Raw genomic sequence first — 72,089 nt, forward strand, 5'->3', positions numbered from 1 at the left:
TCATAAGATTGTATTTTGAGACAATTATTATTATTATATATTCTTTCAATTATCAGTGCTATTGTATTCTTTATTGTCTTCTTTTTTTTTTAATAGGTATTGTAAGAGGTGTGAAGAAAGAGACTGAAGAACTGTTTTTATTAACACCTCTTAATGAAGATATGTTAAGTCAAGTCAATAGTATAATTAAAGGATGTGTCTATTTACCAAATACAATTTTTTGTAATCCTCCAGAAAGTGTAACAGGACATGTACCTTATACATCCGTTAGTAATAATGTGCTGAGTAGTGTAGTCAAGAAAACTTATAAAAACCTAGATACCGTATAAAGACTATTTTAATAAATTTTTCTGTAATCCTCCAGACATAGGATATGTACCTTATACATCCATTAGTAATAATGTACTGAGTGGTGTAGTTAAAAAACTTATAATTAAGCCTTGATATTGAGTAAATAAAATTTTTTTAATACATTTTTTAATGTTTTTTTTTTTTTTTAATTTTTATAATTATTATATCCTCCTAATTATTATATCCTCCTCTATGAATCATGAGACCTTGCCGTTGGTGAGGGGGCTTGAGTGCTCATGGATACAGAGTAGCTGGACCGAAGGTGCAACCATATCGGAGAGGTATCTGTTGAGAGCCAGACTAAGGAATGATTCCTGAAAGAGGGCAGCAGCTCTTTCAGTAGTTGTTAGGGGCGTGAGTCAGGACGACTTAAACGGCCGTATCAACATCACTCAGTCCTCTGAGTACTGCGCAGCTGAAAGCAATGGAAAACTACAGCTGCTTTTTTTTTTCCAAGAAAATGTGGCTCTGCATTTTCACATAACAATAATGGAGGCGCCTTCCTTGGTAAAATATTCCGGAGGTAAAATAGTCCCCCGTTCGGATCTCCGGGTGGGGACTACTAAGGAAGGGGTCACCAGAAAATTAAAAAATAACATTCTACGAGTCGGAGCGTGGAATGTTAGAAGCTTAAAAAAGGTTGGTAGGCTAGAAAATTTAAAAAGGGAAATGGATAGGGTGAATGTGGATATAGTAGGAATTAGTGAGGTTCGGTGGGAAGAGGAAGGCGACTTTTGGTCAGGTGATTTTAGAGTAATTAACTCAGCGTCAAATAATGGGCAGGCAGGAGTAGGTTTCGTGATGAACAAGAAGATAGGGAGGAGAGTGGAGTATTTCAAAACGCATAGCGATAGAATCATTGTAATAATCATTGTAATCATTGTAATAGGTTTAAAATCAAAACCTAAACCGACAACGATTGTTAACGTTTATATGCCTACAAGCGCCCATGATGATGATGAGGTAGAGTGTGTATACGAAGAGATTGATGAAGCAATTAAACACGTAAAAGGAGATGAAAATTTAATAATAGTTGGAGATTGGAAAAGGCAAGGAAGGAAATATAGTGGGTGAATACGGGCTGGGCAAAAGGAATGAAAGAGGGGACCGACTTATAGAATTTTGCACGAAGTATAATTTAGTAATTGCCAACACCCGATTTAAAAATCATAATAGAAGAATATACACTTGGAAAAAGCCAGGCGATACTGGAAGGTATCAGATAGATTATATCATGGTTAAGCAAAGATTTAGAAATCAACTCGTTGACTGCAAAACTTACCCTGGAGCAGACATTGATAGCGACCATAATTTGGTGATAATGAAATGTAGATTGGGGTTTAAAAACCTGAAGAAAAGGTGTCAGATGAATCGGTGGAATTTAGAGAAGCTTGAGGAAGAGGAGGTAAAGAAGATTTTTGAGGAGGACATCGCAAGAGGTCTGAGTAAAAAAGATAAGGTAGAAAATGTAGAAGAAGAATGGGAGAATGTTAAAAAGGAAATTCTTAAATCAGCAGAAGCAAACTTAGGCGGAATAAAGAGAACCGGTAGAAAACCTTGGGTTTCAGACGATATATTGCAGCTGATGGATGAACGTAGAAAATATAAGAATGCTAGTGATGAAGAAAGTAAAAGGAACTATCGGCAATTAAGAAATGCTATAAACAGGAAGTGCAAACTGGTGAAAGAAGAGTGGATTAAAGAAAAGTGTTCAGAAGTGGAAAGAGAAATGAACATTGGTAAAATAGACGGAGCATACAGGAAAGTTAAGGAAAATTTTGGGGTACATAAATTAAAATCTAATAATGTGTTAAACAAAGATGGTACACCAATATATAATACAAAAGGTAAAGTCGATAGATGGGTGGAATATATTGAAGAGTTATACGGAGGAAATGAATTAGAAAATGGTGTTATAGAGGAAGAAGAGGAAGTTGAGGAGGATGAAATGGGAGAAACAATACTGAGATCTGAATTTAAGAGAGCATTAAAAGATTTAAATGGCAGAAAGGCTCCTGGAATAGACGGAATACCTGTAGAATTACTGCGCAGTGCAGGTGAGGAAGCGATTGATAGATTATACAAACTGGTGTGTAATATTTATGAAAATGGGGAATTTCCATCAGACTTCAAAAAAAGTGTTATAGTTATGATACCAAAGAAAGCAGGGGCAGATAAATGTGAAGAATACAGAACAATTAGTTTAACTAGTCATGCATCAAAAATCTTAACTAGAATTTTATACAGAAGAATTGAGAGGAGAGTGGAAGAAGTGTTAGGAGAAGACCAATTTGGTTTCAGGAAAAGTATAGGGACAAGGGAAGCAATTTTAGGCCTCAGATTAATAGTAGAAGGAAGATTAAAGAAAAACAAACCAACATACTTGGCGTTTATAGACCTAGAAAAGGCTTTCGATAACGTAGACTGGAATAAAATGTTCAGCATTTTAAAAAAATTAGGGTTCAAATACAGAGATAGAAGAACAATTGCTAACATGTACAGGAACCAAACAGCAACAATAACAATTGAAGAACATAAGAAAGAAGCCCTAATAAGAAAGGGAGTCCGACAAGGATGTTCCCTATCTCCGTTACTTTTTAATCTTTACATGGAACTAGCAGTTAATGATGTTAAAGAACAATTTAGATTCGGAGTAACAGTACAAGGTGAAAAGATAAAGATGCTACGATTTGCTGATGATATAGTAATTCTAGCCGAGAGTAAAAAGGATTTAGAAGAAACAATGAACGGCATAGATGAAGTCCTACGCAAAAACTATCGCATGAAAATAAACAAGAACAAAACAAAAGTAATGAAATGTAGTAGAAATAACAAAGATGGACCACTGAATGTGAAAATAGGAGGAGAAAAGATTATGGAGGTAGAAGAATTTTGTTATTTGGGAAGTAAAATTACTAAAGATGGACGAAGCAGGAGCGATATAAAATGCCGAATAGCACAAGCTAAACGAGCCTTCAGTAAGAAATATAATTTGTTTACATCAAAAATGAATTTAAATGTCAGGAAAAGATTTTTGAAAGTGTATGTTTGGAGTGTCGCTTTATATGGAAGTGAAACTTGGACGATCGGAGTATCTGAGAAGAAAAGATTAGAAGCTTTTGAAATGTGGTGCTATAGGAGAATGTTAAAAATCAGATGGGTGGATAAAGTGACAAATGAAGAGGTATTGCGGCAAATAGATGAAGAAAGTAGCATTTGGAAAAATATAGTTAAAAGAAGAAACAGACTTATAGGCCACATACTAAGGCATCCTGGAATAGTCTCTTTAATATTGGAAGGACAGGTAGAAGGGAAAAATTGTGTAGGCAGGCCACGTTTGGAGTATGTAAAACAAATTGTTGGGGATGTAGGATGTAGAGGGTATACTGAAATGAAACGACTAGCACTAGATAGGGAATCTTGGAGAGCTGCATCAAACCAGTCAAATGACTGAAGACAAAAAAAAAAAAATTATTATATAATGCTTATTTTATTAAGTTTTAAGTGTGGCTAAATTGTTATGCAATTTACTGATAGTGAGAGCTGTGTGATTATTAGTTTGTTTGTTATTATAAATGCCTTTATATAGTTACAATATCAAACAACTCTGAAATTGTATAGTAATGTCAATAACTTAGAACTACTTAGAACAGAAAAACCTAAAAAAAAACTAATACCAACAGTTGACTTTTGTGGAATCCCACATCAGTCGGTATATAATTGTATAATTATATCAAATAACAAAAACAAAAAAGAAATAAAATTTAGAAAACAAACCCCAGGATTAATAGCATCTATTAAAAAGAAGTAGAAAATTGTTTTTACAATCTGTGTTTAAGTGTAAAGTAGGGATACGTATTTACTTAAATTAACATAACACATTATTATCTTTTTTGTTTTAGTATTCTTTTAGTTAATTTTCAGTACAATAAAAAATTGGTAGTTAAATACCTGAAAAATACCATGAAATAAATAACATAATAAATTTAAATAAATAGTTGATTTATTAGCAGTTAACATTTTTAAAACACAGTTATTCAGCACAATGTATCAGCTATTTATAAATAATTTACATTAGACAAAAACTTAACAATTACAAAATTATTAAATTGCTAAAATTTAAGTTATGCCACTTACTACATAAATACTACTTTTTAAGCATAAAAACAGGTACGAGTAACATTAAAAGTTTAAATTTATCTGATAATTGATACTGTTGGGTATTTCTGTTGAGCTCTTGCGATTAGACTTGTCAAACTTTCCAGTAGTTAATAATATTAAAAAGCGTTTCTGATAGGATTCTTTCAGTGGTATATTGAGATCCAAAGCTGATTTTACTACAGCAGAACATCTTTTTAAATTGTTTTGTGAATCTGTAAAATAAGTATAAGTATTTTAAAATTTAAAAAAATATGTGTCAGTCTTAACAGGCTGTTGTATTAAAGTATAGAGGCAGTAAAAATCGGGTCACTAATTTTTAAGTCAAATGAGTCTTTTCTAACTCAGAGCTACTTTACAATAGTGTATTCATAACTAGTGTCAACTTAAAAAATTTTTTAAATATTATATGTGTTTAAATGTGTAATAAAACAGTAATAATTAATAATGTTATCAAGGAGAAATTTTATTTTATTTTTCACGCACCTGTACACTTTTTACTAGTTTTAAAAAAAAACATTGTTAGGAAGAAGGTTAATTACTAGTTAAAAAGATTGTAGGTGACCTAATGAGATTTAATTCCCTCTTGAAACTGACATAACCATGACCAAATTAACAAGAACCCCATGCCAAGCTTAATAAGGAAAGTGAAAATCGAAGTGGTTTTCTCACCATCTTCTTTACTGAGCCAGTTTGACTATAAAGTGAACATTATTATTAGAGAAATAACTCAGAACTGTAGGTTCTTAAATGTGCTCTACATATGTAAAAACAATGTACTCCTGGTGAGAGATAATGCATTACATTATCTTGATAGAAAAAAAATTTAATAAAACTCACAAAATTTACAGTGAGAAACTGCTCTTTATTTTTATTCTATCAACATTTTTCTACAGATAAAAAATAAATGCTTAATGAAATCAAATAATTATTACTACAGCAGAAATATCTAAACTAAAAACAAAATTTCAAGGGTAATCAACAAACATCAATAAAAAAAAATACATGTTATAGACTGTATATCCCACACTATTTTTTTTATCTAGTATTATATATATATATATAATATAAATAATTTTTTTTAAAATTCAAATAATTCATCACATACTGACCAATGTGTTATTTAAAAAAAATAGATGAGTAAATAAATGAGTTAAACTTAATTTTTAAAACTAAGAATATATATTTTCTTTTTGAATACTCAAATAATTAAAAATATTGAAACTTTGTTAATCAAATTTAATATTATAACATATATAATGGGACATCAAAATTTACATATACACTTATTATATTATTCAAAATATAAAACATAATTTCAAATAAAATTTCAGAAAATTAAAGAATATTTTTATTGTAATAGATGTGTATATTATTTAATAAACTGAAGATAAGGGGTACTGCGAAAATTGTTATTGGAAATTAATAATAATGCTAAGTTACTTATTTAATTACTGTTTTGGTGGTTTATATGTTGTATTTTGTAATTTGTTTTGTATTCTGTTTTGTAATTTATATATATATATATATATATATATATATATATATATATATATATATAATATAGAAAAGTAACCTAGGAAATCTGTAGAACATTTTTGAATATAAATTTTCTTATATTAGGCAGAAATTCATGTTGAGATTACCTATGATATTAAATGTGTTATAATATTTCAAACGCATATTAAAATTGTTTAAATTAAAAAAAAAATATATTATATACATCTTTAATATGTCAAAGTAATCCTTCCCCAGCTTAATAATAGTTTAAGTGGCTATATAATTAGGATAACTAGTGTGATATATATTTATATTATTATTATGCTTTTACGTGCAACATGGGACCACTTAAGTCAATTTTAGTTAATCTTTTCTGAGAAAAGCGTGTTATTTTACTCTTCCGAGCTGCCCAGTATTTCTTCATCCGTTCAGATCATTCTACTTTTAATACTACTACTGTAATTGTGTAATAAGTACAAGGTGAATCACTAGTTATCCTAATTCTATAGCCGCTTAAACTATTATTAAGCTGGAGAAGGATTACTTTGACACAGTAAAGATGTATATATTATATATTTTTTTAAATTAAATACAATTTTAATATGCGTTTGAAATATTATAACACATTCAATGTCATAGATAACCTCAACATGAATTTCTGCCTAATATAAGAAAATTTGTATTCAAAAATGTTCTATATATGTGAGCATATATACAGCAAATATATGAGCGACTGGGAAGTTCCTGAACAGTGAAAATTTTTTAAAAGACTAACCAGGTCACATACCAATAATAATGACACCAAAGACCATTACAGTAATTGAACCATAGCAGAGTAAAATCTGTGCATAACAGTGAATGAAATCTGGTTATAAGTCATACATAAATATAATAATTATACCATACTGTTCATGATCAGCAGTTCAATAAAGAGCCTGTAACAAGAATGCCGTACCAAATGTGTGTAGATTGGGTATTCCTAGATACAACTTTCTGGAAGTGAGACCTGGATCCACTAACAAAAATTGGAAACCAAGAAAGTAAGTTATTTTATTTGCCTTATGTCCTCATCAAAATTGAAAATAACCAAAACCCTACCTAACAATCAGCAGAAAATTTATCATCATACTGATTTTGTTTTTTGATGAGCTAAAGATAATTTTGGTGTACTGTATACCCAGGAAAACAATTCCACCAGTTCAATCTACATCTCAGAAATCACTTGAATTCTGCAATCAAGCCCAAATAACATGTACTTCTGAGAAGGTTGTATTGTTGCAATACAGCCTTCCATTACTACTGTTTTTTTCCCAAGAGTGTATCTTTTACATAGAAGAACTCTTCTTAGAGTCTAATCTTTCAGGTCTAATAAGAAGAAAAGCAGATAGTGCTTAAATGGCTAAGCTTCCATTCAAACGATTTTATTTCTATCAATCCACTAATGAAGCACTGATACACTTGCACTGCTTATCAAGGACTAGACTCTTCCTCATATTTTATACATAATTTTACATAGAAAAAACATATTTTAAAATGAAATGTTACAAGAAAGTCAGATTTCATGACAAATGAAGTAGGCTAATCAAATGAAAATATACTTTTCCTTGATTACCAGTTTGGGTAACCTACATTATTATTTAGAAATTAGAATTAAATGAAAGATTACTAAATTTCTTGGTTGAAGTGAGAGATGCCTGAGCAAAATTATCATTACAATTTATTTTAATAAAAGCTGCAGTGGCAGACAATATAAATATACTAGTGAAGTTATTCTGTATACTTACAATAATAGTCAAAAAGACTATGAAGAACAGATGAATATTGATCGATGGCATTAAGTTTCAGCAACACTTCACACAGTCTATGGACAACATCAATTTTATGGCACTGCATGTAAGAAACACACCAAACAGGTACCAATGGCTTTATTACAATAATAAGTTCCTCATTATTATTCAATATTTTTTTTGCTAATTCCTGATCTGTAAACCATTCACTTTCTTGTAATGATCTCCATAAAATAGCCATGGGATAATAATTATCATATTTATCAGCTAATTGTTTAATAAAATTTGTCATTACAACCAATAAAGCTTCCCCATGCTTCATTATTACATCAGAGATGATATCATATATTATGTAATTTAGTTCATACTTTAAACTAACTGAGCAGTTCTGATATAACTGTTCTAAAATATCAAGAGATTCAGAAAAATTTCCTCAATACAATAACATTTGAGCGGTGTAGTGTTTAAAACCACAGTACTTCTTAAACTCATTTGCATACAAACACTTATGGTATGACTGCATTAATTCCAAACCTTCTTTTTCTCCTAATTTTGCAAATAATTTTGTTAAGTATAACATAAATCCATACAGTAAACAGTATGATCTTTCTTTACATAGTTTAATACAAGTAACAGTATTATTTACATTGTGAACCTTTAAAGAATCTATTATTTTGGAAACAAGTTGTTCTTTTGTACAATGATCAGGCAATTCCAATATTTGACAAGGGTTGGTAAAAATATTGATTAAATTTGTTTTGTTTAATGATACTTTGAAAATAAATTCATTAAATTTATTGCAATTTTCTTGAACTAAATTTTCCGTATAAATATCCAAAACATCGTAGTTTAGAACGTTTCTTGAACTACTTTTACTAGTATGTCTATGAACTAAATTAAAAAGTAATCGTAAATGGTTAAATTTACATAATCTACTACATAAAGTATTATGAGTCAATGCCATAACAATAAGTCAGTCAATAACGGTACAAAATAGTTTCGGGTACCGCATTTAAGTACAGCTTTATTTTACTTTTATACATTTTTAAAATACATGATCTATCAGAATAACTTAAGGTCGCTAGTTTCGTGTTTTAAACTTAAATTAATCTGCTGACTGACCCTCTGCAAGAAGAAAGTATTTTTGAAAAAATAAGCAAATCTAATTACAATAAGAATGAGCAAACACCGCACAACCTGCTAACGTTTTGAAAATTTCAACGTTACTCTGGAAAATTATTTGAGGTTAGTTCCAATTCTGTGATGTGCAATAGATATCGAATTATGAACTGCTTTTTTCATGCCAAATATTGACTAATGTTAATTTACTAGAATGTCTTAGTTTTTCTTCTATTTTTAAACTTTATTCATCTTTTCGGATGTGGAGGAATGTAGAATTTTATTTTAAAGTATTAATTTTTTTTTTAGTAAGTAATTTTTTTCATTTACAAAATAATAATTGGAAGTTCGATAGTAATGATTTAGTTCGAAGAGCTATCGATAGTGTTGAAGTTTAAAGTTGTATCGTAGTCGTGATTTGCAGTCTTACAAAACGAAAGCTAATTCTTGTAAACTGCAGATGTGATAGTAATTGTAAAAGCTATATTATATATGTATAGGCAACCAACGTAAATAATATGTTAAAATGTGTTCATAGTTGGGTTACGGTTGCGAAGTAAGATTGTGCAATTTAGCTGTCTTTTGTTTAAATCGCGATGGGAGGCCCAAAGCGTACTAAAAAAGATTTCGGTTAGTATTTGTGTTTTTTGATAACCTAGAACTTTGTTAGATATATAATTTTGAATTTGCAGAAATTGAAGGTGGAGAATTTACTTTGTGAAATTTCAAGCTTTGCACATAATTTTCCTTTCAGTAGAAAATATCTTGTATGTTTAAAAACTTTTCCTATTACGAAAAATTATTTAGTTAGTGTAACAAAATTCTTGAATCAATAATTACTTGTGGAATTCTGTTGATCATATGATTGATGATAATACTTTTATAATTCTACGTTACTGTTTTTATTTTTTATCTGATTTTATTTTACAGATAAAAGATCCAAGAAAAAGAAGAAAGATGATGAAGATTAATATGCTGATGATCCAGTTGAAGGAAACGATGAAGGTAATTTGTTATTTTTATATATTAATATGGAATTTAAGAAAATGAGAAAACTACAAAATTGAATACAGTTTTCCAAAAAAACTTATTGTATGTGTAAACTTTTTTAACTAAAATATTTTTTTCCTTTAAATGAAAATGTAATTTAAGTACATTATATTTATACTTAATAAATTAATAATAAACATCAAAACTAGTGGCATTAAAATGGAAATTAACAGTTCGTTACAGGAAAATGAACTGAGTCTTCTAACTAAATAATTATGAGTTATTTAACTAAATAATTCTTCACCAAAAGCTCACATCATATTTACAAGAATAATGCTCATCTAGGTGGAAACCTCATTTTGCCCTTATATGAAGGGGTCATTCTTCAAAGAAATAAGACTATTGCCTGTGTGAAATTATTTTGAACTCTTGCAGTTTTTGAAATACATAAAGTGATAATGAAAATTTATACATTATCACTCTGTTTTTCAGAATCATTTTGGCCTGGGAATAATTAATTTTGTTTTCAAAGAAAATTGTTGATATATATTTTCCATTAAAAATAATGAGGTCATCGCTGACATTTCAAGTGAAAATTCTTTTATTTCACTGTAGTCGTCTTTATCCAAAACTATACACACATACCTATACTTTATTGTTTTTATGTATCATCAGAATTAAATTTAACCAAGATAAATTTACCTGGTTCAATCTTGTAATATTAATATAATTAATCCCGTCCCGGTGGTAAACATGATGTAGGAAGAACAGGTTGCAATTGTAATTAAATCAGACAGGTGACTCAATTAAATTTTTAATTTTACAAAAAAATGGACCAATTTCTGCTGAATACCAGATAATAGATCACTTTAAGGGTAGCCCTGGTTCCGGCTGAATATTACAGTATATATTAATTATTGCATAAGTGAAACACTTATTAGATTCAGGAAAGAAAATTTATGAAATAAATTTAATTAAAAAAGAAACAAGGATACCAAAATAACAAATTTATCATTTCCATGTTCACTTTTCCATTCTTCTACCTAATACTAACAGGGAATGAGAAATTTTAGATATCAGTTCCCTCTCAAACAAAGAAGACTAAACTGACTGGTATGATTATTCACCGATAATTAGAGCAGGAAACTAACAAGCAGGATGTAATGTTTTGTAATATTTTTGGGAATCAAACATAAGGTATTTTTGTATCTTGAAAATGCATGCTGACATTTGAGAGCACCTGGACAAATTTCCAGGTAAGTTTGATAAACTTTTGAATTTTTTACAATTGTGATCAATGGGAACTCGTTTATTATATTGGTTCTTAAATGATTTTGATTTTATCCTTACTTTATACCCTTCAATTTTCAGAGTATTACTCTGCGATTTGTATTAGTCAAGGTGTGGTACCACAATTTTGTAAGGGATGCATTTACCAAGTGAATAATGTTGCTTGTTAGTGCAGTATGGAATTTTTGTTATTTTAGAAGTGTAAATAATTGTAAACTAAATATTAATGAAAAAATGAATTAAATGATGTTCCTCCACCATTTGTTTGGATTACTTAGAATTTTGTATTAAAGCAGTGTATTTAGTAGCTGGCCGCAAACATGTATATAAAAAAAATTTTATTGTTTTTAAAATTAAAGATTTAATTAATTATTGACTACATATATTATATCATGTTTAAAATAATAAGTTAAATATTTTTTCAACTGATGAGGAAATTCCTCGAAAGCGCTTTTATTTATAAAAAAGAAAAACAAGATAAGGTAAGAGCTGTTATTGATTCTGTACTTTGGCGGATTGTGGTGAATTTTGTCAATGCTTTTGGTATTAATTGGTAGAGAGGAAGATATAGAAAAAAAAGAATTTGTTTTACTAAATTAATAAATATATATATGATTAAAAATAATAAAAAGATAATCATCAGAATTGATTTGCTGCCAAAAATTTTAAAGAATACTCATGTTTATTAACATGTTTTTATTTAATAAAGCTATCCAAAAATTGTAGCCAAGTGGCCCTCAGTACTATTCCACTTAGTAATGGGCTGGAAGCAGCAAGGATTTTCCATTACTTTTGTGTTTGCTCTTGCAGAATTGAAATTGTAATTTTAAGAAAACATGAGGGCTGGATTTCTGATTAAACAATCCTCATACTAGAGCTATAATATGCCATTCCAAGAACTGGTGATTTGTTTCCTACCTGCTCTACTCATTGCCATTTTTAAAAGATAGGCCTATCTTTCCTGAGCTGCACCTACTTATATAGTAGGTATAGCTTACATCCTAATGTTTTTAGAATTTATATAAACTTTATATGTACTCTATAGCTGTCTCTGATGTTTATTTTATTTTTCTTGAAAAGTAGTTCCTCATTTTTACAGCTTCATGGTTGATATATCTCTAAATGCCCTAGAGTATAAGTAATTTTAAATTACAGAGGTAATTTTTTAAGATGATTATTATTTTTTTTTTTATATGTTAAAATTTATTTATACATTTTTCAGATGGAATTCCAGATGCTGCCAAAAAGAATGCCGAAGCTAATGATAGCGGAGCACTTGAGGATGAATTTGGTGCAAAAGATTATCGATCACAGATGGTTCTTAAACCAGATCATGCATCTAGACCTTTATGAGTTGTTAGTATCAATTTCGTTTACATGTTGTATGAATTAAATATATTTATTGTATAATTATTTTTTCTTTATGTAACTTATGGCATGACTTGAAATTCCATTTAAAACAGTTCATGATGCACCTAAATAAAAATTAATTTTCATCCTTTTAGTATTTATGATTAAATCTGTTTGCTATGAAATTATGAATCATTATTTTATAAATGTTACTTATGGTAATAAATTCATGATTTTTTGGGATGTTGGTATTCACCAGCACAAATATGAAAAAAAAAAAAAATTTCTGCATACTCGTTAAATGTGTGCTTAAATACAGTCAATTATTTATTAACACCTTCAGAATTAAACCAGCACTATAAGTTTCATCAATTTCCCAAATTTTTATCTGTCTTCTTGCAAATAAAATCATTAATGGAATTTTTCAATGCATCAGTCAGAATTTTCACTCATTATCTGCTATGATAAAAATCTATAACACTTTTTCAGCCCGATTTTAACTGTCCCACATCACTAAATGTTTTCACCGTTAATATACTTTCTTCCATAGTGTTTAACATCTGTGAGTGAATTTTGGCTGGTTTTACACCTTCAGAAAATAAAAATCTTATCGCAGCACAGTGTTGGTTCTGTTTCAAGCGGAGGTAACATTGAAATAAATAAAAAAGTTATAATAATGGAACTTCTTTTCAAACAGTCAATATTTTCTATGTAAGGGATGTCAACTTGTACATCAGACTGTTTTTTTTAAGTAGTCTTTTTGCTGTTGTCATTTGTCTTTAATTATTGAATCCTTTTATTGTTGATTAAATTAAATTTTACATGTTATCTGATCTTAATACAGTTTTTACTTAGACATTTTAATTGTTTTTAAAGTTTCTTTCATTGCTCTTTTAATCTAACATAGAAATTAAAAAAACTTCAAGCTTAAATTTTGGTTAAATTTAGTAACTCATAAAGTAGATTTCATTGGATTATATTGGTTTTAATAATTGCTTATCGTATGCATACATAATTTTGGTCAGTTGTTTGTTTCAGTGAGATGGTATGGATAGGGATTTGAATAAATGAAATAGTTTTTGTTTTGAATGTTTACATATATTATTAGCCTTTAGGTTGATAATGCAATGCATGTGTTTGCTGCATTTTACACAAAACCACTATTTTGAATCGTTTTGTTAATGAATCTTCTTTTTTTTTCATTGATATTCAGGAAGTTAGGACTTATTTTAAATATAAAGAGTAATTATTTAGTGGGTATTGATAAACTTCTGCTAGTATTTTAAAAGTTGTGTGTGATCTTACAATAGTGGAAAATTTTCCTGCTGCCCTTTACATCTGCAGTTATTCCCCCGAATTAAAAAAGATTTTGAAATGTACAAAATTACAGGCCAATTTCATTGTCTGTATTTTCAAAAATATTTATAAAAATTATAAAAAATAGAATGTAAAATTTTTTGATTAGAATAATATATTGACTAACCTTTATCATTATCAACTTCTTGCATTGTCATCTACAAGGAGGGTAACTGTATCTAAATTCAGAGGTAATTAATTAAAAGCTCTTGAAAATTCTACATTAGCACTTGAAAAAGTTAACCACTGCTTGTGTTGTAAACATCTAATTTAAATATGGATAAAACTGTTGCATGTGCTCAGGTAATTGTAATATTACTAATTGTGTGAATAGAATTCCCATTAATGATAATATTTTTGTTGTATATAGTGAAACATTTCTGGGTATTTTATTAGAAGACAAATTTTCTTAGGTTGATCGAATTGATTAATTTGAAACAAAATCAAACTGGTTTCCTTTGAAGTGTTTTTAATAAAATGCTAAGTTTCTCATCGTTACTAAATATTTATTATTCTTAGGAAGTAAAATCATCTCTTGGGGATCCCTTGAAAAGTCAGAGTGTGTTTTCAAGATACAGTAAAAATGTCAGATTATTGTTTGGTGCCAATAAGTATGAATTGTTTAGAGATATTTATTAAATTGAAAATGTTTACTTATCTATGCATTTCTATTTATAAGTGTGCAGTTTTTACTAAAAAGACTAGTCACGAGACTAGTCACTTTTTCTTAAAAAATAACAATTTCCACATGTATCAAACAAAGCAACAGGACTATTTTTGTATAACTGAACATAATTCTTCAGCTTACAAGAAAAAGCCTTATTAGAAAGAGCTAATGTTGTCATTTTTAATAAATTATTGAAAAATTTAAAAGATCTCACATTATTTAAAATAAAACTGAAAAATTCTCTTTTACAGAAACAATATTAGCTTGTCATTTACTTTTTACACAAAGCCGCGTGCGAATTTGTGTAAAGCTGCTTGTATCTTTTAACCAGCAGCAGATCTCATAGGTATTTTTGGCATCTATTTATCAAGTTGTTATAACTTTGTGTTGCTGCTTTTATTGTTATAAAACAAAACATATTTTTAGGTGCACATATTTGACACGGCTACAAAGAAGAAGCAAAGGAAAATACAAGACTAAAACCTTAAATTTATGGATCGAATCATTTGCATTTATACAAAACTCAAATGGCTTCCGACTTGCCTTATTTGTCAAGAATAATTGGCACATAACAAGAAATCAAATTTGGAGAGACACGTTACAACTGAACACTCATCATTTGGCAGTAAATATCCTGCCGGTGGTGCGAGGAAGAAAGCAGTTGAGGAACTGAATTAAATACAAAACTTGATTTTTCTTGACTCTTCTGAAAAATATAAAGTTCTGGATTTAATTATTGTGTGCAATCTTCCCACAGTGTTAATATTGCAAGCTTTATTGTTAGTCAAGAGATTGCTAAGAGAGGCGAACCATACACAGACGGTGAACACATTAAAAGTTGTTTTATAAATGTATCCAAGAGCTGTTCTGGATTTTAAGAATAAGGCAAATTTTCTTAAAGAAATTAAAGACTTACTGCTGCCTGCTAAAACAGTAAAAGACAGAACAGTCAAAATGTCTTCAGCAAATCAAAGATGTTGAATTGTTTCAGCTTTATCAATAGCTGTTGATGACAAATCTTGTGACATAAATGACAGTGCAAGTTTCAATTTTTGGACGATTTATTTCATGTGTGGGTCCTAAAGAAGAACTTTTAGGTTTATTGCTGCTGAAAGGTCAAACATATGGCGACGATGAACATGATATTGCAAATGGTATCATTGAATATGTGCAGAAACATCATATTCCACTCGATAAAATTGTTTCAGTTTCAACTGATGGGGCAAAAAGTATGACCAGAGTGAGAAAAGGTTTTGTTTCTATTTTGAAGGAAAAAATTAATCACAAGATACTTGTTTACCATTGCATCATTCAGTAACAAGCACTTTGTGCACAGACTTTTCCAGAAGGAATTTGCAATGTTATGAAATTAGTGATCAAGGTTGTCAAACCAATTGTAGTTAAAGCTCTTTATTATCGCTAATTTAAAGAATTTTTAGTTGAAGTGGAGAGTGAATACGCAGATCTTTTGCTGCATAATAAGGTACGTTGGCTTTCAAGAGGAAACATTTTAAAACGTTTCGCTTCCTTATTAGAAATTAAAGCATTTCTCCTTGAAAAGGATGTTGACTATCCTGAACTAATGGATGTTCAGGAGATCCAAAAATTTTACGGTAGATGTTATGTCTCATCTAAATAATCTTAATTGTAAACCACTCTCTCTTTTCCCTGTTTAGCCTCCGGTAACCACCATTCAGATAATACTTCAGAGGATGAATGAGGATGATATGCATGAGTGTAAATGAAGTGTAGTCTTGTACATTCTCAGTTCGTCTATTCCTGAGATGTGTGGTTAATTGAAACCCAACCACCAAAGAACACTGGTATCCACGATCCATTATTCAAATCCGTGTTAAAATAACTGGCTTTACTAGGACTTGAACGCTGGAACTCTCGGCTTCCAAATCAGCTGATTTGGGAAGATGCGTTCACCACTAGGCCAACCCGGTGGGTTTAATTGTAAACCACTGGGGAAAGGAAACACAACTTTTTCAATATAGAAAGAAGTTATTTCATTAGAAAAAAATTATCACTTTTGCTTAAGATTTTGAAAGAGAAACATTATTCATTTTCCAAGCCTGCTGAAACGTCGTCAAGAAAATAACTCTCTAACTGACATGTGCAATTTCAAAACAATTTTAAGTATGAGGAAGCTTTTCTGTGGAGGTTTCAGGAATTCAGAAATAGCGTAGCGTGCGTAGACATTAGCCTTTGTTAAAAACTTCTTGATCTGACGTAACAGAATTGAATTTTTCTCCATTTAATGTTGACATTGGTGCTTTTGAAATGCAATTACTGGAATTAATAAACAAAGAATTATAGAGCACTAAATTTAATGTCTTAATGCTGATGTTGAAAAATTTGAGAAAAATAAATGTGATCTTAGTTTATAGCAAAAGTGATCTGCTTTGAAAGACCTGGAGAAGGAAGACATGATAATTTTCAACCCCTGGAATAGTATTCCTGATTCATATGATCAGTTAAAAAAAAACTAGCATTTGCTGGTCTTTACTCTTTGGCTCTACATATTCATGCGAACAATCTTTTTCAAGAGTGAATGAACCTTATCAAAAATAAATTAAGAAATCGTTTTATTGATGAGAACCTGGAATCCTGCTTGAAATTAAAAATGACATACAAACCTGGTATATCCAAATGTTCTAAAGAATGCAAGGTCATTGTTCACATTAAATGTGTGTTGTAATAGTTTTATTTTAATGTAAAGAATTTTTTTTTTTGTCAATAAATAAGATTATTATTATATCTGGTTTTATTTAATGTTAGTAGCTAGTTTAAACTGACTCCTAAAAACATGCTTCAAAAGAAATTTGGCTCTCAAAAGAAATCTAAATCATTGTACACTGATCTTTGGCTCTTTTGACTAATAAGTTTGCTGACTACTGATTCAGGCATATACTTGATAGTTTTTTTTTTGTCCACTTAATAGCAAACCTATCCTTTCCTGATGTCATATAAAATATTACATGTATTTATTTAATGTATTTAGTTAATGATCAGATAAAAGATATATTTATTTTAGAGTTAACTGGAAATCATTTATGAATTTAGAGATAGTAACACTATATGGTTTTAATAATGTATTTGTAAATTTCTTTTTCTATTAAATGTGGTTGATTTCAAAATGTTACAGGCCCCAAATGGTCATATATTTTTAGAGTCATTTTCACCAGTTTATAAACACGCTCATGACTTCCTTATTGCTATTTCAGAGCCTGTCTGCCGACCAGAATTTATACATGAGGTATTTGTATACTAATACATATTAATAATAGTTATTTATTGGAATGCTGTTGGAGAGACCTGACAATAATTATAATTATTATAGTTATTAAAATTATCAGATATTATAATTCATATTGTTTATGATTTATCCTGTTTGGGAGAAAAATTGATGTTTTAAATAATCTTTATTTATGAAAACAAAAGCTTCTTTTACCTTTTTCTTTTTATCTATATTAATACTACATTTTAATTATTTATTTGTTTTGTTTTATTTTATAATTTGTTACATTGGTTTTTATTGATTTTATAATTTTTTTCATTGGTTTTTTTATTGACATCAATTCTACTGTGTGTGGAGACAGATTCTCCTCCAGAAAGAGGTAATTTATTGTTTTACATTACCTGACCCAGTCTTTATTTTGGTTGAAATACATTTAATGTTTCTGAGAACGTATATGACAGAGTTGCTTTTTTTATAATTATATTATTCATTGTTCAACAGGAACTGGCTGAACAAAAAGTAGTTAAATCTGTAAAATAAAATATGAAAATTAAAAAAAAATACCTGTTTACAGATGTAAAACTTTTTTTTTACTTCCTTGTATGAAATAAAGGAAGTATTGTGATCGTGAAAAATTCCACATTTCAACGGAAATATCCGTTTTGACTATACTTGAATCCATTTTGATTAGTTTCATCGTGATGTCTGTATATACATACATATGTATCTTGCATAACTCGAAAACAATTAGCCGTAGGATCTAGAACTTTTGAATTTAGAACTGTTGTAACATCTACTTGTTCGCCTCCCCTTTTGATTGCAATTGAATGAACCAAGAGTGTCCAGAAAAGCTCAAAATCCAAAAAAAATGTTGGATTATGGACTTTTTCTTAACTGCAGTAATAAGCCCTCATTGAGAGCTTTTCAATGATGTATCATAAGTGATACTTATTTTAATTGGTTCCAGAGTTATAGCCAAATTAAATTTTAATTAATGAAATTGAATCTTATAAGGGGAAGGCACATCAGTTTGAATCAGAGACCTCATATCCTTTTTTTAACTCTTTATTTTTTAATTTAAATATATTGATTTATTAATAATTATTAACCTCTGATTGTAAAAAAAAATTACGTTAAATAATAATTGAAAAATAACAATAAAAAAAATATGAAAAAATATCAGAAGTTATTAATGAAATAAAATTAAGTTATATGCCTATGATCACTCATACTGGCCTTGGGCCAGACAGTCCAACTACTATTACTTCTCAGCAGGTCACCTGTCACCAAAGTTGTGTGGATGTAACTTTCCTCCTGCTTGCAAGAGAAAGTTGGTGGTTCTGTATTGTTAATCAAGTACAGGTTCCTGGTGTCCACAAACTGTTCGAGACCAGCACCTCTGGAGTTAGTGAGTGGTGATCCCCAGTTGGAAGACTTGGTGTTAGTGTCCAGAGCAATCAGCACTCTGGTGCATGGGAGACCGACCAGAATCCTGCCCAACTTCACCAGCAAGTCATCGATACTCCATCCAAGCTGGAAGTATCCTGACACTAGCATGATATCAAGCGTACTCCTCGTGATTCACACGACGGTGAATTGCTCATCAAACCAATGGGGCATCCAAAAGACACCCAACGAATCTGAGCTGACTATGATTGCAGAGAGTGGCCGTCTCCCATGAGAATGAATAAAATCCACCCCGTGGAAGCTGACCACTCTATCTTCGACTGTGTATGGCTCCTGGACCCAGAGGACCTCAAGGTTTTACTCCTTAAGGATCCTCATAGCTTCACTTGTGGCTGCCAGGGAATGATGCAGATTCAACGGCCCCAGGTGCAAGTGTTCAACATGGTGAGGTCTGCCTTCAAAGGCTTCCCCTAATTCAGGCGTTGCTATAAGCTGTATTCTTTACAGCTCTCATATGAGCAATCTTATGTGCCCTGCACTGCATACCCCAGATCCGGTGTCCAGCATCAAAGCCTTTCACTGCAGTACAGGCGGGGCAGTGGCAGGTGCTGTCTTGGCAGGGCGATTGGCTGCTGTGTGCCTCGAAAGAGCACAGTGACTACACATCTTGGACTGCAGTAGAGAGAGGTGTGACCAAAGTCTTTATCTGTAGCTACTTTGAATTAATAAATATTGTTAATAATTATCCATGTTCTTTTAATTCTCCTGGACGTGAGTTTTTTGGCCCTTTAAATAATTATTGTTGTTGTTTTTTATGTAGATAGATAAGCCGTATGTCTATATTTCAGTACAAGGTGTACTCGACGAGCTATTGATAGATTAGCAAAAAGTAAGTCATATTATTTTTTCATTATAAATTTTCCTGGCCCAAAAAACGTGAAAGTGAAATATCAAATTATCAGCCATACTGTGCATTTTTATAACAACTTTTTCATATTTACAAACAAATAGTACAACTTATACATTGCAGTTGATAAAAAAATTAAATTGCATTTTAAGTTAGTAAAAATCTGTTTTGAGAAAGAGTCGGAAAATCAAATGTTTTAGGTACCGCATGTACGGAATGCTGCTATCAAAAATTGGGTCTGGAAATTTATTTTCTTCATGAGCCTATATCTCGAAAACTTAATAAGTGATTTAAAAAATAATATATTCTACTTATTTACCCATACTTCGCTGGAATGCACCTTATACTGAAACACAATGTATAAACATAGTATGCATTTCACACCCCTTCTTCCCCCTTAGACTACGCCTATGACAACAAAAGTCGATCGTGACACACTTTTAAGATAAAAAGTCGGTCTTATATACAGAAAAGTTGGCCACTGTCATACACCAGTATGTGCGGCCTATGCTCAGCCAGGAACTGAGCCTTCAGCCCGTTCTGTAGAATGTCGGCCTCCAGCAGCTGCTTCACCTGCTGCTCAAACGACTTCCAAGATTACGCTGTGTTCCCTTGTTTTCGTGACCCAGGAGACTTGGGTCCAGAACCTTTTTAAGAGTTAGCTTTGTCACTGTCAATGAAGCCCCTGGACAAGTTTAATCGGGACTACCTTGACAGTGGCTCGCTTAATTTTTGTCGTTGGTGCCTGAACTGGCGGCGGTGGACCAACTCATTTAGGTGCAGGTGCTCCAGCAACTGAGGTGAAGGAGACAGGCTTTTTTACTTTCTCCTCCATCCGTTTAATAGACTTCTGCAGTTCACCCATTGCTTCACCCGTCACTAGTTTGAAACCCCGAACTCCCTTCCCAACCCGGTCAACGTTCCCTGATAACTGTGAAACGACTGAATCCAGGGCAAGGTTGGTGAGAATTTTTTCTCTTACGCTGAACAAAAATGAATATGTTTTGTTTAGTGAATTTAGTGATTAATTGCTACTTTTGAAATAATGTCATTTAATGTTTTATTTTTGTCGGTAGTACAAATTGACTGCTTATTCCTTATATGCTGCAGTCATTGTCGGTTTGGAGACTCATGATATAATTGAATACTTGAAGAGATTGAGTAAAACAAGCGTACCAGATGGCATTATTGAATTCATTAGGCTTTGTACTCTGTCATATGGAAAGGTACAGTTCTTTCATATTTTTATTTTATCACTTTTTGATTAATAAGTTTTTATTTTCAGACTTATTATTTTCATTAGTATTTACAGATCGATAACAAATTTTCCATAATGTCTAATTTTTAATAGTTAAACATATGAAACAATTGTATTCTGAGATTTCACAATGTTTGTTGTGTTTGTGTAATATTGAAATATTACACTAATAAAGGGGGGGGGGGGTCTTGGTACATCTGTGTGGGTGCAAGTATGTAATATGAATTAGATTCTGCAGTATATACTTATAAATTGCCCATTTAATGAATATCTATATATGTATGTACCCATTTACTGAAGAGTCTTCACCAGTTATTACAGTCTTGGAAGTTGGAATCACCATTGGTGCGACATCAAAATGAATTTTTTTCTGTTCAAGTGAAAGCAATTTTGACAAGAGATATATGGTCACTTTGTGTATGCCTGAATCATATGTTATAATTATTACATGAGACCAATGTCATTTGTAATTTCTTGGACAGTCAGCCAATGATTTTCCGCATCAAACTGCATAAATTGTCAGTGATATTTAAGTTTTGGTTTTTGGGCTGCTAGTACACTGGTCATTCTCAAATGAAGTCTGGCCACTATAAAAATGATTTTACCACTTTTTATTTAATTTGTGTAATTCCTGCAGCTTCATTCACCAAACCTAATTAATCTCTTTCAAATTTTTTCTCTTTGGGCACCCACCGATCTTTTGGCAGAATTTGATACGGTAATCTTGTTCAAGCATTTCATCATTATACACAGAATAAAAAAACCAGTTGCAGTAACATGTACACATTGGCTGCTGAACAGACTGACATGTTTCATGAAGTTACGTAAAAAACATTCATGCACAGTAGTTTATTAATGTTGCTATTTACCAAGTTTTATTGCTTACACTCAAATATTTTCAAAACAAAAAAAAATGATGGTGGATACTTTTTGAACAAACCTTGTACTAAGCCATCAAGGTTTGGTTAATTTTTTAATAGAGAGATGTTTAAAGAGGTTTAGGAAGACAAATATTGAATTATAACGTAGCGTGTACAATGTAGTAATTATATTTATGTTAAAAGATAAAATATGTTATAATATGTCATACTACAAAAAGTAATGAAGAGTTGAATAATACTAAATAAAGAAAAGAGTTAATAATTTAATAATATTAAAAATAAGTTTCAGCTTTATGCAAATATTGGAAAAGTTAAACTATAATATTGCCAGGTGTTCAGTTATTATTATTATTTTCTTAAGAAATTTCATATTAATAAAAAAATTTACTAGATATTTATATTTGTTTGTATTAAATAATATGTTTATTATTATTATTAAATGAAATGAACTTTATTAGGTTAAAGAAGTAAAAAATAAATGATGTTAAAATATATATTATTCCAGTAGAAATGATTTTACGTAGCAAGTGATTGATGTTTTGTTTATTAATAATAAGTATTATACTACAATTTGTTGTGTCATTATCAGTATTTACCCAAAAAATTATTTTTACGGTATACTTATAAAATTATTCCCAAATTTTTACAGGTTAAACTTGTTTTAAAACATAATAAGTATTTTGTGGAATCGCCATTCCCAGATGTTCTTCAGAAATTACTTAAAGATCCAGTTATTCAAGAATGTCGTTTACGAAGAAATGTTGATAAAGAAGTGGCTCCAATTACTACTAATATAATTGATAAAAAAGGCATCCCACAGGTTTGGTTTATTTTTTATAACTGTTTAAAGTTTGCTAAAATTTTAACATTTTTTATCTCCTTTTTGTCATTTTTATCGTTATTTCAGTAAAAACTGGTTAATTATTGTATTATATAAAATATTATTTTTGGTCAGATTCAGTAATTTTTATAGGGACAAATATTTCTGTTATTTATTGTTTAATTTACGGTTAAATTATAATGTACATGGTTAGTTGATGCTTTATAGTGCTTAATTAGCAGCTGTATTATGTTTTTGTACGATACAAAAAGTTGTTACGGTAGTGAAATAAGTTATCAATTTTTTGTCGCTTTGTTCCTTCTGCATCTCTGATTCATATCCGATGGTTTAAAAAAGTTTTACGTGTTTGTATTTTATTTATTATTAAATTTCTGTCTCTCGCAATTGAGGGACTATGGAAAAAACTGATACTTTGGTTAAGAAAATAGCTTCTGCTAAAGATGAAACGATTTATTTTAAATCGATGGAAACATTTTTACTTGAGATAAAATATTTATAGAGTTGACAAAAGACATGGTGTTATTTGTGCACAATGCATTCAAAATTTTGGATGTAGGTCTGAGTGGCTAAAAGTCAGTCTTTTCAAAAATTTTATGAAATGTTTTAATCGGCAGGTGACTCAAAAATGATCGTGAATTAGAAAGAACGCATTAATTGATAAGTAAGTGGTAGTAGCAAATGAATATGACAAGGTTATTTTGAAGCTTTTAAGTTTCTTCAACAGATATGTCAGTGTTAGTGATGGTTATATAAATAAATAGACTAAGATATTATTGTACTATACAAATTACTATACAAATATAGGTTATTTACTATACAAATTTTTTATTGTAAAGTTTTCATAAATTGCATTTAATTTTACGATTAATTTTTTGTAATACGAAGATAGTCTGTAAAAATAATTTCTGTTCTTTTAATAAAATATTTTCATAATATAATGACTAATTTTGTTACTGTTATTTTATTTTTCATTTACAATTTTAAAATTATTTTAATGTTGCAGATAATCAATTATTTTAATGCTTTTAGTTCAACAGTATGCAGCAACAACAACAGCAGCAGCAGCAACAGACTGATATTCAGTCAGGTGGCGCAACTGGTGAAGAGGAAGAACCAGTTGTTGTGCCGGAAGATATATCTGACTTTTATGATAAAATGGATAAAGCTGATGAAGATGATGAGGAGGAGGGTGTACTGAAGACAGTATCATTTGAACTAAACCAGGTAATGTGAATATTGTACAGTGAAAATTTGGGGAATCAATTTTGAAGTAATGTAATTTGATTAGTGTGCAAAATAAAAAAAATTATTTAATAAATTGCTTATGTATTTGACTGCAAACTCTGTTTTATTGTTAATGTATGTATATAATATACATACATTAGAAAACATTATACATTATACATACATCTGCATTAGATGCAGATTGCTCAGTAAAATTATAAACTTCATTCTTACAACCTGATTGTCCCTAAATTCCTATAATATTTCAGAAAATAATATTTAAAATTGAAGGCAGGAAGTAAGTATAAAAATGTCTGTGGTTGAAGACATGTGAAATAAACTGGTTTCGATTGATACGCGTAAGTTGAATAATGCTGATTGCAGTCTCCATGTGTAGATCACCATAATTTGTTGGCATATTTTTGGTCAATGACCTTACTAGTAAAACAAATGCCAAAATTCTTGTCCTGATTTCTAGAAGCTATCCTCCATAGGAAGCATTTTTCCATTTACTTTTACACAACCACATGAGGTGTATATAGTTATACAATTCTAGTAACCTTCTGTGCATTCATAAGTGTCAATTATTCTACCTGAAATCTATTCTGTTGCTTGTAAAGCATACACATCTTTTTTACTCATAATAATTGCCTTTCCATTCCTAGACAACACATCAGTTCTACTTCAAAATATCTTACACCCATTCACAATTTTTTCACCCTGTTTCTGTTTAGTTCCACACAATCCAAAAACATCCAATTTGCTTCTGATAAAACATCAAATTTAATTTGTACACAAAAATAACAATTTTATAATTTATAAAGAATAAACTTGTAATAAATAAAAAATGAACTTACTATTTTTGGGATTTGCGAAACAGTGTACTAGGACTATGTTGCTTATGCTTCTCTCTCCAGTTGTACAAAAAAAATTAAAATAACTCAACAGATCAAAAAAAATATTACTAACAGCGATGAATAATACACATTAATTATAAAAATAAAGAAAAATGACAATAAACACATTTGACTCGATACTCCCATAACTAGTCTACTTGAGTTCATAGAACCACTATTATGTAATAGAAGAAACACATCAGAACTTAACAAAATATCTTATTAATACTTATAATACTAAAGCATTGGCCAATCCAAAATTAATTTTAATTATAATATTAAACATAATTTGTCATTATAACATGTTACAATTTCAAAGCAGTCTTCTGATAAATCCATGAAATGTTTTTATGGAAAGGCCTTTGACATTAAATTCTCATATCTGTATTTTGTACAAATCATAGTTTATGAATTTCGTGATCAGTTTGCTTAACGTACTCACTGCACTAAACTAACCATGTTAAAATCCAACACAAAACTGACGCTTTCTGATGTTCTCACTGGTCTAACCCCACCGTTACTTCTCGGAATTAACAAGTCTGTGTGAGTATGTGTACTCATACAAATGTAACACTCTTTTTATAGAAAAGTTTGTTCATTTTTCAAACATAATGTCATATTTCTTAAAATTATGAATCATGCTGCTACTAATTTAACTTTTTTGTTTTTAAAAAATATGGTCCGTCGACGTATTAAGAAATCCAAATAACAAAATAATTTATAATAAAATAAAATACAAATAAATTCACCAATTTAAATAAGCCAATTCACCAGCTTACTGAGCTTGATGTGACCTACACCTTGTTGATTGAGCTGTAATTTGCATCTGGTTGCACTGTTTAAATGTGCTGTTATTTCCCTGATATAGTTCAGATGTTTTAAAACCATTAGGATACATCTTTGAAAAGTGGTAAAAACTTTTTTATTATTAAAATAAGCGCTGAAAGGGAAATTACCTGAAATTAGTATAACATTTTTTGTATATTTTTAGAATTTATTGTGTAGTTAACTGTAGGTGTACAATAATCCATTTTTCTGCTGAGATGGAACATTGTTTACAATAGAATTTTTCCTACAGAAAAGGGCAGATTATTAATTTATTTTTGTGGTGTCTGTATATCATGTGTTACAGTCTCTACTTATTAGTTATTCTCACCAAATTATATAGATATTTATTACACTGTATATGATATCCATTATCCTATTGGTAAAGAAAATGATATTGTTGGGCTTGAAATTGCTTGTACTTAGGTTGACTTAGGATGCTGGTCTACAATAGTATATTTCACTAAGTGAAGAAGGCAAATAGTTAGTCATTTTACTCTTCACTTTCTATAGTAACCTTGATAATTTTGATATAGAATGATTTTTATTCTTGAGATTAGCTGTGTCATTTTTGATAATGATTGCACTTATGTGGAGGAGCTGTGCAGCTACCTATAGTATGATTATGGGGCCTAACATTCAGTAATCATGATGGAAGCTGTGCATTAATTTGTGATGTTACACTCTTTACCCAGTCTTATTAATATGATACATTAAACAACTTGTATAAAAAATAATCAAGAATTAGTTTCTTCAAGAGCAGTAATGTTTATTATTTGGTTGTTCATGTGATCAGCAGAGGGAATATACCACTAGTGGGATATACATTTAGTAATGAATATCATCTACAGTTTGACTAAGCAAGCTTATGTGTAACACTATGTTATTCTCATTAAAGAAGGCACTTATTCCTTACATAATTTCTTGTGACTTATAGCATACTTTTGTTATTGAAAATGGTTATCCTATTTTCAGGAGTGATGTTTTTTTTTTTGTTAGGATGCCTATAAACTCTCAGGGTTGACTGCTTTTCTGTGTCGATTAACATGCTTAAATAAACATAAAATAAGTTTTAATTCTATGCAAGCTTAAATTAATTTTGTTTTTGATGTGAGAAAGGCCTTTTCTTAATAATTTAATCAAACCTTTTTCAGTTTTTGTGTCAATTTTAAAAATAAATGGTTCAAATGTTAAAACATTATTAAAATCAGATTTTTTTTCAAAATCTTTATAAAGATCTAATATTGTATTATGGATATCCTAATCTTCCTTCCAGGTTCTCATTATTTTTTTAATAGTATCATTGAAGAAACAAATGACAGTTAAATATTAATTTTTTTGAAACCTGAAATAGACATTATAATTATAGATTCTTTAATTTTTCATACTTGAGGAACTGTTTTATAACTACTTTACTACACGATTGTTTTTCATGTATTTGTGGGTATTTAGGTGAAGAAATAATTACAATTCTTTCATCAGGTTAGATAATTTACCAGATTTTATGATTTTTTCCTTTGACGCTGACGCTGACGCTGACACTTGACGCTGACTAACAGCCTTTGTCACAATTAGACTTGCAGTGTGGCCACAAAATGGAAATCAGCTATCAAGTCAGTACAGCAGGCAGCCCCTGTAACAGATATTAAGAATTCACTGGCTGTCCATGCCCTGGCATCCTTAGAATGAAGAATCTAGTAAGATCAGATCTGCACCACAAAACTAATAAAATTTGACTGGCAAGAAAGAATGATCCTCTCTGGGACATATCCTTTGTAGCATGAGATGGACTAAAGAGAAAACTGTTACAGGTATATGAATTGTTTTGTAAATTATAAGATGAAGTAGTTCTGTAGTTCATCCTTTAAAATAATTTTTTTTTATTATAGGAAAAAATTGAATTGGTTCAAAAGAGATGTATTGAATTAGAGCATCCGTTACTTGCAGAATATGACTTTAGGAATGACACCGTTAATCCAGACATTAAGTGAGTATGAATATTTTATGATTGATCCTGTAGTTGTACCAGATCTATATTTTATTGCTGTAGTCTTTGAACAGGTGGTTTTGAAACAGTAATTTTTGTTTTTAAGTGGTTTAGTTACAAAATTTGAGAATGGTATTTGCACTACTTAAATATATGTTACTTCTTTAATTTACCTTTTATACCTTGGAATTCTCCATTAAACTCTTAATGTTATAGATATTCAGGTATGTTATGACTAGTTTTTTTGTCAGGAAGAATGTTAAATTGAATAATGTTTAAATAGTTTTTTTAACAATTTAACAGAGATTAGAAAGAATGTCATTATTGGTTAGAATAAGATTAAGGAAGTCATTTTTCCAACTTGAAATAACTAATCACCTGAAGTTAAAACTCTGAATAATTGTGTTAATGATTAGTTCAAAGTAATAAAATATGGCAGTCCTGAAAAATGGTCCTTTCGTACATGAAATGTTTAAGAAATTAGCTATTGAAGTAAGATAAATGTCAATTCTAAACTTGCTTATTAAAGCAGTTCCAAACAAACAAACTTAAACTGTAGAAGTTGCAGTTCATTTTTAATTGTTTACTGGTCTTAACAGAGGTCATTGTCCATAGCAGCCAGTTGGGCTAAAAATTAGAAAAAAAAACAAATATTAGCAGTTTTATTGATAATGTACGATTCAGTTATTAAATATTTAATTATATTGCTTTATTTGTTTCACTTATTAGTATCGATTTGAAACCATCTGCAATTTTGCGACCATACCAAGAAAAGAGTCTTCATAAAATGTTTGGCAATGGTAGAGCGAGGTCTGGAGTCATAGTCCTTCCATGTGGTATGTATATTATTTATATATTTAACAATTTAATCACTGTTATTAATGAAAAATATAAATTGAGTATAAGTTTTTTTTCTTAATGTATTTGTGTATGTATCCTTTTATTTAATCAATTACATTTGATGTGTTTCCAGTATATCATTTGAATTAGAAGGATTTAAATTTAATGAACACAGTAACATATAAACAGTTTTTTTCATAAAAATGTATAATTGAAAAGGGAAAAATATTGTAATTGGTTATTGAAATAATAAATACTTGAAGGATTATGAGTTATAACCGAACATAACTTTATATAATTCTATCTATGGATAAAAACTATATTTCAAAGCATATTTTATGGATAAAACGTTTTCATTTGTAATTTCATTTAAGGGTTCTAAAACAAATCCACTTACCCTAAATGATTCTTAGAAAAGTTGTATTAGTACTAAATATGTTGTTATTACATAAAATTCTTAGATTAAGATTGGAAACATCATGCCTAATAATCTTTACATTGAATTTTAATGATGTTAGCATAGTGTAAAACGTTTTGGTTAAATTAAATTACTAAAGATGTAGTTGAAATGGGAAAGGACATTTGGTTTCAAAGGTTGAGAATTATGACATTCAAGAATTTATTTTGATAATTTGACTTTAAAATTAAGAGTGTATTATAAAAGTGAGAGGATTTTTACTTCTCCTTAGAATGTTTTGACAGTTAACCGGTCAATTAACCAGATAGGTAAAATCAAACCTAGTCACTAAAATAAGCACAATCCAATAACTCAATCAAATTTTTATTAAAACAAAATTAAAATCAAACGCAAACTCTATAAAAAATTTTTTGGTATGATTCTTCAGTATGATGAGCGCTGTTGTTTTATTAACTTTTTGTAGTTCTGAAAGTAAAGTTATTGACAAATTAATCTGCAAGGATAATTTTTTCTGGGTGAGTTGAATTATATTGTTCTTTCACGTCCTCAATAACTTCTATGGTTAAAAGTGATGTTGACTTGAGCCCTATTGATTCTACGTACATAACTATAACTTAAAACTTATATTATTGACTTATTAGGAATTAAAAAATTAAGGAAATATCAACTTAACACACATATTTGGAAGATTTATCTATAAAATAATTTCTACAATAAATACAGGTTCATTCTTGGATAATGACATAGCTGATACAACACCATAAAATAATGGATAATGAAATGTTGAGAATAGAACATGACAAGGTTACTTCAGTTGCTGCTATATGTTAAATTTGGGTACAGTATTGCCATCTGGTAAATATTGTACTGTTTATTGACTTTACTCATGCATGCGTAAGTTATACGTATTCATTTTAAGGTTTGTTTCCTGTTTTAAATGCTTGACATGCATTTTTGTCAAGTAGAAAGTATTCCAATTTTTTTTTTAGTATTACACTGGAAATCATATATGTTCTGTTCTCTTATTTCTTTTATAAGATTTATGTTTTAATTGGGTTTTTATTGTGATATAAATTCATTATTTTAATGTGACTATTTTTATTACAGGGGCTGGTAAAAGTCTTGTTGGAGTCACTGCTTGTTGTACAGTTAGAAAAAGAGCATTAGTATTACGTAACAGTGGTGTTTCAGTTTAACAGTGGAAGCAGCAATGTTAATTTTTTTCTGTTGTACTCAAGTTTTGTGGTTGGACAGTACAACTTGTTTTGTTGGGAACAATGTGTTAAGTTTTTGTAGTTACCTGGTATAAATGAGAGGATTTTCAGTCCTTAGAAGATTGTTTTAAAGTTAAAATAGCCAACCAGATAAAACCAGACCTACTCACAAAAATAAGCACAGTCCAATATCTCAATCAAATTTTCATTAAAACAAGATACTCTATAAAAACTTTTTATAGTGTGGTTCTTTCAGTTTATTTTGATAGCCTCTAATCTTTAAGGATAATTTTTAAGAGTTTTTCTGGGCGAGTTGAATTCATGTGGGTTCTTTCTTGTCCTCTGAATAATTCTATGATTAAAAGCGATGGTTGGCTTGAGCCCTATTGATTTTATATATATATATTTAAAAACCATGGTTTTTTATATATATAAAAAACCGTGTCTTACAAACTTATGTATTAGACATGATAACTAAGTATTTACCAATAACTTCAATAACCCCTATTTATTTACCAATAATTTTCATCGGGCTTACCTTACCAGTCAAAACTCAAGCACATCTCATGTAACCGTATTTATTTATAATAAAATATATCCTGGTTATTTTCTATCAAAGATTCGTCCATTGATGATTGGTCTGTACACTGTAAAAGTGCCAATTTATCTGACGCAGATATTGAAAAATTGATAAATAATGTTTTTAGTATACATTTTCTCAGTTCTGTTTTCTTGGTCAACACATATTGTTCTATTTTTGTTTATTATTTTGTTTTATTTATAATGAGTTGATAAACATTGTAACTGAAAATAGAGAAACAATGATAGCAAATGTTACATCTATGTTTGATGAGTTTCATATATATTACATTCAAGCTGGCAGTTAATAATAATTTTACATTCAGTTGCTTGCATCTTTGTTGATCGTAATATGCATTTCTGAAGTATTATTTGAATACTAAGTATTAAAGTACTTAAAAAAAAAGTATTAAAAAGTAAAAGTAAATGCTTATAATATTTACTAAGTATGTATAAGTTATGTTAAGTATTTTTATAATAAGTAAAATTTTCTCGTTTTTTGTTTGGAATTATTATAACAATACTGCTGACACTCTTCTGATAATATATCAAAACATCCTTTTTTGAAATTGCACTATTTATTTTTTTTTTTTTTTGTTAACAGTAAATGAATTTTTATTTGTTTTTAGATTGAAGAAAGCTTTTTTATTCGTACATGAGTATAACACTATTTTTAAGTTTTATTGTATTAAACATTATAATCGTGACTAAATTAAAATATTTTTTATACTTGACAGAGAATCTTCGTAATTATTTTTTTGTTTTGTTTTTTTTTCATTAAAATTTTCAAAAATGAACTTTGTTGTAAGGTAAACCAATTTTTATAAAAAATAATATAATACTACTATTGCATTTTTAGTTTTCAAGGGCACCCTGTAAGCTATAATTTAAAAGATTTCTGATTTTTATTAAAAAGTAAAATATGTCTAGGTTTCCAGGCCGCACATTTTTTCTGAATTTTCAGCTTTAAGTGTTAAAAAAAGTATGTCGCTGTTTTATAATAGAATAAATGTCAGAATTTGAAATCTAAATGTATATTTTCTTGAAAAAGATGAAAAAGCAAATTATTATTTATTTTAAGTTATATGATAATATTATTCAGTGAAAATGAAAATGTAAATGCGGTTGCTTATTTTTTTATATTACAACAGATGCGAGACATTGTAAGATGTGTTTAATACATCACTAAATTTTGAAACCGGTGTTTTAACTTGTACTATATAAATTAATGTATGAAATATGAATAAATATATAGAAATGAATATTTATATAAAAGCAATATTTTTTAATTTTAATCGCTTATTTCATTTTTATTTGTGTAGCGGATGACAGTATGATTTGCCGATTTACATCAGAAGCCAAAGATAAACCGATGGGTTGTGGTATATTAATAACAACATATTCAATGATAACACGTACACAAAAAAGATCATGGGAAGCAGATCAGACAATGAAGTGGCTTCAAGATCAAGAGCGGGGTATAATGGTACTTGATGGTGAGTATTTATTTAGATTTTGTAATTTTATTTTCTCTTATAAAACTTATGTCTGAACTTTGTCAATTTTTGGACAGTTTAGTTAAAGAATATAAAATTATGAATATTTTCAGCGTAAATGTTTACATTATTGAAACGTAATTGCTTATTATTACAGTTAATTTTCCAAGAACTAGTATTAATTTTATTTTAATAAATTTTTACGTATCAATATGTAGTTATTTTCAATTCAGATAATAACCATTTGTCACTAACAAAAATGATTTATATGGTCCGCTTGTGGCTGGATTATCTAAGGAATTATATTATTATTATGTTACTAAATAAGAATTATATATATAAAATAAAAATACTTACTGCTGTGAAAATTCTACTTAAATGAAGATTAAATTTTTCTTATCTGAATGCAGAAGTCAGATAAATAAATAGTCTTATGTATAATATATTTTTTAGTTTTCTTTCCTGTTTTTGGTTTTAAATAACATAATTTTTAATTTGATATAAATGTAGGAGGAAGGTTGAATACATACATCAGATATAAAACTTGCGACAATTAAAAGTGGCACTTATATGTAGTTATAGTATATGTAGGAACATTTCCTGAGGGTGTACAAATTATAGCATACGCAGATGATCTGGCAATCCTTGTGCAGGCCAGAACGATCGATGAAGTTAAAAACAAGGCAAACGCTGCATTAGAGACAGTTGGTAGATGGCTCATTGATAGGGGATTGCAGCTTTCGATTGAAAAATGTAAATACATTAAATTCACTGGAAAACGTGTATTGCAGCCAGTAGATATATGAATTGGAGACTATAATATTGAGGAAGTAACAGTATTAAAATATCTTGGAGTCATCTTACAGAAAAACTGCAGATTTACTGAGCAGGTACTAAGTGTCTGTCAGAGTGCAGAGAAACTGACTAAATGCCTAAATATAATTTTGTCAAAGCAGAGCGCTCCTCGGGCATCAAAAAGAAGAGTTTTAGCGACAACCGTAGTGTCAACAATGATGTATGCCGTGCCGGCATGGAGTTGTGCTCTCACTACTAGCAGAAATAGAGACAGGTTGAAGAGAGCACACAGGGGGATACTACTGGGAGTAGTATCTGCCTATAGAACTGTTTCTTACGAGGCCCTCTGTGTGCTCTTGGGAATGTTACCGATTGACCTTATCGCCAGATATAGAACTGACAGGTTTTTAGGGAGAGCAGAAAATGAAGTCAGGGAAAACATACATAGAATCTGGCAGGAGAGATGGGCGGAGGCTGGAGTGGCTGGATGGACAAGAACCTTAATTCCAGAATTAACAGGCGGCATGGAGAAAATGACTATTGGATCACCCAGTTCCTGACGTGACATGGGTGTTTCAATGGTTATCTCCATAAGGTGGGAAGAAGGAATGAACCCACGTGCATGTACTGCGAACAGGACGATGATTCTGAGCATACGTTTTTAGTATGTAATAAATGGATAAGACTAAGACACGACGCGGGTATTCATGGAAAAACACCGAAGGAGACCATGGATTTCATGCTCAGCAGTAAGGAGAACTGGAGGAAGGTCGCTGATTATATAAAGACAGTACTAAAACAGAAGAATGAAGATGAAAGAAGTATGGGTTTCTAGTATATTAGGTTGGGTGGACAGCCTCAGCGGTGAGAGCCAGCATGCTTAGTTGTGCTGGTTTCAATGATCTGCTGAGGACTCCTTGGGGTGTGCTGTAGGAACAAGAGAGTATTATAAAAAATCCGGAGGTCACATCACGACTTGTAGGTATGATGTGGTTCCATAGAGGACATAATAGAGAATAAAAAATCTCAAAAGAGCCACCGGTAGGCCTGACCTGCCATGCCGGTATATAGCCGGTAGGCGGGGAGGGCCTATTAGAGTAACGGACACTCCCCTGGGTGGCGTAATACCATCAAGTTGGTCCGGCCCAGGGGAGTAGAGAAAAAAAAAGTATCCAACCTTATTTTTTATTGTGGTAACCAGTTTAGCGCAGGAGGTGGACCATTGTGGAATTTGACCTTGACTTATTTGCATATGATTGGTTGTTTTACTGCCCATTACAGTCATTCATTGCATAACAACTGTGGAAGTAAAATGTATGATAGTGCTTGTGTTTCCTTTGCAGTTCAAAATGACTGAACGGATTGAGCAGAGAATCTGCATTGAATTTTGTCAGAAACTTGATGATATGCAAGTAGAGACAATAAGGATGATTCAAACAGCTTTGGGTGATCAGGTATGGGTTTTAAACAAATTAAAGAGTAGTATCAGCATTTCCAAGATGGGCGAACATCTGTTGAAAGTCAAATGTTCTGGCTGATCTTTCATCAGAAAACCGATAAAATCGAGAAAGTTCATTAGATGGTGATGAATGAATGTTGAAATACAATTAGATAGCTTGAAGATGAAGTAGGAATTTCATGTGGCTCAGTGCAATTGATGTTAATGGAAGATCTTAGATGTGACATGTAGCAGCAAAATTTGTCCCTAAACTTCTCGCTTATGAACAAAAGGAAAACTGCAAGTTGCACAAGACAGGATAAATGTATTACAAGCATAGGTCTATGGTAATGACCCTGAAACAAAGTTTCAGGGTCGCAGTCATCTCATTGGAAAGTTTCATGTTCTTTGTGACAAAAGAAAGCCAGGCAATCACGAAGCAATATAAAGGTCATGCTTAGATTTTCTTTTGATTATCAAGGCATGCTTCATCACAAGTATGCTCTTCAAGGACAAAGTGTCAATGAAGAGTACTACATATTTGTTCTTTGTCAGTTAAGATTTGCTGTTTGATGCAAGAGATCACAGTTTTGGGAAAATGGTGATTGGACAATTCTTCATGAAAATTCTCCAGCCCATGCATCACATTTTATTTAGAGATTCTTGGCAAAACAAGGGATTGAACAACTTCAGGCTCCTTCCTCACCAGACACAGCTCCCCTCAATTTTTGGCTGTTTCCTAAGTTTAGAATTCCACTTAAAGAAAAATATTTGAAAACAGAGAAGAGATCAAAAGAAATATGACAAATCATCTTATGGAGTTCACTAAAAATTACTTGGAAAAATGTTGACAACAATGTAAACATTACTGGGCTAAGTGTGCTATATCAGAAGGGGCCTAATTTGAAGGGTACAAGTCATCGAACTAAATATATTTAAGTATTTTTGTTTTTATGAGACAAGGTCCAGATACCTTTGGTCACTTCTTGTATGACCATTTTTTGGGTCTAATGAAAATTGGTTACATTAGACATCTGGTTGCTATACAGCAGTGCTTACTACCTTCTGGGGAGATCATGATAAAGAATTGAAGTGGGGTTTTTAGGATTTACAAATTAAAATCAAAACACCTTACTAAAGTTGTACATTTAATTTGTATGTAAGAATGTATAAAAAAAACTGATTTATTTTTATTGTATTTATAAATTACAGATTTTTTTATTATTAATACATATTAAAGTACTATTATTATATGTTTAAGAAAATAGACAATTTCAATTAGAAAAATAAAAAATGCTTCAGTATTTCAGTTTTTGAGTTAAAAAAAAATAGTTTGATAAATGTGATCTTGACAGTTGAAAATTGTTTTGGGTTTAAAACTATGTATATTCCAAAAACTGTTCACACTTGATTGCATGCTTGTAAAAAAAATGAAGTCAGAATTTTCTGTATCATATTTTGATAAATTTTATTTAGTTCTGAAATACGCTAGAATGAATCAAACTCCCTTTTCTCAAGTGATATCATTCAGAAATAAATTTTTTTATAAATCTGTTCGTTTTATCATGGCCAGTATTAACTTAACATCTCAGTTTTACAGACCATACTATTCAGTGTTTAAAGTGTTCAAAAATATAAAGGAAGGCCAGTCCAAAAAAGAGAGAATTTGACAGTAGTGCAGAGTAACTAGATTGTTCATTTTTCAGGTACTTGAAAAGTCTTGCTCTTAACTGAAAAACTCTTTTCAAGACTTTACCCTTTGAAAGCTGCTTTACTTCTTTTGGGTAACTGGATTTTCGTAGAATCAATCCACATTTTCACAAATTTCATTGAAAATATGAGTTCGCATCATTCCTTTTATTTTTGGTGAAATTAAAATAATCCGTTTCAGATAGCCATGATTTTGATTCAAAACCTACCTACTTTTCATGAAATTTACCTACTTTAATGGTAAATTTTAAAACAGTCTATTTTAGTTAGTAATGATTTTGATGCAAGAAACATCTTGTAATAAAATAGTACAGCCATATAGCAATTTGAACATTATCTCATATAATCTGACAGTGAACTCATCCTTATAATCCTATCATTACCTTGGTGTCTTCAGTATAGTAAAAATTTTTCTCTACTGCGTTGCATAAAACTGTTGAATTGCTTTTTATAGAGGCAATTTTAACTTTTAAAAAATTACCCAATTTGATTTTTTGTCTGGGTGTTTTTTGTATGTTTCATATTTTCTTGTGATAACACTTCTGGACAGACTACATGTGAGATTTATTGAAAATAATAGTAAAAGAAGTTACTGTTTGAAATATTCATCATTATACAATTTGTTATTTTTTTTTTAATCTTGTTACTGAGTAGAAGGTTGTAATATTTAAAAAATTTATTAATCTTTAACAAAATTCATAAAACTAGTTGTTGAATGATATATTTTACTCTTCTATCTGTATTTTTATGCTTTTATGTAGTTCAGTTAATTCCAAAACATTCCAGTATCATCTAGCAGTTAGTAGAAATAGATTTTTGAATGTCAAAAGAAGTCAAAAAAAACGTTTGTATCAGAGAATTATAGTAAATATAATAAGGGAGTTACATAAGCATACTACCTTGTTTGGAATAATGAAGTTGTAAAAAAACAGAGAGACATCATTTTAGATAGGCTAATAGGCTAATTGTCTTGCAATTAGTAATAGGCATGCATGCAATTATTAGTGTGAATGGTACTACTTATTAAGAAGGATGAATTAGCTGAGTATTTTTTTTTTAAATTATCTTTTATGAAAATGTATGTGTAAACTGTACTAGTAGTAAAAGGTACCCCTGACTTGTAGTCTGATGGCTCTAGATTTAACTTATTGTTTAATAATTGTTCAAATGTTGATTGTTTTTTCAACACCAAATGAGTAGTACTATTCCTTTCAAAATCATTGAGCTTAATCTTTGCACCTAACCTTTCCAACATCATAACTACTTTGATTTTTCAAACTTTAATTTTTAAAATTACTTTTACTGTGTTTTCTTAACACACATCAGTATACAGAGTTAATTTTTTTTTTTACTAAAGAAACTTAATTCAAATTCTAATTTGAATTTGGCTTTAGTAACTTTTTTATTACTTCCTTGTATGAAGTAAAGGAATGTTGTGATTGCAAAAAAATTTGGTTTTCAGATTTCAACAGAAATATCCATATTGACCATCCCTAAATCCATTTTGACTAGTTTCAACATGACATTTGTACGTATGTATCTCGCATAACTCAAAAATGATTAATCATAGGATGTTGAAATTTTGGATTTAGGATGTTACTTATTTAGTTGTTCACTTCCCCTTTTGATTGCAATCGACTGGACCAGAAGTGTCCAAAAAAGCCCAAAATCCAAAAAACTGAATTTTGGATTTTTTCTTAAGTACGGTAATACGCTTTCATTGAGAACTTTTCAATGATATGTCATAAATGGTACTTATTTTCATTGGTTCTAGAGTTGTAGCCAAATGAAATTTTAAATAATGAATTATTTGGATTTTACAAGGGACGGCACATCGGTTCAATCTGATGTCATCTTCTTTTTTTACTTTCTTTTTAATTTAAATATATTGATTTATTAACCTCTGATTGTAGAAATGTTTTTACAATAAATAATAATTCAACAGTAGCAATAAAAAAAAAAAATATTAGAAGTTATTAATGAAATAAAATTTTATGTATTTTCATTAAAAAAAAAAAGTGTATATGCAATTAAACAGGTGTACAAGGAAGTCATGTGGTATTATCGTATTTTTTTATTATTAATAAATAAATCAATTCCTAATGTAGTAGAAAATATGATTTTGAATTACTAATTGTGCGATTACAAATTCTTAATACTAAATATTACAGTAAAATGAATTATAAAAAATTCAGCCAAATTAAAAAAAAATTAAAAGCCAATTAAAAGTAAAATCTGAAATCAGTAATTACAAACCTTTCTGTATTCTCTCATTACATTCTATAATTTTTGAAAATAATATATTTGTTGTCTTAATGTATCTTAAATAAGTGTAATGAGTTGAAAAATCCTGTCAAAGGAGTAGAATGGTTTCAAATTTTTGAAGAATGGAAAATCTGAAGACTGTATTGGTCTTGTTTACAGAAAAACTTTTTAATGTGTGTACACTGGAAAAAGAATATTTTCTGTATATTTTGATATTAATAAACTGTTTACTTTTGCATTCTAATGTTAAGAGAGAAATTAAGAGCGATTAAATTGCAGATAATACATGTAAGTTATTTAATTGTTATTTAAGTAACAGGAAACATTGTGTTGAAATTAAGATTAAAAATAAAATCTGGTTACAGATTTTAGCTTTGTTAAAGTGGAATTATACAATCCACTTAGTGCAATTTTCTACTTAATTTGATTTATATAGATAAAGGGGGGATTTATTTAATACCAGGCAGTACTATTATGTATACATCTGTTATATAAAAGGTTTTACCCATTCATTGTAGTGCAAGATAATTTTACTTAGCCGACATCTGTCTGATTAGAGGTGAATTAATATTTAATAAGGAAAAGACATGTTTAATTGAATTTTCAGAATAAATTCACATAACACAGATCAACAGTACTCTAAATGAAAATGTTATACATAATTTTTTTAAGAGTTGTCTCTAGCAAATTAATATTTATCGTGGAAATGACTTGTAAAATATCATCTGCATATATGCTTTAAGAAAATTAAGAGATTGAACGACAAAAAAAATTAAGTATGTCTGTTTATCATGGTTTTATTGTGTTATGAAGTAAATATTAATTTATCTTAAAAGGTCTATTACTTCCTTATGCTATAATAGGAAAACATTCTTTAAATTGTAAAAGTTATTAGATCTGTGTTCTTCTTGGACTTATATAAGCAAGATTTATATCATTAGGTCTAGCAATAGTTCCAAAGTTTATATATAGCAAGGAGATTAAAAAGTAAGAATTTTGTAGGTAAATTTTATACCCACTTATATCTTAATGTAATTTTCCATCATTATAATTCATTTGTTCCAGTACTCTTTAAGCTTCTTGATGTCAGAAGAAAAGTCATTTAGTAGACATATTGACCTGTTCATATATATTGTCAATATTTTTTTATTCAAATCTTATGTACCCCAAAATGTTCTTTAATGGTTAAATTGATTATACCCCACCAACAGTAAATCTAAGTTGGAAGGGAGGTCTGAACATTCTACTTGAGCTGTTGTAGTTTCCATAGTTATCAAGTGGTAATCTGAGGATGAAGATTGTTCTGGAGGAGACAGACAGAAAACAGATGATTTTCAGGCTTCTTTTTGTTTTTCAAATTGCAGAATAGTACTGTGCAGTTGTAGTTCCTTTTTTAAGAAAGTCAAGATAAATTATTTCCTGCAATACCTAAAAGAAAATGTTATTATTTTTTCATTTGAAAATTTGTTATTTCCATGGTAGAGGTGAGCTTGCATATTAGGACTGCATACTTACTCATTTTCACTAGCTTGAGATAGTGCACCTATGTTTCATTTGACTTATTCTTTTGACAACTTAAATCTTTCACCTTTTCATGTTGCTGCAAAGTTGTGTGATTACAACCAATCTTGTTTTCTTTGGATTCAGGCTGCAAATAGGCAGGTGCAAATTCACCTTCAATCACTTTGCTAAATTTGAGGTCTGTTACTATTCACTATCACTATCACTACCACCATGTAAGTTTTTCAGAGATTTCCCTTGCTGATTTTCTCAAATAAGGTTTTCTGTTCAGTCTGTTTTTTATTGTCTTTGATTCTTGGGCGGTGAGCTTGTAATTCATTTTCACTTCTTTCCTGATGATCACAAAATGACTAACATCATTCCTATATTCCGGACTTTCTTCTCAAACTTATGTTTTAGTGTTATATGAATCATATGTAATGATTCCTACATTACAAAATGATTCCTACAAAATTTAGTACATTTTTGTACATTACTATTATTCGTTCAGATATAATGATTAAAACTTATGAAGAGAAGAAAAAGAGTAGTCAACACTATTGATGTCAAGTTCTTATATACAAGTGTTTGTTCTATGACTCGTGTTTACCTTGCATTCATTATAAGAGCAAAGCATGAAAATCCCTGTTTTTATTTGAATCCCTCTTGTACATAAAATTGTTATCTATTTAAATTCATTCACCTTAAGAAAGAATGAAGGTATATTTATAAAATGAAGTTATATTTGATGAAAAATACAAGCAACCAAGATCAATATCCATATTAAAAGTTTAAAATTATTTCCAAACACAATATCACATGCTAAGGTGTAATTAATACAAAACTCTCTAGAATTTTGTATAGTAAAACACTATAGAAATCAAAGATCATTAAATATATTTTTGATTGATAAAAAATTCTATATAATTGATAAATTCCTACATCATAAAATCAGGTTGCTCATATTTAATTATTAAAATATTATACTTAGTATGTGGTGATGGTAGCATTAGTAAAAGTTATACTTTGATAATAGTATTGCATATTAATTCTAAGTTTTTAAGAATTTGTATTCTTGTCCTTATGATTTCTTTTATTAAAAAAAGAATCTTTTAAAAATTCCCGTCAAAAAATACTAATTATTGACTCATTTAATTAGTTTTAATGACTTAGAAATATTTATTCACTGAACTGATTGTTCTCTTAAACCGTAAATTTTTTTTTCTAGATTCTAGAAGTAGGTTATACTTACTTAAAAATATTAATTTAAGTTCAGAAGATTCTTGTACTTAATTTACTAACTACTATGATAATTTCCTTAAGGAAAGAGGTAGTTGTCCCTTCCATTTGAGAATGCTGTGTTGGGAAATTTAGATTAAAAAAAAAATTATAAATTGGACAGTTTGACAAAAATATAAAAGCAAGATTAACTAAACTGTGGATGAGATAGGAGAAATGTGAATGAAAGACACAGAGTGAAATGGTAGTGTATAATTCCTACTGATTTAGGTTACTGCATTAGGAAGGAAAATATATAATTGTATTTGAAATTAAAAGTTTTTTATTACATATTAATAAAAATTAAGTAATTTGTTAGAGGAGAAGAAATAAAAACTTGCCTGGATACAACTTGATAAGAGCTAGATTCTGGTATTTACAAGCAAGGAGGTTTTGGGCCACAACTTTGATTTTTAGACTATGATAAGAAATAATTTTGGATATGGTAGAGATTCTTAGTTTGATTTTCAGTAGGATTAATTAGTTTGTCTTTATTTAAACATTTTTGCGGTTAATAAATGAGGAAAAAGTACTGGATAAAAAAGTTTATTGTATGAGCAGGACTGCTATTGTTTTTCACCATGTTCTAACAATCTCACCCAGTTTCCTTTTTTATCAGACTTATGTATAAGATAGTACTGTATATTCAGGAACTTTGATATAAAATTAGTTAGAATTTGCCTAACTATAAAAATGTTAAACTAAAAATGCTTAAACAAATATAAGTGCTGAAAATAAATGATACATAATTCTTATTACACTTTATAAATAATAAATTATCAAAAGGTAATGTCAGGGATTTTGAGTTTCTTAACCTTAAAGAATGTATTATTAGTAATCAGGTTTATCATGTATTCTTTACAGAATCCATCTAGATCTGTTTAACTTATTTTAGACATTAACTGATTTTTGTTTTAATAGTGAAAGAAAATGCTAATAGCAAAAATATTTTCTTTTTACAGAGGTACATACTATTCCTGCTAAAATGTTTCGACGTGTATTAACCATAGTTCAGTCGCATTGTAAATTGGGTTTAACTGCAACTTTGTTACGAGAAGATGACAAAATTGCAGATCTTAATTTCCTGATCGGTCCAAAATTATATGAAGCTAATTGGTTAGAATTACAAAAGAGAGGTTATATTGCACGTGTTCAGTGTGCTGAAGTTTGGTGTCCAATGACACCAGAATTCTATCGTGAATATCTTGTTTGCAGAACAAGTAAAAAATTGGTGAGTATTTTTCTTTCTTAATTTTAAAATACTTTATGATAATTCTTTCTGTACAGAAACTTCACTTTTATTTGATTATTTATCCATTCTACAACTAAATATTACTTGTAAATAACTAAACAATATACAAAGTATATTTTAAAAAAGTGTTGATTGAATTGTTCCATTGCAGCACTGTGGCTAATGTTTGTACTGATTTTCCACTATTAGAAAGCTAAAGATGCCATACATGAGAAAGTATTTGTTGGTATGTATATGTGTGTGCTTATGCATGCATTCTGTATTTAAAAGTGTTGGAACAGTGTGCCAACTGTGAAAAACAGCTTTATTTATACCGTGTTTTGAATCCAAAGATTACGATACGTATAGATCTAGATGTTCAGTGAAAATACCGTTCGTGAGGAGGATAGGAGGTGAATTGTAGTTTGATAAAGTGCATGATAACTTGCTGGTGGCTGTTTGTGGTCATTAATGATTTGATGCATGTAGTGGACTTTACAAGTAATAATAATTGTGATTCTTACAGCTCTTTACTTCTTTTCATAAAAGTTTACATAATTTCTCTGTGAAATTGCCCCAATACATCTAGGTTATTCGAACTGTCAACCAGTGTTAATCACTGAATGCTGAAGGCATCTTTTGAGGGAAAATAAAGTGAGCTGGCAATGTTTTGATCTTTCTCATGTGGCTAGAGGACACAAGATGGTGGTTTCTTGAAGAAGTTGTCTTTGGAGACAGGATGTGATCTGACATTGTAGCACCATTATATTTTGAAATGAAGGGGTTCAAATTAAAAGAGGCACTGTCAGTTACTTTAATTTTTAAGTAATAGTTTATTTGTAAACACTTAACATAATAATTTACAGGTGTTGAAAATGATATCCATCCACTTTTAAACAGTTATCAACATGTTTGACTATGTTGGCTACTCTTGTTAGCAGTACCCTGTCTATTTACTGTTTGTCTTCAATTTTTTGCAGGGTGTGTGGATTGCTGCTGTAAACAATTTCTCTTAAGTATCCCCATAGAAAGAAGTCTGAACTAGTCAGATCAGGAAATCTCGGTGGCCACAATTATTTAGAAATGATTCTTCCACCAAAAAAAAGCTGTGCGTCTCCATAGTAGAGCGAGTTATATGGCAAATGGCACTGTCCTGTTGCAACAAGCAGTAGTCATGCTCATCCTCTTGCAGTGAGGTTATGAGCTTGGATAATTTCTTGCTAACGGCAGCATCCATAGTTTTGCAAAAAACAAGGGTACTATTATTCCTTGCCTTGAAACTACACACCATAATGCCTATTTTTTGTGGGTGTAGGTGAGATTCAAAGAAAATGTGTGGGTTTTCAGTATTCCAATTCTGGTAGTTCTGACCCATCAAGCTGAAACCAAACTTTGTCTTTGAAAAACACTTGATCGAAAATGCCAATGCTGCCTCTAATGAAGTTCTTGAAGCATTGACATTTGTGAACCTTTTAGGATAATCAGCATTAGTTAGCCGATAGAAAACCTGCATTCAATACAGATAATACTTCAGCATTCTCCTTATGCAGTGTGGGCTGATCTTAGTAAAATGTTCTTTTTCCAGCTTAGTCTTTGCAAAGATCTATGAATACTTATAGCTGCTGCTTTAATGTCCTGTATGACCTGCATTCTCATAATAGGAAAACAAAATGTTCAGGCTATTTCAGCCTATAACTTCATTTGCACAGTTTTTGGGACAGAAAAGATTTCTAGTTGAATTTGTGCTTCAAGGTACAAATGTAAACGTAGCTTCCTATTGTGAGATTAACACTGTGACACGTGATCCATATTGAAAGGTGTTAGTGCTTTCTTGTAAAGTTGTATTGCTTCTTTAAAATCCTAAGCTTAATACTGCTTTTCAAATTCTATTCTTCAAATCTTATCTGAATGGGATGCCTTCAAATGTTCTTTTTCTTAGAAGAAATGGAACGTAATTCAACCTACATTTAGCTGTTAGAATAATTTTCATGTGTTCCTGCATCTGAAAATGTTTATTTCTGATGAACATTTCAATAATGATACTTATGTCAAAAAAGGAGTATTAACAGCCTGCTTCATTTTACAACTTAGGAATGGAATAAGAATGTGTCCTTAGATGTCCCCAAATCGTGATGGCGAATTGTATTTCTCTCTATCCAATCTCCTTTTTCAGTTGTGGAGGTTGAAGTTGTACCTCCTGACATCAATGGTACTGGCTCAGTTGGTGACGAATTTTGCATTTTGGAATGCAGTCTCTTTAACACTTCTCGGGTATGGAGCATCCTAAAACAAATAAAACTAATAATCAATGAAGTATTATTTTTCATGTTATACAGTGACATAAGTTTTTGTACTCTCGGCCACCATGAAACGGTAAAATAAAATAAAATAATTTGAATCAAGTACATAAAAAATATTTGATAATATGATAATGTGTAATTAGAAATGAGCTATAAAAAATTTAACTGAAGGGGATTTTTTTTGAGATTTAATTGGTTTATTGCGTTTCAATTTTCTAAATTTTATATATACAGTGAAACCTCTTCTAAACAGACCTTGAACAAGACTGAAACCTTCCCATTTTGGAAAATAATATTGTTCCCATTTAAAAAGTGGAAAAATCAATGTAAATCATCCTGTATAATTTAGAACCTCCACAATGTGGAAACTAAAAGTTAGGCACCCTGTGTAACAAGGAAAGTATATTGTAAAACTATGGATATTAAGAAAGGAAAATTAATTATTTATCAGAATTTTTAGAAGGTGATTAAAAATGATAGTAACCTATAAGGAAGCTGTGACAGATGTATGTGAATTGGCGATTGAACACGTGAGCCGAGAACAGCTATAGTGACACCATACACATTCTACAAAAATAATGTCACTGTTTACTTACTGCATGACAATTTTTCTATGCTTCTTTTCTGTCAGTACTGCAGTCGGGTTTACTTGGTTGTAAACTATTCATGTATGTCAAGTTACCCAACGCTCATGTTAAATTTTTACTATGTAACAATTAATGTGTTTGTGGTTTATTGTATTCTTGTGTATTGCGTCTGTATCTTATTGTGTATACATATCAGTTTATCATAATTTTATGATTTGTTTTTGTTTTAAAATTCACCAAAATATCTTGTAGTAATACTGCTTTAACACTAAATGAAAAATTTAAAGTTATTGAACTAAATAATGAAGATAAATTGACTGTACATCAGTTAATGGATAAACTTAAGTGTGGAAAAACTCTGATTTACAGTACTTTAAAAAATGGGGAAAATTATGGACGAATGGGTTTCTGCACCAGTTTTTTTAAGCGTTAAGCAAACTTTTATGCAGGTTCTTTGCTCTTTAAAATCTGCCATTTAGAATTTCACTGAAGCAGTAAAACACAACATTACACAACCGCAGGAAAGTCAACAATGCAGCCTCTCACCATCACAGCTGTTGGAACACCGATTCACAAAGAGTAGGTTAGCCACATGTAGCGGCAGCAGGTTGTACCAGCAATGGTTTACGCGCGAAATTCAAATTCCCCGAACTTTTGAAACTTTTGTTTTAAAACTGTAGCGGTCTATGCGCTAAGGAAACCTTATGAAATGACTAAGCGAGTGCCAACCTTGTAAAAATGACTGCATGTGAATGAAAAAAATAATATGTGCACATAAAAAAGGGACAATGATGGTAGTCCACAGTCACCCGGTGAAGTCAGTGTAGATGACGGCCGTAGTCCACAGCTCATAATGTGTTCTAATATCTATATACAGACATATCATACGACGTCTCATTTTTGAGTAACTGTTAACCTGTTTTGAATTAAATCTGGAATAAACCTGTAAACCTGTTTTTGTTTACCTGGAATTGTTTGCACCTGTTTTTACTGGGAGTTCCCACCGCATTCTATGAGCCTTTAAAGACTCTGTTATGTTTCTTTAAAGTTTAGTTTGAATTCTGTCTTGCGTAGTCAAGTGTCTTTAAATGATTTTGTTATATTTTTATATAAAGTGGTAAGTTCTAGTCATCGATGTTGTAAAAATCCAACGGATAAGTTTTGTTATATTTGCGGAAGATTTACTTTAATGTCAAAGACTAGATCTATATCTCAGGAAATCAAAAAAAAACTACTTTTTATATTTTAAGTGCCAAAGTGTAGTTGAAGATAAATGTGCTCCTCATGTTTGCTGTACGAGTTGTCACGTAAATCTAGTGCAGTGAATGCATGTTTCTGCCATTTGCTGTTCCTATGGTGCGGAGAGAACCTTCTGACCGTATAAGTGATTACTACTTCTGCATTACTAAAATAGTGGGGTATTCCAAAAAGCAAAATGGCAAAGTTGAGCATCCAAATTTTTCTTCAACACTAAGGCCCATTCCTTACAGCCAGGAATTACCAGTACCAATTACACTTTTAAATTTAGAAGTTATGTTTCCTGATGATTCTTATTCTTCATCGGCTTGTGATTCACAACTTCCTGAGATCACTAGTTGCGGCCTGCGTTTTTACAACCATCAGCGGGCCTCATTTAATAACTCAAAATAAATGATTTGGTAAGTAATTTTGGCGTGTCAAAACGAAATGCTGAACTTCTTGGTACCAGACTTCTTCAACACTGGAACCTGTTAGATAAAAATGTAACATTTCACTTTATCAAAAAATGAATATAACATTTCCAAGTCTTTATAAAGTGAAGGTATGCTATGCGTCTCTTATGATATTGATTTAATGAATGAGCTTAATATGGAACATATACCTTCAAAGTGGCATATTTTCATAGATTTAACTAAATGCGGCTTAAAAACAGTTTTGCTTCATAATATAAATGAAAAATCATCTATTCTTAAAAGAACTCCTTTCCTAGTTAAGCGATCCCTTTTTAAAGAAAAATTAAATTACAAAGAATTAGCAACTTAGAACTATTTTATAAGTATAGTAAATGGATTTTTGAGTAATAAGAAAGATGAAAATTATTAAACCCTCGTAGATGAACTCATGAAAGTCTATGAAATACTATGATTTCGAATGTCCTCATGCATTCTACTTTTCTGCACTCTTTCTGGAAAGTTTGGGTACAGTAAGTGATGAACAGACAGATTTCACCAGGCCGATGTAAACACAATGCCAGAGATGCTGGTACGACACATCTACGATGGGCGACTGCTGCTGTTTTTTTAAAAAGAGAAGATTTTACTGAACATCAGGTAAAAAAGTGAAATATTTTGTTACTCTATGGTACCCTTTTGTAACATTTTATATATTTAATTACATTTGGTCCTTAATAAAACATCTTTAATTAGATTTAACGTGTTTTAGGTGTAAATATATTTTTTATTCAATATTCATTACATCCCAAAAACATGTCTTTTGTTTTTAGTCAAACCCCCAATCTCTGTAACAAAAAAAGTGTATGTGTTGCAATATTTTCAAATATAGGGCCTCAAAATACAGCTATTTTCATCAGCGTTCTTAAAAAAAGTTTAAATTTGTTGACCGTTGTCGGTTCATTGAATTTTTTCATTCGGCGAATATTACTGAACCGATTTCAATGAACCATTTTTCTTTCTTTTTGTTTTTTATAGGAAAACTTATAGGCAACAAAAAACCCACAAGCTGAACTTTAAGCAGGATCTAGAGCTGCAGACACTGAAGATCAAACAAATGAGCGTTGAAGGGATCTAGTTACTTGTCAAGTACACCTGTGTAGTTGTTAGTAAGTAATAAAAATTATAATAATCTGAATTTTTTTTTTTTTACTTCCAGTTGCTGTACGTTATGAACCCAAATAAATTTAGAGCTACTCAGTTCCTTATTCGTTATCATGAACGCAGAGGTGATAAAACTATTGTATTTTCTGATAATGTATTTGCATTAAAACATTATGCTCTAAAGATGGGTAAACCGTTCATTTATGGACCTACATCACAGGTAATATTTGCAGAAAAAATTTATTTTTCATTTATTCTTAATGAAAATATTTAGTTTCCAGACCTACAGATATGTCTTAGTATTAATGAAATTTTCTGTTTTTTTTTTTTTTATTATTTTTTAATTTAATAGAGTCCTTGTTAATTTGCCGTCAAACACAGAAGGTGTGTTGAAGTGTGTATTAGTGCCTTTAAATTTCACTAAAAATATGATGAATTAATAATTGAATAAATCGTAAAAAAATATTAACAGAAATAATTAAAATTAATTTAAGGTAATTTAATAAAGAAACAAATAAAAAAATTAATATTAGTGGATAATTTTCAAGCAAGATTAAATTTAATCACTGAATGTTCTATTAGGAAGTAATTCAAAAGCGATACTGCAATAAAGAAGAAAAAACATCAATAATAGTTTTTAAATTTATATGAATGAATAGGACACTTGTGTCCTATTTAAAGTACTGCTTACATTGTAATTTGAAGAAAGAATTGTTGATTTAACTTTAAAAAATAATTTCTCTGATGATATATGATCTTAGAGCATTCCGCTGTTTAAAAGCATGGATTTCTTTATTTGTGCATAGTAAAAATTTATTTACTCTTAATTTAGTAAAAATTGACAGATGAAAGCAAAACAGTTTACAAGTATATTTTTTGTTAATTTTTATTTACTTAGTCGAATTCTCTTTTATCCAGTGGGTATCAAGGAAGAAAGAGCTCTTCACTTCCATTTGTCAGCTATTTTATGTTATTAAAATTTCTACCTCTTGCCTGAACCCATTGTATGCATGCAGCCTATCTCTCAATGAATTTCTGTTCTTCCTATGGATCTCCATCGAGTCCTGGCCTCCCACACCTGCTTAAGCAATCTATTTTCATCCATTCTTATTAAATGTCCCAGACACCTAAGTTATGATTCCATATTCTTGACCTTCAGAACATTCCTTTTAAATATTTCTGTAGTCTGTCCCTTCTTGTGTTTTCTAGGATCCTTTGTAAGCCTCATTTCCTACACTTGCATCCGCTTTTGTGCTTCTCAGCCAAAATCTGTGACTCACAACCATATGTAAGAGTTGTTAGAAAATTTGATTTATAGATTGTCACCTTTGTATCATGTTTGATTTCCTTCTGAAAAATAAAACTTTAGTTCAAAGCATAATAAAGCCTGCCAGCAAACACAATTTTAGATTCATTAATAGGCTTTAATCTCCAATTTCTACAAAATATTGCTTTGTTCTTCGCCTAAAACTTTTCATTACATCATCTAAAAATTTGACAAACAGGAAAGGCGATAAATATCCCCCTGTCAAACTTGCGCTATAGTAATAAATTCCTCTGATAATGCATTTGCCCTTGCATAATTCCTGCAGTTTGTATAAAGACTCTGCACAGCTTGCATAACATTTTCATCAATACCTCATACTCTTAGTACTCAATAGAGTTTGCCTTGTTTCGTAGATATCTTCTGCCACCTTTGAAACTAATTATTTGTACCACAGTAATTTCTTATTTTTTATTTGTGCTTTAAGTTCACTAAACTGCTCTCTTCTCTGGTGTTTCCATTTTAGCTCTTTCATAGGCTTTTCCGTAGCTATTGATATACAAATTTAAAATTCTGCCCATGTGTCCAGTGATTTTAAGTTTTAAAACCTGACTGCATCTATTTCCTTCCCTGAAAAGGTGCTGAACCTCCAGGTTCCTCAGTTTATAGTTTTTTATTTTGTATGTAGCTTTTCTCTCAGTTTTCTTATCTTTATGAAAAGGTTTACATTATTCATACATCTTTATGAATTGCTGATCATTACCAAGAGATGGTGATCATTATCAATGTTTGGGCCTCTCTTCACTCTCATAACCTGGACCTCTGCATAAGCTCCCTTTCTGCAATTATGTAATCAATAATAAATTTTTCATTCCTAGATGACGCCACTTGAGTAAAATGATGGATGCAGAAATGTAGTGTTTGTGGTGGCAAAGTCATTAGCAATCAAAATCTCAGTAGTTTTTAACCACTTTCATTTAACTCGCTCTCAATTTGGTCAAATTACATTTTCCCATTCCATTACCCACAAGAGCTTTTAAATTACCCAATATCATTACTTCTCCCTTCACCTCATCAACAGTTTTCTGGAAAGTCATAGAAGGTATCCTTGTTATTAACCCTTTTATCTTCATATGGATCATATACAGCTATTATAGATACAAGTCTTTCTGCAGCCATTACATCCACAACCATGATATGCTCATTTAGAAACTTCCATCCTTTATATTCTCTTTTTCCTTATGAATATAATATATCCCACTCCAGCTCCAGCTCTCTGCGACAACTCCACTCCACAATAGATCAGTGTATATCTATCTCACAACCTTGACCCTTCTTTGTTGTTTTTGTCAGAGCTAAGTATTTAAACTTGGTAAGTTTCGGTTCATCAACCAGTTCCCGTTTCTTACCAAAAAATCTTTTATTTTGATTCATTTCCATATTTACACTTGAATTTCAGTCAAGTTTGCTCTTTATTTTTGCTTTTGATAATTATAGTTTCAGCTGTGTAGGCTATCAGTCTACAGCATCTGATCATGATGGAGGGACTGCCTCCTTTAGGCAGTCATGCTAACCATAATAGTAAAACATTGCTTCAGCAGTCAGATCTGTGACTTCACTTACTTCCTGAGGTGAGAATTGACCTCCGTTAGGTTGCAGTGCTACAGTGAGGAAGGACTCCTCAGTTCCCAACATATATTCACCGCTTGCTGATTCACCTTCCTGTTGGGGTTGTATACCCAAACCTTCTAGTGAGTTCTCAGCTTAACAAGGGCATCATGTATAGGTCATTTTTGGAGTTGGAGTGACGAGTATATGAGAATGCTCTCGTCTGAATTTTTATATTGCACATCACTCCTGTTTGACAGAACTGAAGCTTTCTCCAGGTAAGCTCCTGGAGCCCTATTAATTTTTACTTGTCTGTATTATTTATAATGAGACATGAAATTACTTTAATTGTGTTTACCTTTTATTTTATGTAGACTGAAAGAATACAAATTTTTCAAAACTTTAAATTCAATCCAAAAGTTAACACAATATTTGTAAGTAAAGTTGCTGATACTTCATTTGATTTACCTGAAGCAAATGTTCTAATTCAAATTTCTTCTCATGGTGGATCTAGAAGACAAGAAGCACAGCGATCGGGTCGTATTCTTCGAGCTAAGAAAGGTTTGTTTTTTATATATATGTAGAGTTAAACCCATAACTTACTGCATAGAATCCTATGTAGTACATGTTATATTTATTACAAATAAATTTTATTTTTATTACTATCATTATTTTTGAGATTTTCAGACTTCATTATCATTCAGGTCCACAATATAGATTTTCAGATAGGTTTTTAATTTTATTAATATATGTTATAATTTATATGTTATAGGTATATTATGCATTTATTTAACAGGCTGGAAGTAAATAAAAATATTTTTTTATTTGTAATTCTTTCCATGCATCTATAAATATATTATACCTTTATTTTTGTTAAGCTTTTTTTTCATGATTTAATTCACCATGTAAGTTTGAAGTTTATGCTTGGGAATATGAAAAATAAAGTTTGTAGTGTGTGAAAAATTCCAAGCCTGACCAAGATTTGAACCCAGAAACTTCTAAATAAATGCATAATGCTACCACATCACCTTAGAGGTTAGTACTTTGTATGAGGCAGTATCACTGTAATATTTTACACTTGAATTAAAATATTACTTTAATATTAAAATATTATTTTGTCTAAAATAAAAAAAAATATGTAAACCTTAAGTATAAAAAAATTCAGATAGAATAAGGTTTAACTAGCCGTCATAAAGTGCTAAGTTTTTTGTTTTAATAAAAATTATTTATAATTTATAACAGTTTTATGTTTATACAAGCATTTTAAATTACTAATTAATTTTAAAATATTTGTATTTGAATCATTGAATCCACTTAGTTGTAAAATAAAGGAAATGTCCTCTTACTTACAATACTGGAATTTTTCAATGAAATTAATTTTTGGAAGTAGATAATTTGTTTCTAAAACTGAATTAAATAATTTTTCAGCGTTTAAAGAACATTGAAAGTTTATTAGTTCATTAAAAGTCTTATATATAATTGAATTTATATGTATTAATATTTATAATACGTGTTTTTTTTCAACATCTGATGGGCTATAAAAAAAAGATGTGTTGACATAACAAAATGATTTTATTACTAAAAGTTCTGTAGTATCCAACTTATTTTTCTATGTAATCACCAAAATGAATGAGGCATTTGTCGTATCATGACACTAGCTTTCCGATGCCCTCTTCAAAAACATTTGCCACCAGTGAGGTAAGGTATGTTTTGACAGCCTCCTGAAGATCGTTTGAGAAGATCTTGTTGGCACAGTGCAATTGTGGATCAAAACCATGCCAAATTAGAGCATACCTCTTGATTTGTTCTGGATCGCTCTGCGGAGATGACGTAAAGATTCACAATAAACTTCCTTGGTTATTGTTGTTTTCTGCTCCATAAAGTCCACCAACAAGACATCTTTATGATCCCAAAAATCTAAAGCCATTGTTTTCCTGCTGCTCAGTGTCTTTTCAAACTTTTTCGTCTTGTTTGGAGAAGAAGTGTGCATCCATTGCTTAGGCTGTTCTTTGGTTTCCGGATTGTCCTACTGGATCCAAGTCTTATCGCACTAATGATAGACTCTAAAAACTCTTCCCCTGATTATCATAATGCATGAGAAACGTTAAGGCTGATGCCATTTGCTGCTCTTTGTGATCATCAGTCAACATTTTTGGGACCTAATGTACACGTAGTTTCTGGTATCCCAGGTCTTTGGGCACAATTGTGTACAGAGAAGACCTTGAAATTTCTGCAGAAAGTTGACAATTCCGTTTGTCACAGACAAAATCATCAACATGCTCAACCAGGCATAAAGTAGCGACAGACTTGAGTCCTTGTCCACCATCATGGACGTCCGTTTGCCCATCTTTAAATTTCCTATACCATTCCCGTACGCTATCATCACTTATAAAGTTTTTACCATACACTAGGCTCATACAGAATACGTATCATACTTGGTGGGAGCATTGATTTTTGCAGCCATACATATTCAATTGCACATAGCTTGGCTCGGTCTGATGCAATGGAACCAGGAATGGCAGAAGTTGTGTGGGGGAGGGGGTGGCGCAATCACATGACATGCAGACTTGCCTCCCACTTACCTTTTGTTTACTTAGGTGCATGATTGGAGGTTGGGAAAAAAAAGCCCTCACATTAATAATGCAGTCAACACGATAAAGCTTGTTATCTTCACTGCTCATTGAAATAAAATCTCCTCACAATAGTTGTCCATTGTTTATTTTAAAATTTATATGTAATATATTTTTGTAACCTCTTATGTCATCAATATTTATAATACGTGTCTAAAATATTATCTATTTTTAGAATTTTTGTTCTTTTATGATTTTTGTATTTGTTTAATTTTAGGCTTAGCTATATTAAGTTTTATTTTTATTTTTTATCTTGCATATCCTCATACAGAACATTAAATTTATGGAGAGAAATAATAGAACTGTTATAAAATGTAATCTAGAGAAATGTGAAGTGATAACACAAATTAGGAAGAGGATCTATCCACAAGTGGAGTGATGGTTGCAATATATTAACCAAAACTGTTTACCTTTCATTACAAGCTAATATTTACAAAATTTTATGTAGTTGAAGATTCAGTGTATAAATAAGTATGTTTGATAAATTATTAGTTCTCTAATCTTTAAAAATATTTTTATGTAGGTGCATTAGCCGAAGAGTACAATGCATTCTTTTATACCTTAGTTTCTCAAGATACAATGGAAATGAGTTATTCTCGAAAAAGGCAACGGTTTCTTGTTAATCAAGGTTATTCGTACAAAGTTATTACAAAATTGGTTGGAATGGATGAGGTATGTATTAATTCTTTGATAAAATTTCTAATTATTTTTCATGTACTTAAGTATAATTTTGTATTAGTTTTCATTATTGTTAAAAAATGACTGTTCTTGGTAAAATTATGACTATCTTATTTATAAGTAAAGAATGTTTGGTTATAAAACTATATAAGTATATACTAACTACTACAAATGTATGGTTACAATGTTTTAATATTTTAATTCATTTAACATTCATTTTTCTATTGCATAATATCTTAATCTTCATTTCTATAATGGTGTTGACATAATATAGTAAAGATTGATGGTAATTTGGTATTTTTTTCTCTTGTTTGGTTTTTGCTATACTACTTGTGGTCACCTTTTTATGTTTATGATGTAATTTTGCTGTTAAAATTTGGAAATATTTTTCTGTGTACTTCAATGGTTTTAAATATAGATAACCAAATAAAATAAATTAAAAATATTCCAATTTATTTAAAAATAGTTTTAATATTTTGATTTTTACGTCTGTATTCAGGAACCAGATATGCTTTATAAAACAAGAGAAGAGCAGGGACAGTTATTACAGCAAGTGCTAGCTGCTAGTGAAATGGATGCAGATGAGGAAAGGGTTCCTGGTGAAGGCTTACGTGCTACCAGCAGTACATCTCGATGTAGTGGTAACATGAGTTCGTTATCTGGAGCTGATGATGCTGTGTACCTTGAATATAAACGACCGACTGTTAAACATCCCTTGTTTAAGAAATTTCGTGGATAAAATGTTTTTCATAACTATTTATTTTTATGAAGGGCCAAAAGTTATTTAAAATTGATTATTAGTAAGAGAATTCTTTTGTTACATTAACAACTTGTGCTTAAAATCTTTTGTAAAAAAATTTGTATGCGCGTTGTAAAAATACTGTATAAAAATATTGCTATTTTTGCAGAGGAAATATTAGGCATAATTTTGTTAGTTTTATTGATGATATTTGTATTGTTTTGTAAAAGATTTTGTTGCTTTGGCATTATAATTTATAAAACAAAAACCATTAATCAGATTTCTTATTTTAGTTTTTTTTTACAAATTTTTTTGTGAAATTCCTATTTTATAATGGTTGAGATCTGATATAATAATAATGATATTCTTTATTTAATAATAAATATTTCATTGGAATAAAAAGAACCAAAATTATGTACGATATATCAACATACCAGCATCATACATGAATGCATCTACCAATATGATGGTAGTAACATGCCCTGTTACAGCTGTAAAAAAAGCAATAAAATAAAATCACAATACAAACATTAGGTATAAGTTGCAGAAATACATAGTAAGGTTAAAAGATCACAATATATTATAAATTTGTAAGTCTATATTACATAAAAAAAATTATTAAGATCATAGAATTAGTTGTTTTTTAGTCCATGTATTTTATCTGAAACTGCCATTAACTTTTGATCAGGTGTTTACGATATTCACTTGCTATATATAAATATGTATTTATTATATATATGTTATATTAGTATAACATTGAAATTGGGTGATGTGGATGATTCCTACTCCCTAAGCTAGAAAATTTGTTTTTAGTTTTTAATGTGATTTATTGCTGTGGAATTAATTTTCTGTTTTATTTTTTACAAAGTCAAAATTTTACAATAATGAAATAAATATAGTGACAATTTGAAGTTTTAAAATTTGAATTTCCTGTTTATTATTTCTTTACGCTGTGTAAACTTTTAATTAAATCTGTTATGAATGAAAATGAGCTGGTACTTAGTTATTTTTCCAAGCATAAACTTATATGGGTTTGTTTAAAACCAGGTTGTCCTTTTCAGCCAAGCACATTCTTGTTTTATTTTAGTTTTTAGGATTGATGATTTTTCAGTTGAAATCATTAATGATTCTTATACCCAGTAAGTATTGTTTATTATTGATGTTATTGCGCTTCAGCTATTTGAATAAGAAGTATTTTTAATATTAGGATTAGGGATATGATTCTACCCAAAGAGCACTTCACTCCCAATTGTGCTTTTTTCACCCAAAATATCCTCAATAAATCAGTTGGTAAAGACAAAACTTGTTATTATGTGTCTTACCACATAAATAATATTTATTTTGTTTTAACCGTTACAACATAATATTGTAGCATTTGAAGATTTATTCAGAATGTATGCATACAATCTTTATTTAGAATGAAGTATTTACATACAATTTTGAAAAGTTAGTAAACATTAAGCTGTGTAAGGTATTACACATTTACAAAGGTTACTCAAACAAAAACATCCTTTCAAATTTGCCTATATAAACATTGAAAAAGCCTTTGTAGTTGAATAGTGAGAAAAAATAAGATTCCTTATGCATCAAACAGTGGTGCACCGGTCTCATTATAGAGTGATAACATGTTAAAATTATGCTTTATATAATTGGTTATGTTCAAGAAGAGGTTCATTACATAATTTGTTTCTTATGGACAAAAAAATAAAATCTCATATAATATGAAAATAAGATCAAATGTCGTGAACATACAGAAACATGCATCACCGTTGTTAAATAGTAATGGCCCATCAATCGCATGATGAGTTACATGTCAGGAAGACCAGTCTTGTTGACAAGAAATAATGTTTCATATACTTTTTATGAAATTGAACTTGTTGTCGTATGTTAATGTTGAAATTGTACAGAAGGGAAGCCATGAATTATCTATCCTCCTTTGGTTTCAGTTAATTCAGAAAACTAATGGAACATCCAAAGGAATGTTTTGCTAATGATATATAATGAAGTAAAAAAAAGAAAACCCAAATTTCATTTAATCTATTGGTATTTGGAATCACATAAATATAAATAAAACGTACATATTATTTTTTGATCGCTTCTTTTTAGTGAAGGAAAGAAGCATAAGTTCAGTTTTAATTTGAATTTCCTACTAACCACGAACTGTATAGTTCTCATTTTTTGTAATTTCTGTGATTATAATGCTCCTAAAGGTTCTGAGTATCATAAAACTAACTATACAAAGAAGTTTATTTTCACAGCTGATACAACTTTTTTTTGATGTTTCAAGTTAGTAAATATTTAGACTTAATGCTGCTGATGATGATTGAATAATCATTTTTATCTTTGTGATTAAGACTAGGATAGTACAGTTCCATTCAAGATCACATGTTTACATATTTCTGCTTATAAGAAATTATGTAGAAACTTTAACTTAAGTTTAAACTTTCACTCCCAATTGTGATTTTTAACCCAAAATATCCTCGATAAAGCAACTGGTAAGATAACCCTGTCTAACCACATAAATGAAATTCTAATCATTTTTTAACATCACTGGGGTGGGAAGGGATCAAGAATACAGGAAATTGGTGGTAATGAGAAAACAACCCCATCCAAAGGAGTTAACATCTTGTAACAAGCATCCATTCCATTCACAAATTCTCAGGAAACTGGGTTATCTTTATGCAGTGTGAAAAAATGCACTTCTGCTATTTTCTAATGAGCAATTTTGTTTATCAATATAAGTTGCTCTTCCTTTAGTAATAAAAGACTATCCAAATACAGGCTTATCCTTTCTTAAACTAAACGCCTGCCTTATCCCAAGAAGAATCTAACTGAACTATTAATCTATTTAGCCAGACTTCCACTGAAGAGAAGGATTTTGTTAATTTTATTTTTTGTTTTTTATTAGAAAACACATGTTTATTTCTAAAGAGAATAGATATTACCATAAAATTTTGTTTTATTGTATGTTTTCTGCCACTTTATAACAAGAGATGTGCATACAGTAATATTTCATGATTTCTGAGGAATTGTTTTTATAGGTTTTGATATTGCATTATTTAATATATAAAAAAACATTATATACACTTATGTGGAATTATATGTGGAAAGTTTTCATCTGGAGGTCCTGGTTTGAAACCTGGTCAGGCATGGCATTTTCAAATGCTACAAATTTCTATTCTCATAGGGCAAATTGACCAAAAGCAGTCATCTCAACAAAAAAAATTCAAGTACTGAGTCTGCTAGAGAAATATTTTACGTCATTTTTTGTAAATATTGCTCATCATAATAAGGGTGGAGTAGAGGAAACATGTTTTTCACTACTAAATAACTTCACTTGTATTAATTGTAGAAAAAAAGTTTTCATTAAATAATATTTTTATTTCATTTTTGAAATTAACATACCTTAATTACATTTTGAAAATGTCAATAAGATGACATCCTTGTTGGTCACAAATTTGGAGCCTCTCCTTAAAGCTCTGCACAGCTTTCAATTTCTTATGAATGGAAATTTTCAGTCTTCGATTGTGTGTGGCTTGTTCACATACACTCTTGATTTCAGGTAGCCTTACAAATCGATCGATTGGGTGAGTGTGGGGGCCAAGAAACATCGCCAAATCATGAACTGACATGTCCAGGAAACATTTGTCAAACCACTTCAATCGATGCTCTTGCCATGTGAGCTGTGGCACAATCATGTTGGAACTACATTCGCACCCTTGGAAAAAACAATCTTAATTTTTTCAGAAATCCACTGTTTTTTCCTGTTATTGTCTTTGCACCATCACTACGTACTGCAAAACATTTATGTTACAGTTTATAGTAGCCTATGTTATAGTTTATAGTATCTTCATAAAAATGTCAAAAAGACATTGTCCTGTTGCATGACCAGGTATTGAATTACAAAACAACATATTTTCTTCTATTGTTCTGTTCCTATCGTATTCCTATCTCAGAAAACATAAGAACTGAGAAATATTTGCCACATCTATTGATTCATCAAATTGAATACTGAAAAAAATAAATAAAAATAAAAAAACAGTTACACCATTTGACCGCGCACTAAAAAACCGAAACTTGAATTATTATTAATTTCAATGAAACTACGCTTTTAAAAACTTAAAGGTTTAGTTACATGCTTCTCATCCAAAACTCAACTGATGTTCTGCAATCCCTTACGCCTCTTAAACTGCTAAGAGCATGACGTGTTAAAACATATCACATGCATGTTCAAACATGATGCTCTCACAGTGAATGTTATGCTAGCAAACCAAATTAAATGGAGCACATACACATCAGTTTGGAATCTGTAAATTGATCACAATTTACAGGTTCCAAACCTGTAAACTTCATGATCATGTTTGTACACTTCATACATGCATGTTCATATCTGTCGCTGTCAACACAACTGAATAGTTTTAACAAGGTTACATTGGGTTGCAGTTGGGGGAACGTGAAGTATTCATTATATTTTTGTCTTAACTTTTTGAAGGTCATGGAGCTAAAAAGATTGAGAATCACTAGCTTAGACATATGGCTCAAATAAGCTACAGCAAGAGCACTCCAGAATATATATATTGTTTATATATTTAAATAATATTACTATAAATCCCAAAAATAAATAAACATTTTAGGAAAAATAAAAAAATAAAAATTATGTAAATAAAATTTTAAAAAATAATAGAAATAAAAGAAAGTTAGAAAGCAAAAATAAACACAAATTTAAGACAAAAGACAAAAAATAATTTAATATTTCAAAGTCAGTGCCAGCTATAATTCAATCAAGAGAGTGAATATTCCAATTAGTAATAAAAAAGATAGAGTTTATTCTTCTTATCTGTTATTTACTTGTTGAACACCTTCTTATTAAATATTTTAATTAACTGAAAGAGTGCTTGCAATTTATTAACTGTTCAAGGCTACCACATCCATTCGTTTATTATCCTGTTAAATTAATTTTATTTTACTATATCAATTTTGTTGCACATAAATGTGGGTACTTAACAGGTTTTTTTTATTACATAATAAAAAAATTTTAAAATACAATACTAGAATGTACACTAACACATCCTCTTTTAAATGAGCTTGAGCTTTAAACACCACTTTCTGCCATGCAGATTTCACATAAATTACAGAGAGAAATTCACAACTTCATTTAAATGAAATTGGTACTGCCAACCTTGTGTAAATTTTTTTTAACCTCTAAAGTGCGCAAGAGTAATTTCTGATGATATTGAACAATCCTTTTCTAAGAATTCATTTTTATTCTTGGATAATTGGCAAAAATTTACTATGATTGTCCAGAAAGTAAGAATCAGTGTATCACATGCACACAGCTTCATTGACAACATTGGGTCAAGGCCAGCTGATCTCAGTTGTTCTGTTAGCATTTTATGAAATTCTATAGCTGTACTGTGACTCGGAAGAGATTTTGCAAGTGTTTATAATGAATAAAAAATTGAAAATCCTGCCGACTGTGAGGTATGATCATCGCTCATATATTTTTTAAATGCCTTGTTATCCATGAATGATCCACATGAACATCATCACAGAAATGTAAATAATTTTTCTGAAATACTGTCATCCATTTCATGTTTTTCAATCTTTTTTTTATCTACATGAATTTTTTGACAAATATGTGATTTATCTTTTTGATTTTTGTTGTTGAATACTTTTCCATCATTCACATATGAGGTTTGCTGAGAAAATAACAGAACATTTTTCATTACACACCAATGTAGATATTTAGAGACATGCAGTTGGCAGCATTGTGTTCAATATAACCTCCTCTGTTATCACATGTTCTTGGATTGGTGATATCTCATTTGGTTTTCATGTTATTGTTATTTTGAGTGCAATGTGTTTTAAGTGTTAGTAGCATTTTTTTGGTGTTTAAACTTTTGTTTCATGTTGTAGCTGTAAATTCAGCTTTCGTCTCCCATTATAATCCTTTGCATGAATGTTTCATCATCTTTGGCTTGCTCAAGAAGGTGCCGACAAACGTCCACTCGATGTTCTTTCTGCTGTTCGGTTATCAAAGGAGGAACAAACTTTGCTGCAACTCGATGCATGTTCAATTTTTCAATCAAAATGCGTGGCATGATCCAACTGAAATGCTAACCTCTTCTGCAAGTTTTGTGACAGTTAATCAGCGATTTGAAAGCACCAGATTGTTGATTTTCTGAACATGGGTGTCATCAGTTGAAGTCGAAGGCCACCCTGGTCGTGGGTCATCTTCAATTAACTGACGACCGCTTTTCAATTGTTAAAACCATTTGTAACATTGTGTACGATCCAGAGCATCATCTCCGTAAGTTTGTTTCAAAAGTTGAAACACTTATGTGAAAGTTTTCCCCAGTTTCACGCAAAATTTAATTTTGTATCGTTGCTCCCAAAAATCACACATTACAAAAATTGCTACTAACACTTAAACACGTAGCACTAAAATAATTAAACATGAAAATCAAATGAGAGCATGTGGTTACAGAGGAGGTTATGTGGAACATAATGCTGCCAACCACATGTCACTAAATATCTCTGTTGGCGTGTAATTAAAAATGTTCGGTTATTTTCTGAATAGACTTGTATACTGCAACAAAGCATAAATTCATATCATACTATTCATACTATCATGACTTAAAAAAAGGTTTGCCCGTCATCTCACCTATAGTCTCCCCATTATAAATTGATACTGTGAGATACTGCGATTGATACTGTGAGAATTGCAAAAGAGTGTGACCTGTGACGAAATGAAAGAGGTTTTTATACATTATTTTTCAAACAGTTATTTTATAAATGCAAATGTATACTAATCATAATGATGTCTGTACATAATTTATAGACTCACTAATATTTACCCTTTACAGCTTCACCCACAAAAATTTAATTGAGGAATTGATAGATTGATTGAATTGAAAAATAAACTGACTATTTGCTGGATTTGTTTTGTATTTACATTATGAAAAATGCTTTTAAAAAATATGTATGATGCAAAGTCACAAATTATTACAATTACATCAGAAAATTATGTCAGAACCTCTTTGTACATTAAGTTAGTAGTCCTTCTGTTGGTATCACTAAACTTAATGGAGAACTTACTCTGGACCAGGCTGCTTAGAATTGGCTTTGGGGAAAAATAGTCTTATCTTAAATTGATTCTTGCAACTTTCAGTGACTGTCCTTGTGATTAATTAATGGTCATTGCAAAGCATACTTTAATTAGAAATTGTACTCGAATATCGTAAATTGAGATAGAAAAGCAAAATGAAAGAGACAAACACCATCTCCTGCGATCAAAACAACTGTACAGTAGAGTATCAATAACCTATCAACTTTGATGTTCACCAACATATTTTAAATCTACTTCAAACTTAACACAACACCAGCACTGGTAAACATAACACTGCTATTAATGAATAAGCACTAACACACATCACTTAATGCACTAACACGAACAAATATTATACTAACATGATTTAACGCTTTATCAATATTAAATGGTACCGCAGTATCACTGATCAATACTCTATTGCAGTTTACTTCTTCAGGGCAAACCTGAAATTGAACGTTTCACATCTAAGCACTACTATATATATATATATAGGGCAGTTATGAGCCTAATAGATTTTTAATTATTACCCTTCTCTCCAATCCTATTGAATGTCATTAACCAATCAGGTCATTAATAACAATATGCAATTTTAGTATGGTCAAAGTGTATCGTAATTTACAGCCCCAGTTAATGTAGAAAACGAAGAAAAATATTATGCAAGAAATATTTATGATACAAAACAGACTAAATATAAATCATTAATTTTAGAAGATATCAAATACTTTTTAAAATTTCTACATGATCACATTTTATTACCCCCTTAGATTCAAGATATCAAAAAAAATGCATGAATTGGTTTTTAGATATTTACATGAAAAATATGTTCTCTGAAAATCAAGCTGTTATCTCAATTTGTTAAAAATTTGAAAAAGTGAAATTCAGTTTTACCCCATTTCACCCTCTTAGAAGTTGAATTCACAAAACCCAGAAATTGGTATTTAAATATTCATCTTATTTTTGAGGTAGAGCAGACTGAATAAATCATTAATTTTAGAAGTTACTGACGACTTTTTAAAATTTCTGCTCAGATCTGGGGTTTTTTGTTACTCCATTTTTTTTTAAATTTTGGAAAAGGATTTTCTACTGATTCATGTAATTACAGTGTTTGTGTATTCTGATTAGATGAACCTGGTAACATTTTTTTTTTGTTTTCTAAGAGCTTAGTGATTAAAAAAGTAAAACAAAAATTGTTTGGAAAAAGCAAAGAAATTATATGTAAATTTACCCACTTCACTGAGTAAGCGCAATCAATAAAAATAAATAAGACCGTATTTGTACGATCATGGTAATGTATTATCATTATTTTTATGATTATGATTCTAATAACTATGGTGTCCATCAGTGAAGGAAGCCAAAGACATACTTTAATCATAGAGACAATCAAATTTTAATCCAGATAAATGTCACAAGTCGCAAAAGATAGAAATTTGTAAATACTTGATGAGGAAACAATACTAACTTTGAAGAAGCAAACAATGACAGGAAGCAATGAGGGAGTTCTTAATTAAGAGTTACACTGTTTCATGCTGGAAGAAAAAACAGGTTTACCCCTTATGTTATCTATACTGTTAACTACAACAAAAATTTGAATCAATGGAACTTTTGAAAAATTTGTTACAGGAAAAATTATAACCATTAATAATTTAAATTTAAAATTAACTTAAGAAATTTAATTTTTTTAATAATTAGATTAACTTTTTTTTCCATTAATTCAATTAACTGTAACATCATTAAACATATAAATAATTGAATTTCAAAATGCAAACATGATTTATATATATCTGTACTAGTTTTATTTTGTTATAAAACTATAGATTGTATGGCATATGTGGCAGAATACCTTCTCTAACGATATTGCTTATAGTTGATACAACAGATTTGTATATTTAGTAGTAGTAATAATGGTAATGGTAATTACTCTGTATGGTATTAGTGATTTACATTGTTATATTATTGAATATAATGTTCATAATTTATTATATCCTACGAAACAGGAACTAAAAGGCATGTGTGAATTATTATCTTAATTGTTTACATAAATACATGGAAAAATGCTTTGAATAAACACATTAAAAGTTATTTTAGACCTGGTTATGTAATTTTTCATCTTTTTTTCTTAATTTTCAGGTGATGTGTATGTACAATTGGAAACTTCAGCATTAACTGTATATTCAGTTGCATTTCAGGATACACCTAATCAAGTTAGTAATTATTAAATCCAAAAATTAATTTGTACCATTTGATAAAGTGTTTGTTCAACATTAATCGCTATATTTAATGTTTTTTAGTCACAGTTAGTTGTTCATTGTGCAAATATTAACAACCTTCATCAATAAAATAGAAATATGTTTTTCAATCACTAGAATAGTTTTCCATACTAAAATAGAAACCTGTTTTAGTAGATAGAGATAAAAAATTATTTGATTTAATGCATTTTTTTAGGCTCAGAAGGTAAAAGCATTACGCCATGTTTATTCTATTGTAAAATAAACTTGCTTTACATGTTGAAATGTGAAGGAAAAAAGTATGCAATGTTTTCTTGAATCATAACCTTCTGTTAATGATTTTAGATGAAAAAGTCAGGAGTGTTTACAAATTTACATGCTTTTTTGCAAAATAAAGTATTAAGAAGACATCCCAACCCCATAGGGGAAGACACCTGCCTAGTGACTTCCAGTCATCACATCACCACCCGTCTTCATGCCCTGTTGGGCTTTAACGGGAGTCATCTATCGCCCTCTTATTGCCTTCGCTGTAGGTCTCGTCTGGACATCTTGAATGTTCTACATCGACTCCCTCTGAACTAGCTAACCGAGCTAGCAGAAGTGCGAACCCCGCACCTAGTCCCGCACCAATTTCGTGAATGTCTCGTAAATCGAGGCAAAATAACACAACATATACCACCAAACATGTTGATCACAACAACGAAATTTAGTCATAGTTCCCTTAGTGAACTCAGCTTGCGCTTTAAATAAACCCCTGACTTAGGTTAATTATGGACTCCGATCTGTTCTACCAGGGACAGGCGGATTAATCACCTACTCCCAGTCAGCTCCATCTCAGAGTCCCGCATGACATTCACCATAATAAACCGTCGTTGGGATGCTGCTACACCTCAACGGCTGCATGGTGTCCCACGCCCTTCGGCAGTCCAGCCGCATCCTGCCAACAGTGTAGTTTGCTCGTTCTAAAATGCCCTTGTCAAAACGCCGCTACACCTCAAAGCTGCGTGGCATCCCATGACCATTGGCAGTGCAGTCGCTGTTTTTCCGACAGTTTTAACAATAACAATCATTAACACCTCTTAACTAACTGTGGCTCGCTGCCGAAGCGACTACCTTTGGTCAATCAAACTATCCAGGCGGACCCTAGCCACCCAGTTTTCTACTCTACTAAATTCCCTCGACTGCCCTACATTGGGCGAGGAATCTAAGGAAGCCAGCCACAATTGTCCAGTCTCTGCGAGTCCTCCAATTGACCCCCAGATCAAAGAAGGAGTTTACTCTCTCAAGTTCCCTAATAACTCTGGTATGCTCAGCTTTGTACCTTGGACAGACATGGTCCGCTGTGTCATCGATCCTACATTCCGGGCACAAGCCAGAGTCAACCAACCTAAACCTAGCCAAAATATCCCTAAAAGCACCATGTTCCAAAAGAAATTGAGTAATATGCCGATTGGGGGAAACCCAGCTAATAGCACGCAACTCCCAACAAAAAAAAAAACCATGCATATATCAACCAGTAGAAGAATTGTTCCACCTAGCTTGCCAAGATTCATAACCTTGGTCTTCAATTTCCTGCATATGCCCTGACGTTAGAAGGCGTCTCGTAAAAGAATGTCCCTACAACATCGTAATTGTAAACAATGAGCCTAGACAGGCGTAGTGTACAACATTATGGCCTCACAGACACTTTTGTAAAGAATATGCATGGTGCGGTAATTCAACCCCCAATCGGGATGGATGACTCTACAGACACCGAAGAAAGCATCGATGGCCTTCTTCATTACAAACTGGAGATGCTCCTTGAAGAGAAGCCTCTCATCAAGATAACACCCAGATACTTCTGAATGGTGACATACCTAATTGGAAGGCCATCCATCACAACTCACGGGTGGCAAGTTGCAGCTAGGTGGCTCTTCAAAAACATTATAGTGGTTTTCTCCACACTGAGAACCATCTTATGCTGAAGACTCCACAACCTTAGCACTTCACACATGCTTGTTTCGCTCTGAACTCTATCTTGGCATGCGAATTGCCCTCGACCAGTAGCAGCCCATCGTCTGCATAAGCCACAATGCGACAGCCACTGGGAATCTGGAATCACATGAGAGAATCATACTCAACGACCCAAACGAGTTGACCTAGAACACTGCCCTGTGGACAACCTTTAGACAGGGTCTTTCCTACCTCCGAACTGCCATCACAAAGTACGACAGTTCTGTCGCTGAAGTAGCTCGAGAAAGTTCTAATCTCATTTAGCATACAACCATGCTGCTGCAGTTGAAACAGGGCTGAGGGCCACCACAAGTTGTTGTAACAAATTATAACCTGTTAATGATTTTAGATGAAAAAGTCAGGAGTGTTTACAAATGTACATGCTTTTTTGCAAAATAAAGAAATAAAGTATTAAGAAGATATCCCAACCCCGTAGGAGAAGACACCTGTCTAGTAACACCCCGGGTATGTCCAAGAAGACACCAAGTACATACTTGCACTCGCTGGCTGAAGTCAAATCCGTAACCCAAGAAGTGCGTCCTCTGTGCCCTTGCCAGGGTGAAAACCATACTGGTCGTCTATCAGCATGTGATTAGAAGTCAGCCTGCTGTTAATGTTGAGGTATAAAACCTTCTCGAAAACTTTACCTACTACAGGCAAGAGCGTCAGAGGATGGTAAGAGGAACTGACAGTGGGATCCTTGTCGCCACCCTTGAAGAGCAATTTCAAAACACCTCTTTTCCAACATGCAGGGAAGTGCCCGGCAAACAGCAACCTATTGAAAACCCTAGTCAATGGACCAAGAATCACAGGCAGGGTGCGAACAAGGAGTTCCACCGTGATACCATCATATCCAGGGGCTTTATTCCTAGCCAGGTTGTAAATTACTTGGTGGACTTCCACCTCAGTAATTTCTGAAGACACAATCTCAGAGCGAAAACCTACAACTTCCTTTCAGACACATTGATGATACGAGGTCTCACCAACCTCGATATCATCTGGAAGTAGATCTTCCATCAGATGAGTGAGGACAGGATCTTTATCTATAACACCATCTTGGGTTAAGAGAGCTAACAGAAGAATGTCCTTTTTCCGCATATTACCAAGAACTCTATAAACAACAACCCATGGGTCCTTATTCCCCTGCTCTTGAACAAAAGTGCGCCAGGAATCTCGTTAAGAAGACCTAATCTTGTGAAAATACTCGGCCCTCTTCCGACGATAATCTGCAATCAAGACTGCATGCCAATCAGGATTACCTGCACGCTGTGCGGCTCTCCTGAGCCGGCCCACAGTTTACTTCATCAGTCAATTCCCGAGTCCACCATCCAGCTACTCTCTCTCTCGACCTGTACTCTGAGGGATAGAGTTTTCAGTAGTTTCATCTACCGCAGAAGAGAAATTCTCTGCCAGGTCATCTAATGGGACCTCGTCCAGGCTGCGAGTAAAAACTTGCAGCCTGGCCGCAAGAATGTGCCAGGCTGCAAGAATGTGGGATCACGCCATTGTCCGTGATCTCACTGTGCCAAAGAGGCAATTTGGCATTCACATCAACTCCTATAAGAATAGGATGACCCGCTACCAGCTTAACAATCATATCCCATCTTTCCAAATGCTGTTCAGTGGGATCTCTGTACTGAAAGTACGAACTTACAACAACCAGGTCCAAACCATTCACGGCAAGCATAACGACATGATGCGTATCAGAGGCCCACCATGCATCTTTTACTGTCTATGGACTTCCTGCATAGAACGGCGGATTTACTATCACCAATGTAAAACTTACTTCAGCCTGAAAAACCATCACACTTGACTCGTCCTCAGAGTAGGTTGATGGCACAGACTCCAGCTTACGCTTCCACTTCCACCTGGACTTGCAGACCTCCTGGAAACCTTCCAGGACTGAAGATTCGCTAACCTGAACTACACAAGATTCTCACTGTCTACCTATCATTAAGATGGGCAAGCCCACAAACATGACAACTGCCCACAATAAGACAAGACAGCCAGAGACCTTAATATTCTCCTGTCACACTACACCTCTTTGCCGCTATTGGATCAGCTAAATAACAGTATTTTTCTTAGTAGCGACTAAGAAGCACAGCACTAACCATGGATTACTGTCCTCATTATTAAAAGAATAAAAGAATGCGAGTAGGACTAAAGGCAAACCTTTACTTGTTACGGGGACTTACAACCAAGAGTCATTGCCACCTTATCGCTACGCTGAGGCGGGTGCGTGAAAATATTTTTCCACCCAACACCACATGTAACAGAGTACGGTACAACGAGGCTATATAATTTGATGCTAGTGCTAATAAAGCCTTCAACTCAATCACCAGGAACTGCAGACGGTACACGTGCAACTGCAGCTCAAAACACAGAAAAAGAAATTCATTCAACTTAGCGTAACTTTGTTCGCATGAAAGGAGACCAAAGTTATTAAGAAGACAGATGGAACAGATTATTTTGTAGATTGGTTTTTCTCCCTTTCATGAGTACACATTACTTTGTATTTACGCATTTTTATTTTCCCAGTCTATTACAAACAATGTTTTTTCAATATATGCTGTTGTAGTAATTGTAACTGTTGGGAAAATATGTAGATCGGTAAAAGAAAAAATAAATAAAAAATTGGTCTTATTTTTACATTTTGTGCCATAAGGAGACATTTTAAAAATTAATTTTTTTAACAGAAAAATAAATTGTAAATAATCTGTGAAATTGTTTTTTATTCCAATGCTCCCAAGTCTAAAATATCTATTTTTGTCAGATGGATGTTTTTGCATTGATGTCAGATGGATGTTATAACTTTGGACCCAGTTGAACAATTTTCTTCAAACTTGGTATACAGGTATACCTTCAGAGATAAAATTTTATTAAATGTATGCAAAAATTAGAAAAAGCAGTAGGGATGTTTTGGTCAAAATGAGATTATTTGAGATTTTTTATAAAGATCACAAATTATCAAAAAATTTAATGTAATACTCATCTCTCGCCAAAAAATAGTATGTGTGTGTGTGTGTATTGTTATCTATATCTTCCTTCAGAAAAGAAGTTAATGGGAGTTTTTTTACATCTCTATATTTTCTAGATCAGTAAGCCTTCAAACCACTATAACAATTTTTTGGCCTCCAATCCAGTGGTCTATGGTGAAAAAAAGTATTTCTGTAATTTATAAAAAAAAATTGTTTAAATTTAAATCCATCTCACAAGTTACTCATTGCATTTAAAATCTTAATTTTTTGATAGCTCTTACTTTTTACTAATTTTTTAAATATACCTTTTTCATAAAAAAATTACAACTTTGTCTATTTAGAATTATGGCTTTAACTTTGTATTTTTAAACAATTTTAAAAAGTACTTTTTTAAATTATTATTGCCATTTAGGGATTATTTTCATAAAAATTATTACCTGAATGCTTTCCCTTGAATATGTATGGGAGTTTCTTGAAGGGACTGTTTGGGCCTTGCGGTCCTCCCATTAATTTTTCATTTTTCCAATCTCCATGCCCTTTCTGGTGTTGAAAATGTTCGTATTTTGAGTTTCACGTGAATATGAAGTGAATGTTTTTGTCCTCGATTTTTTCATTTAATTTTATTTTGTCTCTGGTGTAAGGCCAATTTCCTTCAGATCCTTCTTATTTCTCTGATCCATCTGCATCCTTTCTTGCTGTTTTTCAAGTCATAATTGTACTTTACGTCATGATGTGTCCAAAGAATCCTAGTCTCCTCTTATGCATGGTATCAGTGATGTACAGTGGTTCTAACTCCTTGTACACACCTTTGTTGGGCACAATTCACCACTGCCTGCCTTTCTAGTCCTTTTTTGTTGATTCAAATTCTTCCAGTTCTTCTTTCAGTTTTTTGGAGTCTGTTGGTCTTTGATTGTTCATTCAGGTGGAAGAATGCTTCTGCTACATAACTGTGTTGTAGTGTCATATTTTTGCGTTTATGGATAGACTTTTATACTGTAGGTATACCAGGTTAATTTTTGTGCTTTAGCAAGTTTGTTTGAATTTTTAGGTTTTTTCATTTAAGGTTTTTGTTATTATTTCTCTGTAGTATTTAAATTGGGTTTCTATTTTGACTTTATTACCGTTTATGCTTACTTCTTTTAATCGTGTTGGTTTTTGGGGCATAATTTTTGTCTTTTCAAATGATTTTTTGAGACCAATTTTATTTGCAATCTTTTGAAGTTCTATATCTGTGTTTTTGCTTTGTTATATCGTTTACTAGCAGTGCCAAGTTTTCAGCGAAACCAAGGTAGTTTGTTTGTATTTTTTGGCCTAGTTTTAATTACAAGAGCATTTTTTGAGCCATTCCCTCATTACTATTTCTAAAGTACAGTTGAATAGTAGCAGTGAGAGTCCATTGCCTTGGTGCAGTCCTGTTTTATTTCAAATGGTTTCGAGAGTTTGCCTCTGAATTTCAATTTTAACTTAGTGTTCGTGAGGGTCAGTCTTATCATGTTCATTAATTTGGGATGTAGTCCAAGGTATCTTGGAATCTTTATGGATTTTCTGTGAATTCAGTTGTATGCTTTCTTGAAGTCTGCAAATGTTATCACTGTGTCTGCTTCTTTTTCTGCTGTAATCCATTGTTAGTTTGTGACTCATGATATGGTCTGGACAGCTCCTCCAGGGTCTGATACCATCCTGGTTTTCTCCTAGTTCTTTCTCAAGTTGTAAACTGATGTTGTTGAGGGTGATTCTTGAAAGAATTTTGTATGCTAGTCTAGGAGTGAGATTCTCCTGTAATTGTTAGGGTCAGTTTTGGCTCCTTTTTTGGTTGTTCTTCATGATCCAGATGTTGACAAGCCATTGATGAAGGGTAATTTTTGCTGGTCATTCAGATCTCTACAAAGGTCTGAACTTCTCCCGCCGCTTTGTAATTCTTTTTCTTAGTGCTTGATAGAGTTCTTTTATTCCAGGAGAAAGGGTTGATGTTGTCTGGTGGTGCTGTTATTCGGGTGTTGGTGTCGAAGTTTAGGAGTTCTGTTGGTTTTTTGCCATTTTGGAGTTTGTTGAAATATTTAGCTAGGATTTCCTTGTCTTTATTATTATTGGCCAGATTATGGTTTTTCATCCTTCATTAGTAAGGTTTGGGATTCATATTTTAGGAGTAATTTTTTGAAGATTTTTAGAAGTCTTGAACATTTATTGGTAATTCTTCTTCTGTTGATTTCAGTGTGTCTTTTTATTTTCCTTAGGGCTGGGATGGTTTTTTTTCTTTGTTTTACTAGAACGTAAAATTTTGGAACGTTGTTTATGATTTTTGGGATTGGTGCAACAGCAATGCTTGTTATTGCGTAACAACCACACAATAAAAGTAGTAACC

At 31.0% G+C, this 72,089-nt stretch overlaps 1 protein-coding gene and 1 pseudogene across 1 annotated transcript; one reads left to right on the plus strand and one right to left on the minus strand.

The window, feature by feature from the left end:
- Window positions 1-4,336: 4,336 nt before the first annotated feature.
- LOC142320398 (uncharacterized) lies at window positions 4,337-9,169 on the minus strand. The gene is made up of 2 exons (XM_075358098.1): window positions 7,794-9,169; window positions 4,337-4,724 (listed from the first exon to the last, which is right to left on the minus strand). The coding sequence occupies exons 1-2, from the start codon at window positions 8,116-8,118 to the stop codon at window positions 4,534-4,536; spliced, it is 516 nt and encodes a 171-aa protein (XP_075214213.1). The 5' UTR covers window positions 8,119-9,169; the 3' UTR covers window positions 4,337-4,533.
- Window positions 9,170-9,285: 116 nt separating this feature from the next.
- Window positions 9,286-55,853, plus strand: LOC142320400 (general transcription and DNA repair factor IIH helicase/translocase subunit XPB-like; annotated as a pseudogene).
- The last annotated feature ends 16,236 nt before the right edge of the window (window positions 55,854-72,089 follow it).

The sequence above is a fragment of the Lycorma delicatula genome, chromosome 2, assembly GCF_047948215.1.
Source record: "Lycorma delicatula isolate Av1 chromosome 2, ASM4794821v1, whole genome shotgun sequence".
Taxonomy (NCBI): domain Eukaryota; kingdom Metazoa; phylum Arthropoda; class Insecta; order Hemiptera; family Fulgoridae; genus Lycorma; species Lycorma delicatula.

Coding starts and splice junctions, on each gene's coding strand:
- LOC142320398 (XM_075358098.1), bottom strand. CDS start 8,118: ATGAAGCATGGGGAAGCTTTATTGGTTGTAATGACAAATTTTATTAAA. Junction 4,725..7,793: donor TAGTCTTTTTGACTATTATT/GTAAGTATACAG, acceptor CTTATTTTACAG/ATTCACAAAACAATTTAAAA.